We start from the raw sequence: 55,038 nt of genomic DNA on the forward strand, positions 1-55,038 counted from the left end.
GGGAGGGAGGAAAGAGAAGGAAAATGAAAAGGAGGAAAGAAGAAAAGGAGGAAAGAAGAAAAGAAGGAAAGAAGGGAAGGAGCAGGGTGAGAGGAAAGCAGTCTGGTAGATAATGGTCTTTTGCAAGTAAGCTTCAAGTTTCTGAGGTTCACCATTTGTGTCAGTTACTCATTTTTAGATCTGCCAGCTATATTCGTAAGAAGAGCAAAATAAAACCGGTTGCTAATTCTCTACCACTTGAGCCTGCATTACCTAAGAAACAGTTATATCTGGAGCAGTAAGAATAATATCACTAATTCTGAAACAGAATTCAGAGATGGGCTTTCTTTTGGCTTTCTCATAGCTGACACCTGTAAGCCATGTTTTCAGATGAAATAACAAATGCTACAGAAACGCCATTTGTTATCTAAAGATCCGACACACAAGGTAAAAGCAGTACCTGGAAGGCAGGCACTGACAAGGCACTTGTATGCTTTCTGCAAGTACTGCTTAAACATCATACGTAAAATTCCCATTCTCTGTAAGAGAACTAGAGCAAAGCATGTTTATGAGTTTAAGAGTTTTATGTTTCCTAGAGTGTAACGCATGGTCAATTCAACTCAAAATTGATTAAGTTTTAGGTAAACGCTCCCACAGAATTACAAGGTAAAGATTTGAGTCCAAACTGTATGATTTCTGTATTTACTTGCATCATTACTGAAATGATGCAGAACTACCCTTAAGTATTACATAAGGTTGATCATAAGAGTTCAAGCATTTTTTAATTATTAATGACTGATATTATTTCGAAAAGCATGTTTAATGCACATCTGCCTACTCTACCATGGTTTATGGTTCTGAGTGAACCATTTAGCACTAGCCCATACTGTATTAAAAACTCCATGATTTACTAACATAAAAATTCAGCCTTGTATTTTAATAACCTTTATGGACAGGTTTTTGCTTTATATAAAATCATAAATTTGAAAATAAACTTACTCAGATTAAACATTTACCCATTTAAAACTGATTTAGGAATTGCTTTAAACCTCACTAATTACGAATGGGTACATCTGTCTCCTGAGTTTTCAAATTAAAAAAAACTAATACAGGGAACTACAGACCTGTTAGCCTAACCTCAGTTTCTGGAAAAAAAAATGGAGAAGATTATATTTGGTACTACTGAAAGGCATTTAAAGAACAATTCAGTCATCAGACTGCATTAAAATGGGTCACAAAGGGAGAGTCCCGTCTAACTAATCTGATATCCCTCTTCGAAGAGGTCACCTGCCTTGTGGATGAAGGGAAGGCAGCAGTTGTAGTTTTTCTGGATTTTAATAAGGCTTTTGACACTGTCTCTCACAGCATCAAACTAGACAACTTATTAAACTGTGGGATGAGCGGGTTCTTGGCACACTGGGCGAAGAACGGGCTGAAGGGCAGAGCTCAAGGGGCTGTAGTGAATAGGGCTGATGACTGATTACCAGTGGTGTTCCTCAGGGATCAATTCTAGGGCCAGTTCTGTTCAATATATTTAACAACGATCTGTATGCAGGAGCTGAACGCACCATTAGCAAGTTTGATGATGATACCAAAATGGGAGGTGCTGTGGGCTCTCTTGAGGGACAGGAGGCCTTGCAGAGGGACCTTGATAGACTGGAGCATTGAGCAACAATTCATGAGATGAAACTTAAGAAAATGGAACACCAGACACTGCACCCAGGATGGAGTACTGCCAGGCACAAGTATAAATTGGGAAAGGAGCGGCTGGAGAGCAGCCCTGCAAAAAGGGATCGGGGGCTTGACAGCAGCTCAACAGGAGTCAGTCGTGTGTCCTGGCAGCCACGAGGGCAAAGCCCAGCCCAGGGTGCATCAAACAGGGCATGACTGGTCAAACCAGGGGACTGTCCCACTGTAATCAGCCTTGATGTGGCCTCACCTGGAGCACTGTGTGCAGTTCTGGGCCCCACCATTTAAGAAGGGTGTGAAGGTTCTTGAATGTGTCCAGAGGAGGGCAACAAAACTGGTGGGAGGGCTGAAAGGAATGTCCTGTGAGGAGTAGCTGAGGACTTTGGGATTGTCTAATTTGGGGAAAAGGACCCTGAAGGGCAACCTCCTTGCTCCCCAGAGCTTCCTGAGGCGGGAACATGGAAAGGTGCTGATCTCTTCTCCCTGGTGTTCACTGATAGGATGTGTGGTAGCGTCTCAAAGCCACTCCAGGGGTGGCTTAGACTCAACATTAGGAAGCATTTCTTTACTGAGAGTGTGGTCAAACCCTGAAAGAGGCTTCCGAGAGAGGCAGCTGATGCCCCAAACCTGTCAGTGTTTAAGAGGCATTTGGGCAATGCCCTTAATAACGTGCTTTAACTTTTGGTCAGCCCTGAACTGGTCAAGCAGTTGGACCAGATGATCACTGTAGGTCCCTTGTAGTTGAAAGAGTCTAATCTCTTTATTCTATACTACCAGCTCAATGAAGTCAAACTACTCTAAACCGTATATAGGTATACAATCTGCCAGAGGGCAGCAATAATTTCTTTAATATGCTATCTCACTATAAACCTGTAATGTAAGCTCTTTGACTAATCTCATAATACGTGAGATTATCTCCTGTCATATGTGCAACATGATGCTGAAGACATGGGAGATACCACAACCTGCAGAAAGATGAGATCGGACTCAGTGTGAATAAGAAATGTCACTTGTTCTGTTTTGTTTTGTTTTGCCTGATCCAGGTCTTATTTTCTGCTTTTTGTTTGTGTTTATTTTTCTGCACTCTTGGACAGCTTATACATATTTTAAAAATTAATTTTACTTCCCAGATATACAAACAGCTGGCAAATGGATAAGCATTATGGAGTGCTAGCTGGGCAAGGTGCACTTTGATAAGTTCTTGGCGAGAGCAAAGGATTAATACAGACATATTATTTTGGAGTAAAAAATAAAGCCATTGAAATCTGTTCTGCTGACACACTAATTGTAACTTGGGAGGCCTTTTTTCATTAAAAAAGAGATAAAACCAGTCAATATTGTGGAGTAATGATAACAAGGACCATGGCATTATTCCACAAGAATCTTGCAATTTCACAAGCACCCTGGCTAAACTCCAGTCTGGATAAATATATTTGTACACTTACACTTTACCCCATAGTTCAATGATGTTATTACTCCAAAAAGCTCCCAACTCCAAGCAGTGTACCACTTCTGAAACATCAATGCTATCATGTTTCCATGTTGGCTAAGGATTTATATTCAGAGAAATCCAAGACCTCTTCAAGTAAACAGGAACTCAACTTCAATTTGAAAGGACCAAAATTTCACTCATAATGTACAGATTGTAACTAAGCACTCTGAGAGAAAAAACATTCTTACAATGCAAGCTTACTAATATAGCAAGATATATCAGAATTACCAGGGGTTTTTTTGCAGCAAAAGACATACGACAGGGATTTCAAATATTCTTTTATGATATTGTACCATATATATTTTATGGGCAAACCTTGAAACAGCAGAGATGTCTGTACTAGAGTACAACTGTCAAATAAACTAGCTTCAATATCTAGGTGTGCTGCATTTTTTACTATTTCCCGATCATTCTAAAGGGGCCTCATTCTGAAGTTTCAACACAAGATGGCACTCTAAAGAGATATACTGAATGAAAGAAAAATTACTGCTACAGAAAGGGTTTTTTAACACCTTATGGAATATATTCCAAGATATTTTTTTTTGTCCTGTATAATTGTTTCATAGGTCTTTAAGGTTCATTCAAGCCATTTAAAAAATGGCTTTAGCATTTGCATATGAGGAATTTAGAAGGGCATAGACAGTATGAGATGCATTAGCCACACAAATTATAGTACTAAAAGCTGAATATGATCACAGAATTACAGAATGCTTGAGGCTGAAAGGGATCTCCAGATGTCATCTGGTCCAACACCCCTGCTCAAGCAAGCTCGCCTGAAGTCAGCTGTTCAGGAACATGTCCAGAGAGCTTTTGAATGTCTTAATGAATGGAGATTCCACAACCTTTCAGGGAAACCTGCTCCCATGCTCAATCACCCTCAGAAAAGGTGAAAAAGGTAGAAAAGTGTTTCCTCATGTTCCAGTGGAACCTCCAGTGTTTCAGCTTGTGTCCCTTTCCTGTTGTCCTGTCACTGGGCACATTCTCTTTGCACCCTCCCCGCAGTTATTTATATACATTAATAAGATCCCACCTGAGCCTTCTCTTTTCCAGGCTGAATAGTCCCAGGTCTGTCAGCCTTTCCTCCTATGTAAGATGTTTCAGTCCCTTAACCATCTTAGTGGCCCTTTGCCCGACTCTCTTCAGTAGCTCCATCTCTCTCTTGTACAAGGAAGTCCAGAACTGGAGATACTACTCCAAGTGTGGTCTCTCATAATTTTTCAATATCTTTGTCAGCGACATGGACAATGGCATTGAGTGCACCATCAGCAAGTTTGCTGACAACATCAAACTCTGCGGTGGACTCACTTGAGGGAAGAGATGCCATCCAGAAGGACCTTGACAGGCTTGAGAAATGGGCCAGTGCAAACTGCATGAGCTTCAACAAGTCTAAATGCAAGGTCCTACACCTGTGTTGTGCCAATTCCAGGCTAAAATACAATATGCGTTGTTCTCTGAAGAGAAGGTCTTGGGGGTGTTGATAAATGAGAAGCCCAGCTGAGCCGGCAGTGCGCTCATGCAGCCCAGAAGGCCAAGCAGTGCCAGGACACATCAAAAGGAGGGTGGCCAGTAGGTCTTACTCTGCTCTTGTGAGACTCCACCTCAAACACCGAGTCCACTCTGAGTGTGTTCAGAGGAGGGCTACAAAGATGATCCAGGGGATGGAGCACCTTCGCTATGAGGACAGGCTGAGGGAGATGGGATTGTTCAGCCTGGAGAAGACCCCAGGGAGATCTAATAGCTGCCTTTCAATACCTGAAGGGAACCTTCAGAAAGGCCAGAGAGGGACTTTTTACAAGTGTCCACAACAGGACGAGGGGAAATGGATTTAAGTTAAAGGCCAACAGATTTAGATTGGATCTTAGGAAAAAAATCTTCAGTACAAGGGTGGCAAGACTCTAGGATAAATTGTCCAGAGAAGTTGTGGATGCCCCCTCCCTGGAGGTGTTCAAGGCCAGGTTGGGTGAGGCCTTGAGTAACCTGGTTTAGCTGAGAGATGTCCCTGCCCATGGCAGTGAGGTTGGATTAGATGATCTCTAACCTTCCTTCCAATCTACGCCATTCTATAATTCTCTCCAGCGCTGGGTAGACGGGAAGGATCACCTCTCTCTCCCTCTGGCAGTTCCACTGTTTAATGCAAACCAGGATAGCATTAACCTTTCTTGCCCCAGGAGCACATTGCCGGCTCATGTTCTACTTGATGTCCACCAGGACCCCCAGGTCCTTTTCTGTAAAGCTGCTTTCCAGCTGGGTGGCCCCTCAGCATATATTGGTGTCTGGGATTTTTTGTCCCAAGATGCAGGACTTTGAATTTGTCCTTGCTGAACTGCATGAGACTCCTGTCAAGACTTGGTTCCAGCCTGTTGAGGCTCCTCTACATGGCACCTCATTGCTCTGGATTATCACCCTCTTCTTTCATTTTTGTATCATCTGTGAACTTGCTGCTCTGTCATCCAGACGATTAATGAAGATATTAATCAGGACTGGGCTCAGTATTGGTCCCTGGGGTACACCACTAGCTATTGGCCTCCAGTGTTAGACTTTGTGCCACTGATCATCATCCTCTGGGCCCAGTCAGTCAGTGAGTTTCCAGTCTGCTTCACGGTCTCCTCATCCAGCCCATGCATCAAGAGCTTGTCTATGAGGATCTTAGGAGATACAGTATCAAAGGCCTTACCGAAGTCCAGGCAGACGATATCTACTGCTCTTCCCTCATACACCTGACCAGGCACTTCATCATAGAAGGTCATCAAGATGGTCAAGCATGACTTCTCACTGGTGAAGCCATGCTGACTACTCCTGATGACTTTTTTTTTTGTCCTTAATGTGCCCAGAAGTGGTTTCTAGGCTTAGCTGCTCCATCACCTTCCCAGAGGCCAAGGTGAGGGTAACCAGGTCTTGCTCTTCTTGAAGAGAGGATTGACTTTTGCTTTCCTCATCTTTAAATATGAAAATACATGATAATATATTTTTATTATACTTATTTTAATCAGATCCTTAAATACAACAACCACTTTTGTTAATGATTCATGATCTCATTGTATTTAAATGTTTGTAACAAAAGCACATGCTAAATTCCTAAAACAAGATATCTCTCTACGGTTATAGCAGCAAAAGTGTGCATTAATTAAAATGCAACTTAGTCCTTCCCTAGAATATTATTATCAGCTCTACAGTAAGAGGAAGAATTTCATACTGGATTAAAAAAAAGTAAATAGCCTTCTAATATATAGCCAAATAATACCAAAGTTCCTTTAGGTAAGTTAGTGCTTTTATTCTCTCACACAAGACTAGATTCATCAAAATTTTATCTAAAGTTTTAGGTAAAGATAAAATCAGCTTTCTCTAAAGCTTTATTAAGCTGTTGTCCAGAGAGGTTGTGGATTTTCCATCCTTGGAGGTTTTCAAAAGCCAGTAAAGGACTGTGGATGAAGCAAGCTCCAGCTTCAGGGGCTTTACACTAGCGACACATGCCCCATGGGAGAGTATCTTAGTACTTCAGAAAAGACTTCTTGGAATTCATTAGAATTTCCTAAGTTTAATTCTAATATTCAGTCTAATACAGTCATTTGACAGTAAACAGGATAATCTATTTATCTACTTCAACAGAATATAGGTTAATGATATACCAACTGCTTGAAAATATGAGAAAAAGAAATGTCAAAATACGTTTTTGAAACAATTCAAATCTAGTCATTAATTACAAACAAATAACATCCCATATCTCTCTCATTTAAATACCTTCTCTGTTGAGAACAAATTCAAAGCCAGTAACGCGAGGCTAATAACGCAAATGAGCAGACGCTTACTGTTCTCAGTAGGTTTACCAGGTCTGCCTTCTCCATCCCTCCTCAGCCAAAAATCTGTGTCTGACCTTGTACTTCCCACTGTTTTTCAAAGCTGAGCAAAGAGCTACTTCAGAAGAGGCTGCTGAGAGAGCTCCTGAGAGCTGTGCAGCAGAGGTTGCCCTGCAGAAGGAAGCACTGTGATTCCTTACATGAGATAAGGGAACCTGTTTGGATGTAAATGCTGCAGTCCCAGCCCTCACTAATCATTTCAAAGCCATTTCTTAATCCTTCTATGAAGAGTGAAGTACGTAGGATCCAGATCACCGTTAGGAATAACTGCATGAAATGCTATGGTCTATGTTATGCAAGATGTTAAATAATACTTTCTCTTCTTAGGATCCACCTATTCATTGAATTTTCTCTGTGCTTTGCAGAAAGACTGCAAATCATGCCGTGCAGTGATTTCAGAGAATTTGCAGTTTTCAGTGGCATTCTATGTAAGTCTGTACCTCTAAATATTCAATTTAGCTTTTATAACTTCAAGTGCACTGTAAATAATCATTAGATCTCACTGTGCTCGTGAAATAAATACTAAAGAAACATGCTATGATGAGAAATTAGATTCATCCTCATCTCATATGGAAAAAGTGTGAACACCTACAGGAAAGCATTGTCTACTGTTTGTTTTTTTTAAAAGCAGATGGAATGAAGCAATGGACTATGGATTTTTATAAAAAAGGGTGTTACAGCTTCATGACACATTATATCATTTTTCTAAGACTGCCTTCCATTTCAGAGAACCTTAGTCCTCCCCCTTCACAGTTGCAGTTCCTTGTGAGAGCATTAGGTTTGAGACCGTTTTGAAACCACTCCATCTACATAATGTGTTTTACGCTACACACACACACTTGTGGAGTACCCACGGGAACTGTACCTGTAATTCTGTCCTGTATTTCAGGGAACCTCTGGAGCTAAATAAAAATCCTTGTTGTTCTGAAAAACACGTATTTGCTCCATCAAGAAATCCCCAGGAATTCAGTCCTTTTTCATTTTCAGTAAGTCACTAAGGCAGCATCTTCATCTGTCCTCAATAACTGACTAAGGTAGCCTAACAACATCCAAAGATTCCTGTGTATAACAGGATCCCTGAACCTGCAGAGAACACCTGCATGCTTAGACTAGTGCCATGGGCTCTGAAGCAAGACAGGTGTCCACTGTAAGAGCATAAAGCCAAATGTATGCAGATGTGTTATGCAGTTGTTCTGCAAACAGACATCTTCCATACACAACAATATGTCTGCCCTGAGGTTCTAGTGCTTAAATTAAGCTATACAAAAAGACATATCTTGTTGTCATCAAGTTGCTCGTATCTTATGGGAAAGAAGACGTCAAGATTTTAAGAAAACAAAGTAAACTGACAAAGCTATTACACACAGAACACCCTCCCCTGAAAAAGTTGTATCGGAAAACGAAATACAATACTGAGAAAAACCCTTGTGCTGAGAGACTGATTTAAAGATACTTTACAAATAAGATAAAAACACAGCCTACAGAGCAATGCTCTGGAAAGCAAAAATTTTATCTCTCAGCTTCACTTGGTATCTTCAGCTATCCCAAAGATGAGATATATAAATTGTGTAAGTCATTAACAATCAGCACAAAAAAATTATACCTAGGTATGGCAGTTTACAATATTAAAAGAATGTAATTATCGTGTGATGGCAATTGCTGAATTTCTTAAACTATACTTTAAGACAATTAATTAAACTACACTATACTTCAGCAAAGGTGTCAGGCTGAGATACTGGAGGATTACAGATTCAAATTCCGTATTGGCTTCTTCACAGTTGTGTGAAGCTCCATTAAGCACCAGGAAATCAAGCTTAAATACATTTTGAAATAACTTCCCAAGAAATAACTTTGCTATGCTTTTACAAATGCATATGCTTTCTTTGTTGTTGAAAGATATGTCCAAAAGGCAGAAGGGAAGCTCATCATTAAGTATATACACACCCAGACACGACCCTATGTGCGTCTGTGGGGGAACTACTCTTTAAAGAAGGAGAGTGGTGAACTATATAGAGCTATTTAGTAAGCGACATCTTTTGTGATACAACCAACTACAGACAGTGCCTAAGTAATGCCTTTGAGATGTAGACATCTAAAAATACAAGAGGACCACACCAAGTTTCTGAAAGCCTTATGAAGTTACTGTGGTATCAAAAGTATGAGCATGCTAAAGCTCTTTATGAAGGCCAGGGATACTAAATACAAGATCTGTTAAGTGACATAAGGCTAGATTGCTTCTAGCCTTGCCTTAAATCACAGCATCACAGAATTGTCTAGATTGGAAATGACATTAAAGATCATCGAGTCCAATCATTAACCTAACACTGACAAGTCCTTGACTAAACCATATCCCTAAGCACTATGTCTACATAACTCTTCACTAGCTCCAGGGATGGGGACTCCATCACTGCTCTGGGCAACCTGTTCCAATGCCTGGTAACCCTTTCAGTAAAGAAAGTCTTCAAAATATTCAATCTAAACTTCCTTAGTGCAACTTGAGGCCATTTCCTCTTGTCTTGTCATCTGTTTCTTGGTTGTATAGACTAATCCCCTTCTTTCTACAAGCTCCTTTAAGGCAGTTGTAGACAAAAGCACTCTGCATTCTGCCTAATACAGTGCTGTATTTCTGAGACCCACTGCTGCAGCAGCAGTATTAAATATTAAGTACTCCTTCAGTTGGGTCGATCTTTATTCTCTTTACATACATCATATGTATGTATGTATATATGTGTGTGTGTAGCTGAAGCACATAAATAAACCCTACAACTGACTACTTTAGGCTACCTTTGCCAGAGCTCTTAGTCGACTGAAGCAGAAATATCCTTAAGACACTTCGGCAAGCTCATGCTTGATTCAGACTGAAATTCTTTCTCATCTTCTACAGAACTGCAAACTCATTAATGGCTCCATACTGCTTATTGAGTCATTCAAGCATACACAGAGCATGCCAGATTTCTTCCCACTATCTCCTTCTCCCTGGGTTATATAATGACACCCTTTCATTTTTGCAAAGCTTGCTATGTTATGCTGCTTGCAAAGGCACAGATTTAGTGGCAAATACGTCTGCACTCTTCTCTTTGGAAGTGCTGGTCATCTCTCAAAACAGATAGCTTAAATGACCCCTCTAAGCTGAAGACAAAGAAAGATAATTCTGAAGGATTTTAATCTCTGAGGGATTTGAATCTATGATGTGGAAAAGCAAGAAGAATTAAGATTTTTTTTTTATTTAGAGCAGATGACTTTCCTTTCTGTTTTCTTAAATAGTTCAGCATGGAACTGGAATAAGTCCTACTGTTTGCTTTGTCCTATGGACAATAAATAAAACCCAATAATTAAAATAATTATATTACCTTACTCACTCTCCAAACATTACTCACTTTGTCTTATCTCATCCTGCCATAGGTAACAGGCATAGCAGTATATTCAGAGATGAACAAGGAACTGATGCCTTTTCTACAGGCTTCTAATCAGAGTTTGGTTGCACATAAATCCAGCAGAAAACTAGATATGAGCTTGAGGAGGAAGAAAATCACCTGATAGGATTTTCAAAAGTACAGAGGTTTTCCATTACTTAAAATGTGTTAAATGAACATGTAGATGATTTTGAAAATCCTATTAACAGCCTGCAGCTAGCACCCTGCCTGCAGTCAGAATGCCTGACCATGGTGCCATTCGGTGTCATAGGAGATGATACCGACATGACTTCTGCTGCCATATAAGCAATAACTTTATTGAATTTAGTTCCATGGAACTATCACAGATGACGTCTGCTTCAACTTATGTGTAGGTGTCCGATCATTCACACACTGGTATTAAACAGTTTCCCACGGCTTTAGTCTTTTAAGGTTACTCAGGTTTCCACAGGACAGGTGGAACAAGGACTCTAAACTCCAAGATCAGTCCTAAAGGTAAGAATTTTATTCTTTTAATATACTCTTTCACAAAGCCGCACTGATCCAGTAGCTCCAGGCAGAGTGTGTCTCTCATGACCAATTTACTCTTTTTCACTGTATGCCAACAGCATGAGAGGGTACAATGTTCAGCATGCAAAATTGCTGGTTCCCAGTTATGCAGGAATGAAAAGAAGGAAGAGCCACCCAACTGGCCAGACTCTGGGCGTACTGAACTGCAGCAGTGCCCCTGGACTAGCACACAGCTAGATCAGACCCTTCACAGAGCATCTCCTTCTGCTGCCTTTATAATCACATTAAGGAGGGCGGCTCATTCCAGCAGCCCATGAGCGCAAGAGGGTCAGAAGAACTTCACAGACTTCACAGGCATCAACATCAGTGTATTTGAATACTATGGTCAGGGCTTGATAAGAGTTCAAGGACTGAAGTGACCCTAAGCTTTTAAAAGAATGCCACAGGATTGGGAAATCACTCTAATGCACTTCTATCTTATCTGGTTGTGACCTCTGCAGCACAACAGTGTTCAGTGAAATACATCCCTCCCCCTTTATGTTTCTATATCATATGAGCCTGATTTCCATCTCCCTTGCTTGCAACACATTTTTTTTCAAACTTACAACGAAATCTGGTTAATGTGCATTACAGTTTTGCATCTTAAAAGGATGAAATGCATCTGAAATAATTCAATAATCTGAAATAATTCAGTAGCTTTATAACATGTTTATATGATTTGTTGCTATTTAAAGCATTAGAAAATGCATTGTTTATCCCAGCAAGCACACCACTTACCCTCAGCATAGGGCCATTCTGGAATACATGGGGTTCATCACAAACTACACAGTACTCATTCAGTACTGGTATCCGCTGCTCAGCAAATTCAATAGTCTGAGAACAAGGAAAATTAGAATAAAAGCATCTGCTTAAAAATAATTAATGTCAGCTCATGCTCCTGAGTGTTTCATAAAAGGGTAAGATATGGCATCCTACCTGCACAAGAAAGCCACGGTCTCTTACCGGAATGCATTTTGCACCATAATTTTGCTGCAAGGAAAAAGTTAAGCAACTTCAGTGTTGGTAGATGAATTATAAGGAAATGATAAAACATTTTAAAATTTTTGTCCAAAAATATGCTCATTAAACAGTATTTGCATCTAAAAATATCTCTTATTTGCACAAACTGGCCATTACAAATAATAAATCTTCCTACTACTTGCTTAGCGTGGGTTAGATTTTTAACATTTCCTTTTAGTTCTTAAATCTGATGAGGTTTTGTATTTTAGCATCCCTAAACCTGCCATCTTAAATGGAAACACCAGTGCCTTCACTCCATTCTAGCAAACTGGTATGTGGCAACTGCCAGTTAATTTTAACTGTGTTTTGCCTGTCCAAATACAGGCTATCTGCTTAGGCTTGAAAGACTAATGTAACTCTCAGGATAAGTGAAAACCTTTTTCGTTTGTATTTACTAAGATCTCACTTCCGTAAGCACCATGCTAACAGATCTCCGTGTTCAGATCCCACTCAAATTCTTTCTGCCTTTTTCTTTCAACATGCAGCAATATAAATTAGAAGGAACTTCTGTTACAGAATCAGTAAGGTACAAAATTCCCCCCAAGGCTGACATCTCTATCAAACCTTGTTCTGAATAAGACTCAGATCAGCTCCATTTACGCTTTTTTTCATGTGTTTTTTTTATAGGCTTATTTCTTCTCGTCTCTCTAATTGTTGAATGGGGAAACTTTTACTCTATTCTCTTGGGAAATAATCCTACTAATTGTATTCTTATATGAGATTGAAACACTTTGGCTGAGAACTGAAGAAAAGTTTAAGTCCCAACTTATTGCTTCCACAGTCCACAGGCTTCAAATTGCATTTAAGCATCCAGCCTTCCCACATACCAAGTGCCTGTATGTGAAATGTGAAATGGGACTCTTGGTGCCCTTTAAGTCAAACTGATCATGTATGTGATGATCTTGCCTCAAAGTAAATGCATTCTAGCATTAGATTACCGGTAATTTTTATAGACCACCAAGCAGGGCTTGCATTCCTTCCATATCAGCTCGTAACACCAGTAACAAAACCACTTAGGCAACATTTCATTATCTTATCAGAATCAGTGGGACTCTTCCTATTAACTTCAGGACAGAAAAGTCTTGCTATGTTAAGACACCATCCACTGATTCAAAAGAAAATGGACCTCTAAACTGCAACAAGTAAAACGCCTGTCGGCTCACCTTAAATTAATACTGCTGTGCATGTTACAGGAACCAACCATATGGCATGTATATAAATGATTTTATGACAGTATATCAATGTTTTTAGATCTGATGAGCATAACTCACAGCTTATTAAACTGATTTACCATGAGATATCGCACAGCTAATGTAATTTCATTATTCAGAAGGCACTGTTTTGAATATATGTTGGCATTTCAAGCAAGAACCAGCTGCTTCTCACTGAGAACATCACAGTACCACCCGTCTAAAGAGTAGACAGGCCTGTCTCATCAATACCTCTCTTGAGGTCCAACACAGATGGGTGCCTTGAGAGACAGAGAACAGATCCACTATTTTAAGAGGCAAAAGAATATGTGCTACCTTTTTTTTTCCCAATCAGTCTTGTCTTTAGGTAGAGAAACAGGATTAGTGCAGACTTAATTCCTTCCCTGACCTCTGACTTGCAACCAGTGCATCTGATGGTCAAACCTTTCACAAAGCACAAGTGTGTGAGAGGGGAGCTGAATCGTGACTGTGTTCCTTCCACTATGATGATGACCACAAATGCAGAGATCAGGAGGAGAGGTGTCTTGGCACCTGAACAAGCAAAACGGGTGGTGGCTTCGCCCACAAAGCAAACCATGAAACAAAAAAGACCTGTGAGACCAAGCCAAATTTGCAGTGCAGAAGCGCACACTCTCCCTTCTTCCTGTGGCAAAAAAAGAGGCAGAGAAGGAAGTAGATGATTGAACTTTTCCTATGGCCAGCAGGTACATTGAACTGTATTCAATGTGACATTGAAAATCTCTGTCTTGACCTAATCAAATTCTGCTTTTGTAACTTTAATATGTGTGCACGCACAGTTGTTTAAATCCTCCTTAAATAGACGACTCCAGCGCTTGTCTTCCAATATATTCAATATATCAAATATATTCACTAACTTAAGTCCTGCGTATTAACGCCTTTGCATAACAAGCAGCACATTCGGAAAATTATAGGAGGAAAATGAGCAGAATAAAAATTGTTACGCACAGCAGCTTGTGAAGGGGATGATGAAGATGGTGTTAAGATACCAATAAGCCCTGAGGTAAGAGAGAGCCTCCTGCTCTCTGCTATGGTGCACTCCTTGAAAGGCTCCATTTTGGATGATTTAGGGGCATTGGAGTAAGTCTTGCTCAGTAACTTGTGATTCTTCAATCCATCCAATTCTTCCATTCTAAGATTACTGGAGCAGGATCTGCTTAAAAGTTTGTGGGGCTTCAAGGTGCTGTTGTGCTCACATCGAGGATCCCCAGAACACGACCTACTTAAAAGCTTATGGGGCTTTAAAGTGATGCACTCCTCCTGCTTGACGGCTGCAGAGCAAGAACGGTTCAATAGTTTGTGCGATTTAATAGCCATTGTCTGTTCAGCCCTTGGGTCACTCGACAACGAGCGGCCAAAGGTTCTGTGAGATTTTGTGGCACACACATCCTCTGCCTTCACTGTGCTAGAACAAGTCCTTCTCAGGAGCTTATGAGTTTTGGAGATGCCATCCTGCTCTGACTTCAGTTTTGATTTATTTTTACCACAGCCAGGTGGAGGATAACTTGGCGACCTTAGAAATAAGGAGAAGACAAAGTTGAAGAATAATCAAAATGGTGTGCAAATCAAGCAAGACCACACATTATGTAAAAATTTTTAAGTGTCACATGCCTTTATGTGTTTTTCTAGTGATAAACACAGCTCAACATTAAAAAAATGAACAATTTTATGTAGAACAAATTTTTCTATACCAAATAGACATCTTACTCCTATTTACACACAAGCTCAACAATCAAAAAGATGACTAACAAGTAGAAGTTAGAGCTATATCATTACAGCTCTTTGTAAAGGTCTCTAAGTCTCTAAACAAACCATTTATTCAGGAAATTATCTTTGAAATGAAACCCACATTATTTGAAATGAGATTGTAACAAATTTTCCTATCAAAATCATCATGGCGTGATCCCACTAAAGCTACCGCCTTCTGGACACAGCATAACATATTCGATGCTCAGATTCAATGGAAGATATAATAAGCAGTGAAACTTGCAGGTAGTAAATCAAATTTAATTCAGCTGAAATAAACCTCATTTTTCAAAAACCTTATAATAACCTAGATGCTTTTTGGAAGACTATTTGATGCCTTTTTTTCCTGCTTTAGACAAATTATAGCTCTGTAAGGGCAAGGGACTTAAATTCTGAATGCAGAAAGCAAATACCAGAATGGTTTTTAGGAAACACCACTCAGGTGAACTATCACATTTCTCTAAGGTTCACATTTGCCTGTCCTTGCAAAGCAAGACCATGTAACAGGTATGCTGAATCACTTCTCTGTGCTTGATAAGCAGCTCCAGTCTTTGGAGTATTTTTTGGTCATGGATCAAGTAGAATAGGTTTCAAGGGAAGAGTAAAGCAGGTTCCCCCAGCCTGCTAGCAGGTGGTGACAACAGAAGACACACGTGGAGGTTGCTGACTGACTGCCGCAACTGCCTCATCACCACCCTCCTGCAGACGGGAGGGAGGAATGGTGCTTCTAGGCGAGAGGCGTCCCTGCATTTGGGCTGAGCCCCCTTAGGACAGGCACTGCAGCAGCTGCCAAATCAAGAGGAAAAAGATTGGACTGGCTTTCTTATGCCCTTTCTAAACAAAATCAAACCCTGAGACACAGCATGTGCTAGGCAATGGTGCATGGCATGGTAGGGAGTAGGTAAATTTTCTACTTAAAAGACCACCTTCCTTTCTGCCTTTGTAAAGACAAATAATCTTTCGTCATCTTTCACACTCCTCCCTTCTTCAATGTGAGTGATTGCTGCACTTCCTCGCTTTTTTACACATAGAATTCAGAATGGCGTAACTCATCAAAATAAGGAATGTTCAGAGAAGCATTCAGTTCAAATTCACAGAAAGGGTGATATGTCAAATGCTCATAAGCATGAAAACATGGTAGAATAAATAGTCACATTCCTGAAAGAGGTAAAACCAGAGCCTGATTTTACATACACTTACAAGTAACTGGTAGAAGTCATAACGAATTCAAATGAGCAATACAGAGATTACTTCTTATTGCTTCTTCTTATTTCTGTTTTTAATGCCTTTGTCCTTCAAAATTCTGTGTCTGCATTTCAGAAGTGGTGAACGTTATTGTATTCAAGCAGTGGAAAAAGGGTGGGTGCCTCAGCAGCTCTAAAATTCAGTCTTTCATTAATGACCATTCTAATTTTTAAAACCCAAAAATACACACAGTTGTGGAAGGAACAGCTAGACAACCATAATTTTAAGTATGTATATAAAATATGTATTTTATATATGTTATAAATTACTTGTATATATTACTTGTATATATATTTTTGCTATTCCAGTAATGGTCAAATGCTATCAAGCTATAAAGACACATATTTAACAAGTTAAATAACATAAAATGAATTATGTCCAATTCTAGATGAAATATGGCTGGTGGAGAGAAGGGGCAGAGAAGGGCAATGAAATGTTCTGTTCTGCCTTCGAAGAAGAAGCTGCAACTGTACCTAGTTCATTTTTGATGTCACGCAAGGCAAGGACTGGAAACCCATAAGGTAAGATATAAATAGAGCACTTCTCTGCGGAGAAAAGTCAACATTTCACCTTGTGAAGTCTGCTGTGGCTTTTGAACAGGATTTGGTGCTAACAGCTCATTTTCCTTGCTATTACCTGCGCAATGTAGAAAAGATGTGCAGAGGGGATTTCACCTTCTTGTCAGACACCTTCTTATTGTGCGTACAATTAGATTTCTCTTTGCTGTTCTTCCACTGTTGTGTAACAAACGTCTGCATGATTCTGCAAATTGAGAAAGAAAAAGAATTTTCTTTTCCTATCCAAGACATACTGACCTTAATGCTAGGGTCTCTCTGTTCACCACACAGGCGACATGATGCAATGTCCTCACTGTGCAGGCAGAGCTTTCCTGTCACATATGTGGACTGATTATTGGGTGCCTCAGCTTCTCAAAAATGTTTTTTTTCTTCCACATAGAGCTAATTTTCACATAACTCCTATGGAGAATACAGTTTGTGTAAACAACCACTGTATGCCTCTCATGGACATCTAGGGACGAACTGATTCAAAGGTATCCCACTAGCTAGAGGCGTCTGTCTCTTCAGCGATCACAGTGATGGGCTACAGCAGACACACGGCTCAGCAAGGAGCATATTCTCTCCTAAGGCACAAACACAAAGGTAGGGATGTTGAATATTACACTACCCAGAGAAGACAGAGCCAAACACTTTCCAGAGATGGACAGCAAAAGGCACTGGTCACACGTTGTGGCAAGGAAAGCTAAAAAACATGAAGGCTATAAAAAGAGGACATCCACAAGAAGAGAGGTTAAGTACAAGAGGGTGCCCACAAAGACTGCCTGAATCTCTGAAGGAACTAATCTAACTCTGAAGTTAGTGTTACCTGGAGCAGGAGATTGCACTGGGTGACCTCCAGTAGCTGCTTTCAAGCCAAATTACTCTGTGACTCTAATCTAGCAGTGGGGGTCTTCGAGTGATAATATCAAAGTGCAAGTTGATACGGACTTTACAGAAAATTTAGTGAATCTTCAAAGACAAGTATCCTGTTTCCACAGACATGAGGGGCCATGAGGTTCATGGGTATTCTGACTTCTGCTCAGCTGTGAGGTATGGAGCTCTGTCCTTTAAAATGTATTGTGGAACCTTAGGTAATTACCCAGTGAATAAACTAGTGACAGTGTAAGCACTGAAATATTTTAGGAGACTGTTCATGTCTGCTGTCGAATTTTTTTGACTTCAAAGTCATGTGCCACAGAGATTTTGATAGCATTGCTTCATTTGTAAGACTAAGAAAATGCTGCACTGAACTTCTTTTTCTGCATTACAAAGCAGAAGATTTTTTTTTCGTAAGAGATTCTTAATGTTGTAATAGTCAGGTATTAGAACGTATACTCTTGTCATTTTTTTACACATAAATAGCTTACATGATGAGATGACTCAGCAAAATTGCATTAAATTGAATTGTACTGTGAACACATGAAACTGCTATTTTTTTTTGACTCTTCTTCCCTCTTGTCCTCAAAACACAGATGGCCTAATTACTCTGTTCCATCCTAGAGGCCACCATGAAAGCACAGTCCCCTTAGGGTATGCGTGATGCTCAAAAGGATTCCTGCACCAGAAGCTTCACCATCTAAGCAGAAACATGAATTTGAACATTGCTAGCTACAGTCTTTTGAACTCTTGTAGCTTACTTCCTAAATGGCAGCAAAGTGACAGAAAACCCTGGCAGGCAGCACAAATCAGGTTCTCCTCAAAAACTGACAGACTGAGATTAAAAAGGGAAATCCTGTTATTTTTTTATTAAAGAAAAACAAGTTCAAAATACTTTGATCAAATCAACCTGAAAAATCTTTGAATTTTATTGTACCTGACATGGTCTGGGAACTAAAAAGAGTGTAATATTTGCCTAAAACCAGGGGTTTACACTTTTCTAGACTTACTTTTTCAGCTGATGTCCCAGTCCAAATCTCTCCTTAGTAGAGATCTGAAATACATCCACAGTTGGCACTATGGAAAAAGGAGATACTGTTGATATATGAACTTACAGCAATAATCAAGAACTCACGTCCATATAAACCATGTTTAAAGACCCTGTTCTATCTGGAACTTTATATAGACAATGCCATTGAAACAGTATTGAAAGTGGACATGTCACCTAAACCTATCAATAAATAGGTCCTTTCTGGGTTATCAGACAATATAATCTGTAGTTTTACAAAGTAATATTTTAGGAATTGAATTTTCCCAAATGTATCTCTTCCCATTAATTTTAATTACAAAAATGTGTCTTTGTTTTTCATAATATAAAGTACTAAAGAGCAGATTCAGATTAAATGCATGTGGACTGGTAAATCACTTCACCTAATCTCTTAAATTTTCTTCCAAGTAAACAGTCTTTACACACTACTCTTCCTGTGACTATGAAGGCAACCCAGAGTGGAATAAACTGAACTAATTAGTATCTGGGTTTTCTTTCTGAGGGCATTTTAATTCAAGATCCACAGTCATCACTGAAGTGAGGAATTCCAGTGGCCAAGGATTACCCTTAATTTTCCTCAAGACCCATCCTAACACTGGTGTATCCATATTCAGCTGCCAGGAAATTGAAAGTGTATGGGCTGAAGGCTGGAAAGTAGCTTCTGGTATTACTAAAATCCGTTAATAACATTTACTAGATAGATGTGGCAGATGGAACCCAGCACTTTTTGAGAGAGCTTCAGGTCCTCAAGGCAGGACAACAACCAACACATAGTACAAGCACAAATAGACTTTATACTTCATATTACATACAGTGGTAATGGCTACAGTAAAATAAAAAAAAAGGAATGAAAACAAAACATCTGGGGTTGGTTCAGATTTTATTAGAACAATTAAATCAGCACTTTATATTATCCAAATCACTCAGAAAGCCAGATTCTATTCAGAATGTCAAAGTGGATACTTTTATTTTGCTTTAATAAATTAAATTTAAAAATAAAGTAATATATATCTAACCTGGCCATCCAATTTCACTTCATTCAAAGCCCTTTCTCTAATGTTATTACTCAAATATAATGTCAGTTTTAAAGACAAACTGCTGATTTTTTTGAAAGATATTAACTATTTTATTAAGGGTAGCAATGTCTTTAGATTATCACATTTAGGACACATGGTAGGTGGGAGATATTTTCAATGAGAATCATCATATTTAGACAAGCAATCTTAAAATCTGACATCTAAATCACAACTGTTGCCTAAACTCTACAGTCAGAGGGCACAGCCGGGTACCTCCAAAAGCTGATTCATACTCATCTCAGGCAAGTTTCTAAGGCATGTGGGAGAAACTGTCCACAAGCACAACAGTAAGTCAAGCTACTAATCAGAAGAATTACTATCTAAAATCACGATACTAAACAGCTACAAGGTGGTACTAATACCCTTGCATTGTGCTTTTGAGTACACTACCTTTGTGTTTCTTTTATCAATCAACAGAAAGTACTACAGGAGAAAAAGATAGAGCATAACGTTATTGCTCAATGGTTTCAAAAAAAACCACAATTTTAAGGAGGAAGAGGAACTGGCAGAGAAAGAGTCTTGCGAATAGAAAAGATTGTGGTTTGCATCGATCCTTTCCAGTAAATAAAGAGACATGGCTGCAACAGCAGCTGTGCCCATAGAACCAGTACCAGCGAGGCACTTCCCTCTGGTGCTGATCTTGCCTTTCTCAGTACTCAGGCATCCCACAATCAGTCAGCTGCAGGACTGGGAACTAAGATTCTCATTTCAACCTTGTCAACAGTGCAGAAGATATCTTATCGTTACTTCTCATTTCACTAGATCATTTCTTACCGCATGTTGCTCTTCAAGCCTCATCTTCTCTTATTTGCTGCACTTTTTTTCTTTAAATTACATTTTGACAGAAATATTCTGAATACTAATACTGCTACCTGCCATGGCAAATATATGTTTAAGATTTGCAAATTTCCAAAAATTAATGACGCAATAAAATACAGAAAAAATATCAAAGTCAAGGAAAAAAAAGAAAAAATTGATGTCATTAAATGTTTATTTGAATGAATAGAATATTGCTTAGAGTTAGCATCAGCAGGCAACATATCACATAAAAATAGCTTACTGAGACAAATTTTGCTAAATATATTATGACTGGAAATATATATTCATTTTCCAGAGGCAGAATTCTTGCATAGATACAGGACTGAACTGACAGCTTGTACTGCAAGCCTCCAAAGCTGGGCAAGTTATAATCCAAACAGCAACTTAATTCTGACTTCTCAGTGTAAAAATATATCTTAAGTTGACGCTTGCATATGAATGTTTCCAAATATTCAAAATCAGTTGATTCTTCAGGAGCTTAACCATTTTCGCTCTCATGAGAAGGCTTTACTCAAAAATGCATTTAACTCTGAAGATTCTCAGAGTTCACACAGTTATACAGAAAGCTGAAAGGACAATTACAATGGCCTAATTTTTCAAAAGTTTGTGAAAAAGGGCATATTCATGTGTTGCACAGGTCTGTGTACATATACATTATCAGTCATATCGTATCTGTGCAGACGATGACTGATTTCCAAAATCAGGAAATCACATATTAGAAAGTGTTGATCTTTACTCCTTAACCTGTTTTCTACGGGAAAGGATAACAGGTTCCAAAATTCAAGCTATGAAAGTTTAAATTAAATGCCCATGTCATTTTTGGGAGCCTAGCCATGCAAATATACATAAGCAGAATTTCAAACCAGTAGGACTGCTCTCAACAGTAGATCTAAGCACATGTACAGGCAAAGATTTGGCAGTGAATGAGCATCTATCACCCAGTACATGGCTCAGACTGAGACACCATTCAAGACACATGAAGAATGCACAGGTGACTAACCTGGACCAGTTAGGTACTGTGTGAGTGAACAGTGTAATCGCACTATTATAGGCTCCGTGCGAATTACATCCCAAGCCACAGCAATCTCTTCCTAGTTCAAGACAAAAAGAAAACAACAGACACCATTAGCCATCACGAGGAACTGCTGCATTTTGTCAGTCTACTTTAGGGTTGTTATAAACAACATCTGTGCATTTACCCAGTTGTGGAGCATCTACTCCAACTTGAAGCTTTGCCTGCTGATGCCCCGAAGAGCAGTGTTAGACTGCTTCCAGTTACTGAATATGGTCACTGAAACTGACCACAGCTTTATACACAACGCTACATCTACATCTGCAGAGCAGGCAGACCACATTCCTATCTACCCAGAGATACTGCTTCAAAGCTGAGAAGAAAAAGAGCAAATAAAGATGGAAAGGAAACTCATTCCATAACACTGGGCAAAGGAAACATCTATTTTGTAATACTGGTTAAAATCAAGATATGATCAGGTTTTCCTAAATTTTAGAAATGCCTAAGAGCACCAATCTTCTGCGCAGTGCTGACCTGAGAATACGATATATTTGTGCAGAGGCTAATGATGCTCCTGAAAGCACTAATTTTTATTCTCTATCTAGAGGACAGGAAGTTACTGCACAGATGAGGTGAGGAAGCATGGAGTTAATGACAGCATAACTGTTAGGAAGCCACACTACCAGTCAACAGCACCGCTGCCCCATGTCTCCTTTGCTACTCAGGCCTCTCCCTAACCAGCTGCAGATGCTGAGAAGCACACAGGAATGCTCCAGCCAAGGTTTTCTTCCTTCCAGGACTCTATGAAGTGTTTTTGCCTCACTAATGTCTAGGATAGCAAAACAACAAATGCATTTCACTCATATCACTTAAAACATTTACCATTCACAAAGCATGCTTGAAAGGAAATACAGACACAGTAAATAAAAGCCTACAAAGCATTTTAACTATGTGATCATAAAAGGAAAAGGAGACCTCTCCACTGAGTAGCAAACAATAATATGACAGCCACTTGTGAAGATCAAGTCTCTGAAGAAGGAAAGTCTCAGTGGCTGTCTAAGGAGTCTGATGTGTAGCAGAATTAAGTGGGTATTAACGTTCATTATGTAATTTTGTGATTAGATTACTTACATCAAGAAAGCTAACATCAATATGCAGATCAATATCTACATCATCAATGGCTCCATATTCCCTGAAAGGAAAGAATTACATTACATTAGAGCTCTTTAAGATACTCCTCAGCCCAGGAGTACTTTTAACAGGGAAGATTTTCTGAAGGATAATCTTGTCTGTAAAATCAGAATGGTTATAAAATTCACATTTACATAGACTGATCAATAGTCCCAGCAGGTGACTGTCTGCTGCACTGAAACTTTCTTTCTGTGGATCTTGCTTAAGCAGGCTAAATCTTTTTTTCTACTAAATCTCTCCCAATTCTCTCTTCATTGCAGCTCTTTTTTTTTTTTGTCTCTTGTATTGCACAAATAAATAAACAATAATGGTCACATGCTGCTCCTATTTATGACAAAGAAAACCCTAGTTAATTTTCAGAAGTATTTCAGGTTAATAGCCAGTAACTTAAGGAAAGGCTTCAGATAAATCACTGAAGACAAATATAACATAGCCTAGAGGGTGGCATATTATACCTGTGTGATTGCTTCACATGTTCAGGCATTTGTTTGTCAAAACATAAAGATTGCCCTGTAATGCACTCAAGGCAACGGTTACCTTATTTCATCTGTTAGGTGTAGTATTGCTGGAATCCCCAAGGTTCACATGTAACTTATGCTCATAGGTGTTTTATTGCCATCTGAAATTTTACATTTAAAGTGCAACTATTCTGCCTCTTATTTTCTGACTCATTATGATTGCCCTTCTCCAACATACTTGAAGAATTCTGAAAAATGGGCCTAGAAAATGCTAGAAAAAAACATTCATATATCTAAATAAAAAATGCTTTCCTTTGTATACAATTACTTAAGTGGATAATGTTGTAGAAGTGCAGTCACTCTCAATTTTTCACAGATAAGTTTCTAGTCACTATTTTTTTCTTTCCATTACATTTATATACTTGCTCTCACAGTGACTTTCACTTTTTTCCCTTAAACTAGACCAAAACAATGCACAGCAGCAGTTGTGTATAAATAATACAGTAATTTTGAAATACAAATATATTTTTGCGAATATTACTATCTCCCAACAGAGTGGCCTCAGCCTCATGGTAGGACCCAGCTCACACTGGAAGTTTAGTGGAGGGAACCCTTTCCACCAAACCTCAGCAACTCGACGGCTCTTTCTGGTAAGGCAAAACCCTAAGTCTCTGTCTAGATCAGACACGTCTGCACGTAGCACAGACCGGTCTAGTAAACAGCTGGCCAGGAACAGCTTGTTATGAACTCTTAAGTAATATCTATGAACACAGGATGGTACTAGTCACGTGACTGAGATTAAAAAGGCTATGAACAAGTGTAATTTTACAAATTAAACAGAAATATAGTTGAACTAAAGAAACACAAAAACATTAGTGGAAGAAAGGATAAAAATAAGTTACAACTGTGGAACTTCCACACTCACTGAAATCCCTTTGCCTCAACTCCTTTAGCAGCCGAGAATAGATTTTAGACACATGATGCTGACTCTAGTTTTACTTCCTCAAGCTGAAAGGGCAGAGGAAATCATGTTTTCTTCCAGCACCTGCAGTTTATGATCTGCTACCTACAATGGCTCCATGAGCACATGTTAATTTTGAAGGTCGTAGAGGTCCTCTGTCCATCAGTGCATAAGCAATGTAAATGAGTACTGGAGAGTTTGGATCAGTTGTTCCAGAGCTCTTTCTCATGGCTTTGGTAGCCTGATTTCAAAGGGCAGTGGTGAAAAGCACGCAGGTACAGGAATTTCACTTTTTCATATTCCATTGACTCTGTGCTAGCAAGATACTAGTAAGAGGTCCCTTCAGCTTGGAGAGTAGGAGGCTGAGGGGTGACCCCATTAATCTATCAAGGGTGAGTGTCAGGAGGACAGAGCCAGGCTCTCCTCAGTGATGTCCAATGACAGGACAAGGGGCAACAGGTGCAAGCTGAAGCACAGGAAGTTCCCCAAAACCATTAGGAAAAACTTTTTTACTGTCAGGGTGACAGAGCACTGGCACAGGCTGCCCAGAGAGGTTGTGGCGTCTCCTTCTTTGGAGACATTCAAAACCCGCCTGGACAGGTTCCTGTGTGACCTACTGTAGGTGATCCTGCTCTGGCAGGGGGGCTGGACTAGATGATCTGTCAAAGTCTCTTCTAATTGCTAGAATTCTGTGATTCTGTGTGAAGAGAGAGTCAACTGTCTAGGAAATATGTATCTTAGAGAGTGTCACTGTCAGACAGACTTCCCTCTTCACAGAGTAGTGGAGCTCAAGGAGAGAGATGAAAGTGAAGGCTTAACACTGTGTTTCTCCTTTCCAAGAATTCATAAGTATTTTCAACTGCAACAAAGGGGAAGAAGCATTTAAGTTCTCCACATGGCAAAAGCAGCCACAGATGTCAACTTCTACTACAGTGAGCTCAAGGTGATCACACTCCCACTGCAAGAGCTGATTCAACAGATTAGACGAATTAAAGGTTTTGAAAGGTTACCTATAATGTTTCAGTTTTAGAAGCCTGAGGGAGCCTAACATCAAGGTATTCTTAATTTAACAGCTATCAATTTGACAACTAGACATTTATCTCACTCATTTCCTAAACCGATATACAGGTATTTGGATTTCAACTCCTGAGGTCCCTGAAATACAATAAAATCTTCATTTGATTTGAAAAGGTATAGTACACCACAGCTGCAGAGTTGTTGCTCTCTCTTCTAAGACAAAAAATAACAGAGCTTATTGTTCAGAGGTTAATGGGAATTATTACTTGCTCTCTATATATGCCTCAGGTTATTATCTTCTCTATTTTATTACTTGGTTTGTATGACAACTTTGATATTTTCTTTGTAATACATCTGACAGGTCTGTTAGATCTTGTCTACTTGATATTTTTATGAAATTATTACAATTATGAGATGGAAAATGAAATTATAAAAGATCTGTAGCATATAAGATTATCATACAGCTATGCCTTACTACAGAATCACACAAGCTCATATACACTCAACAGAATTTTTGTGCAATTACTCTGCAATACATTTCTGACTGAGGTTCCACCACTTCCACGTGCAAGATACTTTAGATTCCCACAATTAGAAAGCTTTCCTAAAATCTAATCAAATTCTCATTTGTTGCTAACGCAGTAAGTTTCTTATTGTCTCTCTCATGATAACAATAGAGTACATTTGATTACTCCTCCTACGTACAAACATTCTTTCTGAAGAAGAACTGTTTTTATGTCTTCTCCTTTTTCCAGACCAGACAAACCCAGTTCCTTCAATGTTTCCCTAGGGAAAACATTTTCTAAATCTCTCATCATTCATCTTGTTCACCTCCATGGCAAAAGACAGAATATGACAGAAAAGGAGTTTAACAAGGGTTTAGAGTAACACTGAATAGTAATTTTCAACAAAATACAACAGCCTGATCAAATATTGACTGAACTGCAACAGACAATGATGTTTTAGAACAGGCTTCCAGGGCTTGTTCTCAGCACAGCCAGTGGTACCAGTTCTCAACCACAAAAAAAAAGAAAAGAGAAAATCAGCGTTATTGCTTGCCAGCAGTGCTGCTTCTTTTTTTGCCAGACAACATGCAGAAATCACCAGAAAAACCCTGTGCTTCAGCAGTCAGGAAAGGTCCACAAGGAAGTCAATCTCTGAAATGTCAAAGGTTCTGCAATACAGAAAGGTCAATGACCTACCTGAGAGATACTGCATTAGGTCCATAGATCTCTCTCACTGCTGTCAAATCAGCTTCCAGCTGTGGGTGCTTGTGAAGTTCTCCATCATAGCTAACCTACCAGGGAAAAAAATACCCTAGGAGTTCTTGTTTATTTTGTTATTAGCACTTAACACAGGCTCTTGAAAATCCCCTCTGCAGAATAAGCTGCATAAAGATTCCTTAATGTCACACTCAGGAAGGTCACTGTGTTGATAAGCTGAAGCACTGAGCTGGTCTAGCTCTGCTAAGCAATGAGACTGGCAAAGCAGGCGCATCAGCACTGAAAGTTTTTAATGGTCTCACCCTCTTTGTGGGAAGAGAAGATGCAAAGGACTCAAGCCTCTGTCTCGTTCCGGGGTTTGTTGTGAGACTATTGTACGTTTTAAAACTGTGAAGTAAAAGAACCAAATATTCCCAGCCATATTGTCCCACTCCAACCACTACAGGACAAAGGTTTGCTCCTTCTTACTTGTTTTCACACTCTCAGATATATATTAGACACAGAACGGCTTAGGCTCAACAAGAGAAGCATGAACCTATTCTATATGCCAAATGTCTCAACATCTAAATTACATTTTCAGTCTACCTACTAGTATCAGATTAAAAAAAACATAAAAACTAAAGAACACTTTCCCATTTTAAATATTCTGCCAGGGGTGTAAAGAAAGATGTATTTAAACATCATTCCCATTTTTTTTCAAAATGGAAGAAGTTATGTTAGTGCTTACATTACAAAGCAAAACATGTGAAATGGTTTGGTTGAACTGTATGAAGTCAAAATAACTAATATCATCTTATCTTCTACATGGACCAAAACAGTCTTTAAGCTTTTAACAATCTATTCACAGCCTGTTACTACTTTCAAATGAAGCAATATGCTCCTGATTGCATGAACCTAATTCTACTTCTTTACAATAACTAGAATGAAAGTAATTCCACAGAAGTTGATGAACTCCTTAGATTTGGACAGATTCAGAAATGAGAGTAGGATTTGGCTTGTACTTTTGACAAATTCAGAGAGCAAGGCACAGAAGGGTAACTTATCGCTATAGATATATGTAAGGATATGTATCTAGACATATATAAGGACATATACACAGGAATTCCTGCAGAGAATTCTTGCTATTGCAGAACTGTATCTAGATGCAGTACTGTTTCCTCTGTTGGTACATCCAGATGTGTAGGAGACCAATGCTGTGACACTTTCAGCTCTGATACCTACAGGTGTACTCTTCAGTCTAATTAAGTAAATTTCAATCGAATTAATCACCTGATACTTTTTACATGTGAAAATAAGAAAAGAATAACTTGATTAAACTTAGAATTCTTCAAATGTAAGCCACAGAATTTATCAGCATAGCATGGGTATGCACCATCAAAAGCGTATGAACCACGTATCACTCCCTTGTTTGGGAAGGCATATCAGAAACATTTTCCAAGCAGAAGAGCTTGGGAAGAAAACTCTTATTATATTTTTTTTTCACTTTAGGTAGGAGCAAACCAATTCTTTTTACACACTCACTATTCAAAGAGGAATTCTTTAAAGATGCGTCAATAATTGCTGTCTTGCTTCCAGAGAGAGTACAGCAATCTTTTCACAAACCACAGCTGTGGTGAACTCACCACTGTCATCGGTCCTGAACCACACTTTTAAAATCAGTTTTATGTATCAATAATAGTAAAATCCAAAAGGAACACTACACAGAAATGCTGAACTACTTAACCTAATGCTTTCTCCAGTCTGCCTTCTGATGGCAAGAGGTTATGAACTCAAGAAGGAAACAAAGCAGTGTACTGGCAAATTATAAGACCATAGTATGCTATTTTCCACCCCTGGATTTGTGCCACAGACATGCCGGTGTATGCAGAGGAAATTGTCAAAGAGTTTTGTATATCTGTTTTTGCAAGTATGTTCTGTAACTGAAGCGCAACAGAGAGTGACAAAATTAGTAGTATTAGTGTTTCAACCTCCTGTTTTTGTTTCCAAATGTAGAAGATAGGGATTCAAAGCAAGAATTAACAAAGAGTTGCAGAGAAAGAGAATCTAAAAGCTAAAAAAACCTAATCATTTTGCTGTGTCTGAGAGGTTTGTGTTTAGAAAGTCTCAGTTTTTAATCTGAGACCTGATTTAGATTATTTTGTCCCACATAATGACAAAAGGTTGCACTTTAAAAGGAGATTAAATGATTTACAAACCTAAATCCTACTGAAAATCAATAGGAATTAGGCTATTGAATCACTTAGCTACTTGAAAGTATTCATCCATTAAATCCTTAGGGAGGATTACAAGCAGGTGCCTAGGAAGTGACTACAAAGGTTTAATTTATGACCAAAAGGTCGTATCTTCTTTTCACTGCTCATCAAATGTCATTTCCCATCTTCCATGGTACTTGTTTCATCGTCAGCTGCTCTCTTGCCTTTCAGGCTGTAACCACTAAGAAATTTTAAGAATTATCCTCAACTTGTACCTTTTCCAACTGTACTATGCAAAACTACACTGGCATCTACTCCTTCTTGTTGCTAAAGTCAGTATTTTTGTCCCCTTTCTCTGTGGGCACAGCACACACTTGTCTCAAATGAAGCAGCTTGCCTTGTTTGTTCCCTACGAACACAGGCAACTATTTTGTCTGCTCTTTCTATGGAGTTGCAAAACGGAGCCAGCACACACAACTCATAAGTACAGGGCCAAATCAGAAGATCTTTCCTCCCAGCCAAATTAAAATATGACATCACTCTCTGCACTGAATTGTGCATACTTGGTCCTCCCAGCGCTCCGTGGGGCCATAGCAGCCAGCAGCTGAAGGGAGGCAGTTTCCACATCCATCCCTAAAGGGAACACAAGTCCATACCCCATGTCAGTTATCTCTGGCACTGAAAACACCCTCTTCCACCTCCAGTTTTCAACACTGCTTTTAATGGCTTTTTAGGAGCATGCTTTTATTTTTTTTTCATAAGCACCTCAACATACACTTTGTGCTCATACTCCACCATGCTCTGTGGGACCAGGGGCTCAGTGATGTCTTGCTCATCAGCATCCCAGGTGCCCGCACTGAGTCTGGGCTAAGGCTGTGGTGACTTTAATATACAAGCAATTTGCTAAAATGTGCATCAAAATAGATAGCTTTAATAACATAAGTAAGGATCGATTCCTTTGGGGAAATAGTTAAGACTAAAAAGACAAGAAAAATCTCAATACAGAGACTAGCAGCATGAAGCGCTCCATTGACATTGCAAAAGGAAGAGACTGAGAGATTTTATTTCCCTATACGTCAGAGAATAAAGTAATTAATTCTGTTGAGGGAGCAAGAAATGAAGACACAGAGCAGTACATTAATCTAAAAACATGCAGCATTTTTCAAAGTGAATTTAACTGTAGAGCTCAAAAAACAATAGACTCCTGCCTAGATCAAAATTTTTTTGGAATAACCATTTTTACCATTCAACTGCAGTGCTCTCAACTTTAAAAAATGGCAATTGTCCAGAAGGAAACAGATTTGGATCCAGCCTGACTTCTATTTCTATCAATAACAGGATAAGTTTAAAGAATGAATATCTATTTCCTGGAAGTAAGCAACCGGTTTCTGTTTTCAGGCATCCTGAAGAGGACTTGTTTCTACTATTCTTGCACCTTTGCAAATGTAAACTGATTTTAAATCTGATATAATTACACAGTATAACATATTAGATATTTCTGCTATAAAATACAATGTGTAGATACAGATGGCATTCTATTTGATGATGAATAAACATAAATTTAATTACTACAATAAACCTAAAATAGAACGAACAATAGAAGCTTTCAAATACAAATTTCTTGAAATTTGTGCAAAGAATTTCTCTGTTACCTGTCCTCCATAATAAAATTCCTCAGAATCATTATCTCCTTCAGAGTCTTCTTCAACTGTGCTGTTTTGCCGTGACTCCTTAACGGAAAGGGAAAGTTAACAATGATACAAGTGATAAGTTTATCTTGCATTTATAGTTCTAATTATAACTACAGGAATTATGTTCTTACAAATAAGCTCATAGCACTCTCTTTACAGAGATCTTTTAGTATCATTTTCCCAGAAAAGTACTAAGCGCCTTTTTTCAGAATAGTGAAATATCAGACAAAACAAAAATCTATACTGGCTACAGACACAGTCTGGTATTTCAAGCAACTGGGGAAATAGGTAGACTAGTCGGAGATACTTCACAGGTTCTGCACTTAATTTGGTGTTTCAGTGACCTAATAAAATCTTAATTTACTTTGTTCTGTTAAATCAATTCTAATAGTTTAAGGAAATAATTCAAGTCCGAGCCTGGGATCTCTTAAGTTCCTTTCTAGGAGTAACTGACACGTTGCGGCTTAATTATTATTTTTAACAAAAGTTCCAGCCTGCTTCCAGGGAAGTTCAAACTTAATTTTCTGACTAGCTCTGTTCTGAGACTTTGAAAATTAAGGATTGGAAAGTAATAATGCTTACCCAAGTAAAACCTGCTCTAAATAGTCTGCTCTGTGAATAATTGCACTCAAGTAAATAGAACTGATCCTGGTACAGACTGCAAATCAGCATGAGCTGAAGTGTTACATCCTTCTTCCCACCAATGGAACCTTACACATAATTATGTGATTACTTCAGGATATTAATTCTTGTTTCCCACAATCTACATCTATCCCACAATCTATGGTTGGAAATTCTAATAATTTTCCCATTTTTCACTCTAAATTCCTGCTCTATTAATTGTACGTATGCATAGAGCAAAGATTGTATTTCAGCCAACTTCATAGCAATTTTCTATGACAAGGCATAGAAATAATTTCTGCTTTTCCTTCTACTTCACTGAAAAGAAACAGTGACTCCAGTCTTCTTAGTTTTATAAAAGCCTTAGCTCAAGGGGAAGTCTGTGTTAAAATAGAATTGAACAGAATAAAAACTCAACACAAATCAAAGAGAAATGAAATTCCCACTAGAGTAGCGACAAACCCATTCTACCCTAACCAAACCTCTTAACTGTCTAGACAACAGAAGAGGTCAGTGTTATAGACTTTTTTCTAAAGTTGTGGGGTTTTTTCCTGGTACTTTCATATTTAAGTACCTCCTTCAACTAAAAGCAAGATAAAAAAACTTTATCCTGTAGAAGCTACATGTATCGCAGGCTTTTAATCAAACAGGTAAATTGTTTTTGCATTGCAATTTTTCTAATGTTTACTAAGCACTGAATACAATACTTAGGCAGTAGAAGCAAAGTATTTTCAGTGCATCTTTTTATATTAAACTAGTTTTCATCTACTAAAAAAACCCAACCATACTCATTAGAATATCTGGGCATGCTTATCTCTCCTTTCCAGAATCAAATACAGTTCAGAGCCTAAACACCAGTTGCCCAGAAACTCAGCAACTAGCCTTACCAAAGGAAGTCTTTAAGACAAGCACCTGAATCCTTGACACCGTACTTAATTTCTTGCTTGCGGTTGGAGCCTATGCGGTACTTTCTTTTAGCCAGTAACACTGTCAAGCCCCATAGATTTCACGTAAGTGCCACTACTTTCTTGAGTTAATGTTTCAGTGAGACTGATCAGGGACCCATGACAGAGGTACAGCACAAATACAACCATCACTGGAATGTCTTAAAGCTACAGACACTGCTCATGGTGAACCAAGTGATGCAGGGGTCTACCAGTGAGCTAATAAATGGGATGTGCTCCTGTGTACAAGAGCAGGTTAAAGAGTAATGGCAGGGCAGGCAGAGTCTATACCACTGATGTACAAAAAATACATGTCAAAAACGTATTTATTTCACTAGGATGGGAGCAACTAAGCAATTCACTGTTTAATCCACAAAGGAAAACCAGAGAACTACATTCTTCTTCTAAAATTCGTAAGCGAGTACAGTTTGCATAAGCACACACTTGATAGGCAATCTACAGAAAACATTCATGTTTTATTATTTTACACTATTTCTCAAAATAAATTCTGTTAAAATATGCATCCAGGAAATACATACCTCTCCATTCTCCCTCTGTAATTTTGATTTTATTGACAAGCAATAGTTCACATCACTGGTTTTTCTTAATTCTTAAAAGAAAAGGGAAAATATGGAATATCTGTGAAAAACGTGAAATAATTTTGCATATGCAGACTTGAAATACTTAACTGCAGTAGTATAGCAAAGAAAGAAGAAGAAGCTTCAGATACAAAAAGGACCAAAGAATTTAACAACACAACAGTATAAAATTAAGAAGCCCCTACATGTCAGAAGGCTCACACTTTTTACTGTGAAATGAAACTCAGCTTTTCTCAATCTGTGAATTCAGTGTCACTTCATTTATTTTGTATACTTTTTAAAAGAATGAAAAATCAAAACCCCCCAGCAAAATAAATCACATAATTTTTTAGATAAAACATAGGTTTTTATCCTATTTTAAATGACAAGTTGCTTTTTTTTTTAAACTACATAAATACTTGCAAGCAAAATTTATCTTAAATTTCTGGCTGTAACAGACAGATTTTGTTTTGGTGTCACTGCACGAGTTCAGTAAAATCATTCTTGGTTTACAACGGTATAAATGAGATCAGAGACTAAAGATTATATCGGTTTTCCAGTGGAACTCAAAGTAATTCCATGGTATGCAAAAAAAGCCCTAAAGCTTTGTAATAATAACAAAAATACTGCAAAGTCAAATGTTCCTATCTGAAGAACTGCCAGAATTAAGATTGCTCTATGCGGTTTCTCCTGCAGCCTGAAATCATCAGGGAATTTGTCTGCTAAACTCTAAAAAGTCTCTAAGGAGTATGCACAAGTCTTGATTATATATTGTATAAATGTGCCTATATGTCCAAAAAGGATACCCTTTCATAGATCAAATACCTTTTGAAAGTATGGAAGTAATTTCAAATGAGAGATTCCCCAAATCATTTGGAAAAAATGTATTTTTTTTCTGTAAGTCTAATGTAGTGAAACAGCTGAACCATTTTGTTTGAAATTTTGTGAAATAATTCACCAGAGGCAATGGTAGTTACAGACTTTCATCCCCAGTGGTGAAGATTTAGTGAAGTTTTAAGCAAGTGAGCTTGAACATTTATAATTGGGAAGCATTAAGCACCTCTAACTGTATTCAAGGAGAATTGCTTTAGCACAGAATGCAAGATAAAAAGAATAAAATACATTCTGCCTATGCAGTTGTGGCGATCCTCAAAAGAAGTATTTTAATTTCTTCCATTCTGAAATGTAGGACAATTTAGGTCATGAGAAAACAGCAAACTATATGCTGAAGTCATTAACGCATCTCCCTTTAAGTGCAGGTAATATCTTGTCTTTCCTCACAAAATGTGCACTTGATGAAACACTCTGGATGTACAATTACCTGTAGCGATTTGGTGGAAAATTACCGGAATTGGCTCTGTTGTAACTAACACATCTTCATCGTTATCAGAACTGGAAACGTAAGTGTTATCTACGAAAGAAAAACACCTTGCATGGTGAAGTTCAGTTGTGCTCTGCCAGCCCCTTCCCATGTTGCTTGTCCCACTCTTGTAACATATGGAACCATTCCCCAGATGGTTAGGGAAGCCCAGCATCATTATCTTCCTGGTGTGTTGTGGGTTTGGGTGTTTTGTTTGTTTTTTGCTATTGAGATTGCTAACAAAAAGAAAAAAACACCAAAAGCATGGAAGATTCAGATCCAGATTTTATACAAACAAACCTCTGGAGTCTGATATCATGTCTTTTGTGAATCACATTAGGCACTGCTCAAAACTCTCCCAACAAGGCTTATGGGGGTTTGCGTCAACTTTTTCCAGAATGAAGACTTATTCTACACTTTTTGCTAGGCCTGGCACTAAAACTCAAGCTGGATCTGCTGTGGAGAGTGAAGGTTGCATTCAGGGCGGCGTGTTAACAGCTTGTTATGCAAATTACTTGTGCCTTGTTTTGCCTAGTCACATAAAGGTTTTTTGAAGTATCTTCTAATCAGCAGATAGCCTTTCTTCTAATTCAGAAAAAAAAAAAAAATTCCTCTCACTTAAGAAAAATGTTAGGTACCAATATGAATATGGAAAGTCTATCCCAGATTTTTTTACCAAGTGTAGGGATTAGGCTTAGGGGAATGTGTTGGGTTTTTTTGGTTTGGATTCTTTTTTTGCTATCCAGCCAAAGACTTAATTACAATAAACAAGGAGTAGCAAGTTTTTATGTAGTATCTGCAGAAGCTAATTTTGCACGAATTGTTGATCTATGCATGAAACTAATAATACTTTTGTTTCCTACCTAAATTGAAACTTATGCTCTAGAGCAAAAAGGCTGGTAACTAAAATAATCACACATATCACTATGAAGGTGGTAAAATACTGGAACACGTTGCCCAGAGAGGTGGTGGAGGCTCCACCCCTGGTGGCATTCAAGTTCAGGCTTCACGGGGCTCTGAGCAACTTTATTTAGTTAAAGATGTCTCTGCTCACTACAGGGAGGTTGGATGCAATGATCTTTAAAGGTCCCTTCCAGTCCAACACGTTCTATGATTCCATGAGTCTATGATCCTGTGAGTCTATGATTCTGTGATTAAGAGACAAGTAAGAAAACTGAAACAAGGACCTGATCTATCATAATTCCAAACACTCTGGTCCCACATCAGCAAAGTACATTAACTCACATTTAGTTCTAAGCGTACTGTTGAAATCTCAGGGCCTTTGACCACAGCGTTTGCAGTGAAATGTTAAAGATGCTAACACTAACTGAGCAGTAAATTCAATAATACTGTCATTTGTATCACAGTGGTTCTTAGCAGCCCACACTCAGACAAAACCCTGGCTGTGCCACGCTTCCTTTGCAGCGTAGCAGCTGCATGGAGCTTCCCCAGCTCATCAAACAGCCTTTCTGCCACATTCACATGCATCTACCGAGTCTGATGCTATCCCACACCTTCGCCTACTTCCAGTGCTGCGCTGTCCCACGGGGTGATCCGGACAATTGGCTCAGCAGGCACACGCGGCGCGCAGGCAATCGCTCCAGGAGGCTGTGCCCACCCTTCCCTGAGCACTGCGCTCTGCTGGGCACACCAGCCTGCTCCCTCAGCTCCTTCTGTGTCTGCTCGGCCACGCGCTTGGCACAGCGGTGTGTTTTAGAGCCATGGCATAGTGTGAATAAAACGGGGTCCCTTCAGCCATCTGCCAGCACTTGTTCCTTCTCCCACTTTCGTCAGTCAGCAGGACACGCTGTGAACCGCACCTCCAGGACAGCTGCATCTCACCACAAACCCTCTGTCTTGCCTCTATTTGACCTCTCCACCTTGCTGTCATCATCTCAGTGTCAGCCTCACCATGCTGGATGGCTCACTCCTTTCCCAGGTTTGGGAAAGCAATTTACTGCTATGGAGTCTAATGAGCTGGAGTTAAAGTGGCCATCACTTGTCTTGAAATATATCTAATGCCATATATATATGGATGGGACAAAGGAAATCATGGGATAGAACTTATTGCTGCACAAAAAAGTTGGAAAAAACAACCAACACGTGCTGTACAGAATAGGCAATTACCAAGATATACATATATGGAAAAAAAAGACTGCTCTGATACAGGTTTTATAGATTTTAATTATATTTTTATGCCCACTGTCATTCTTTCTTGGCAGCTGGATAATGCGATTGTCACTGCCAAGCTTTTGTTTTCCTTTTCTCTTTGGCAGCCATCATGTTTTTTTTCTTTTCTTCCATCAGTCTAATGAAACGTTACATTAAGATACTGATTTTTTGTTTGCTTTCTTTACTATCCAGTTTCTAATAAGCTACACCCAGAAACGTCTCTCTTAAACAGAGGACCTAGTGCCTGGACCTAGGAGAGGAGTGCAGCAAACCACTCGCTGCCAAACTGGTTCTCTCTGTCTCTGCTGCAATCTAACAAGGTCTAAGAAAACGCTTCTGTTAACACATGTGTAACCCACAAATCACTGGGATAAAAGACTATAGCAGTTCTATAAGCTTATGGCACCCAACACATATCACTCCAAAGATATACATATTCATTAGCAAAATGCTTGATGCTGTAATGGTTCTCACAGGAGTCATGATCCACTCATATTAATGGGACTTTAGTCTATTCATTGATGTTACACTCTACAACTGCTCCTAAGGAGCATTATTTTCCCCCAGTTGTGTCAATGTTATGACAAAATAAGTTACAGAAATATTTTTCTGGAACTGCTATTATCTGCCTCTAAAGATCTCTGTGATATTTTCACAATTTCAGTGATATATATATATAACTTCGAGACATTACTGTCTCAACAGAATTCATATTAAGTTGTTCAGTATGCCTTTGTGAGCCTATTTTTAGCTTCCAGTCATAATTATTAAACTTTCAAACACCTTCCATTACTGAAAGTTGTCATCTCATATTACAGTTCCCACAGGTATGATTTAATGCTCAGCTGTTTGTAATCTTTTGATGCTTTATGAAGCTATTCAGCATCAGCTACATACTGCCAAATAGCAATGCAGGGAGCTGGAGCATATGCAGCACCCAAAGCTCTTACAGCATCTAAAATTTACTAGTTGGAGTATCAGTTTTGGCTGAATGACCTTCATTTGTATTGTAACTTAATCTCTTACATATTTACATATTTTATTTCTTGCATTAGCAATTTATCTGATGATAACTTCTCCTGGATTTCTAAATTTGATCCAATGTGCACTACACACTATTAATCTTGAGAGGATACAACTTGATAATGGACTGAAACCTCAACCTGTGAAGATTTATCCTGTGAGAAACTTAATTTGACATGCTGCTTTGAACTCTATGAAGTAGCAGCGATACTTGAAGATCACTTTCTAGTTGAGGGCAGTATTAGCAGAGAGCTTCCCCTACTTGACACCACTGCACCCTGACACGTCCCCAAAACATCCTAAAAGGCATGGCAGAGAAGAGAGACACAGTCTGCAGTAATGTTAAAGCAGATTTAGGACAAAGAGGGGAGACAAAAGATCTAGCTCATCAAGTCAAACCAAATATTTTCAAGATCGAAGCCGTAAAATGACAGAGATTCATTATCATTCCTAACACACTGAACACCTCATCATCACGAAGCAAACATACATCGTGCAGAAGCTTGAGATATGAATGAAATCAGGTCTTCCAAAGCCTTGAAGGGTTAGATTTTAACCAGTAAACATGTGCAGCTGCTTTACACCTCCCAACAAGGTAGCTACAGTGCAAAACGTTCAAATTTTATCTGGCTTGAAAATGTAGGAGGTGATGGCAGAGAATATTCATTAGGTTTTAGAGCCACGAAAGTAATTCAGGCTTGTAGGCCATCAGGGCACGCTGCATACAGTATCCATAAGGGAAATCTGAGGTCTGCCGCAAGAGTTTGACAGGAGATGAGATCTCACAAGCTGTGGGAATAACTACTGTTTCAAGGCTCAACCTGCCATTTAATTAAAGGGTCCTAGAGATCAAGTTTTGGGATGTTTACTAAACCAAACTGTTACTAACATACGATGAAGACTTTTCCCAACTATTTGTCCCTTTGTTGATTGCCAGGTCAATGGATTAATCGAAAAATCAGCATCACTGATACGACTGTGTATTTTATGAATCTGTTTCTCCCCTTGCAACATGTTGAATAGATTATTAGTAGTAGCAGATTTCCTTCCAGTTTTTACTGGTTAAAAAGATATCTCTCATAATGTTTGCTAACATTCTTTCACATAATCCACTGTATGCAGCACCATTGCTGATGCTGCTTTCTGTATCTGCTTCAAACACTCTGGTATTTTGAACATAGTCCACTGCTTATCAGTGAAGAAGATCAAAGCCTCACTTCTTTAGAGATTCTAAAAGAAAAAAGAAATACTTCTTTTAGAAATATTACAGAGATGTTATGGATAACAATCAGAAAAGGCCAGAGGGTTTCCTATCATTCATGGTACTTACACTATTAAATAATCCCAGGTGCAGAACACACCATGCACCTTTACTTGCATAGTGCCCATCTGCCTTCACCCCTGCTTCCCTCTCCTGCTTCTGCTAACTTCTGTGCCCCCTGAAGTATCTGTGTGGCCTCCATGTGAAGGAAATCATGGAAATAAGCTAGCCGAACACTACCTTTTGCTCTAGCCTAGTTGTCTTTCACACAAATAATTTCCTTTGTCTACACTGGCCACATGGTTACACAAATGTTTTTGCCAACCCAGCTCAGGCTGGCACCTGCGATCAGGTTTAAAAGCTTACGTGACCAAAGACATACCCATACCCTCCAGTTTGGCTCCCGTTTCTCAAGAAGCATCAGTCCACAGGCTTAACTCAAAGAACGTGTGTAGTCTCATCAAGGTCTAACAGAGAAGTGCTGTGCTGGCCCCATGACAGACTGCTCAGCCTCCTGAAAAATCAAGCTGTATCCACCCTGTTAAACGGCAGATGGGGGCTTTCTCACTCCCATCACTGCTGGCTCCAGGCATGAAAAACAGCATAAGCTCCCGTCTCTGCAAACTGTGAACCAGATTTTCTCACCCTGACCCAGCTGAGAAATGACACCTGAAAAGGAGAACTGACTGTGAAAATAATCTAGCTAATGGTAAATGATGAGCACAAGGATGCACCTGGAAGACATCAACACCCCTTCAGATGTTCTCATCTGAATACTGCAAATTGCATTAACAGGCATACATGTGTCATGGACAGAATGTTGCACTGTACCTGGGTAATCCTCAGAGACATGCACTGAATAGGATACACTGTAAAAAGAAAAAAAACAAAACACAACAGAATTAATAACAATAACATTAACTGCTGGCATAACACCTTTTTTTATAGGCCTGTATTATTTTATACTTATTTATAGGTTCCTGACAGTTTCCAGGACAGAAGGTAACAGCTATTTTGATGGCTTTTGAAGTGCTCAGCTAAAAAAAAAAACCTGTCATGCCCACTGTGAAAGCTTACTTTGCTAAATTGTCACATCCTGATTTCAACCTTCTTAAAAAGAACATCAAGACTGTATGCATTACATTCACTTCAGAGTAACATTTCACAATCTGTACTTATGCTTAAAAAAAAAAAAAAAGTTGCTCTTTGAACACCAGAACTAGAAAAGCCCAGTTTTCTCTGCATTTGATTTCAGGGTTTGACTCCAGGCTCAGCAGGAGGCTTTTCTTGCTGGCTGGGGCACTTCTATGCATTCTGGTTAGTCTCAGCAAAGGCTCTGGATGGCTTGGGCTCCTTCTTCTCATCAAAATCCTGTATTTAAAACAGTTGTGGCAATTTCGTTTGATACCTATGCCTTTTTGTCAAGCTGAGTTCAAATCAAATTTGAAAGAGCCGCAGTCACACAGAAGGCAAGCTTCACTACTTGGATTATCAGAATCTGTTTCATCAGAAGACAGTCACAAACTGGTCCTGGTCTACCACGTGCCTTCCCTAGCACCCAGTGAGACTTCACTAAACCCACTGCTGAGGGCATGACACATGGGCATTACAGTCTCCTTAGTTATCTAACTACCCCTCAAGTCCTTCATATTTTTTTAAAGGTTAATGTGTGTCTTTATTTTGCATTAAAAACATTCAACTGCAGCATGCTGAAAGCTTTCTGTTGTATAATTCATGTTCTTTCCACTTCTAAATCCTATAAATTGTATGTGTCAACTTACACACTTAAATAATACATGGCATGTGTTCCTGTCTGTAATGAGTTAAGAAGACAAAGGCAGGATGGCACAAGCTCTCTTAATAAATTTTGATACGTATTGTATATTGTCGAAAATTGATTCAGGGGATCTTTCTAAATTACATGAATGCAGCTTCCATGTAGACTATAAAATAAAACTATGTATGACTCCTTTCTTTTTCTCCCTCAAGGATTTCCACTAAATGAGCTCCACTTCCACAATCCAATGATTGTAGGAGGCAATCAATACAAAAAAGCTGGTCCCACTTTCTTCCATAAGTCAATCGATTACCACACAGCTCTGTCACCTGTTTTTGCGCATCATCTATTCTAGCATAATTTGTTCTATGTATTGTTTGACTAAGAGACAAAGATGCCTGTTTCTTCAGCAGCTGCAAATGTTCACATAAATTGAAGCAGAGTGTTCATTACAGCTGACAACATTTAGCCACACAACTCTTGATAGCCTCAGTCAAGCCAGCATGAAATCCCGTCACTGTGCAAATTCAATGTTTTGTGATCTTTCTCTTTTAATTATTTTTCAGACATTTGGAATAGGCAGCATCTGTATCCCCTCATCTTGAAGCTTATTCCCTAAAGGCTGGGGTATTTAAATCTAATTAATCTGTCATAGCATAAAATATAGCTATTTTAAATAGAGAGACGCCAGACTTAGGAAATGATGTATCTCAGTGCAGTCACACGTGCAGAATTTTGCTCTGTGGTGCAAAAGAAACCAACGCCACCACCAAAAAAAAAACCCTAAGAAGTTAACTAAGGGCCTATTCCTACAAAAATCCATCTTCTAGATGTTTTGTGTGTAACCATGACATCTTCCTTCTACTACTGAAAGAGGTACTTCAGTCCTACTCTTTCAGGAAGGCTGCTTGCACACCTCTTTGATGCCTCCTCCTTTGGTGCTGTGTATGGGTTTGCTTGACTATTGTTGTACAGGATTATCTTTCCATATGAATACAGGATTATCTTTCCATATGAACGTTTATTCCGAGAAAAGTCTTTCTAGACCTCACTCCACATTCTAACTTAAAACCCACCTTATTCTAATTTTAAAACTGCAGCAAAACAGGGCAATTTCATGTATGTGTATACATACTGAGACAAGAATGGGGCAGAAATTACAGAATTTCCGTAAGTGCAGATATTCAAAGCTTAGCTGAATAAGGCTCTTGGCAACATAATCTATCTTTGAAGTTGAATTTGACCCGCAGTTAAGTTCTGCTTTGAGTGAGAGGTGGAACAGGTAGTCTGCACAGGTCATGCCCTCACATAATTACTCTATGCACTTATGTGCAGAAACTCCATGAAAACATATTTCTCTTTCTTCTGTCTGATCATGTGGCATCTGTGGCAGCAGCAGCTGTGGTGATGTTAAATGGAAACTAATAAGAAAAAAACCACACTCTCAGTCTTGTGAGATGGAACTAAAATGGAAAAGTTCATGAAGATGCAGGTTAGAAATAGTCTCTAATCAGATCCTGCAACAAACGTAAGCAAATTCAGGCTCTGACCCAGAGCAGTGGTCTCATTACTAAGACTGATATTATCAGAGAGGAAAAAGGGAAAATCATGTAAAGTAAAATTATTCTGTGATTCCAGTCCTCCTACAGAAAAAAATTCCCACCGAAAACTGATGTCACTTCCATCCAAAAGCATTAATAGAAAATCAGTCTGCCAAACTAAGATTAAATGGTAGTGTGTTGGATATAGTAATGAAATCTGACGAGCTTGAGATGCCACTTCAGAGGAAAGTATTTTAAAAAGATATGAACCAAAGATTAAGCAGCAAAATGCCCGAATATGGGATATTTACTTCCAATTAAAATACCAATAGCTTTTATTAGAAAAACTACTAACTCAGTTCAGAAATTGAACAAACTTAGTTTAGTTCTTGACTCAGCAGAACTATTAGTTTATTTTGCTGAATGTGTTTAATCTGAAATTCTTTACATTATTAGTTTCACCTTTCTCCTCCACTCTCTGGAAAGAAAAAAAAAAAAGAAAAAAAGAATGTCTAATTGTCTTCTTTCCACATAAATTTAAATCTTCAGGACATGTTGGGATGTCTGTGCTGCCCTCTCTCTAGTGTGCCCAGCTGAATGTACTTTAAGAAGTATCAGTGATGTATTATGATAGACAAAGCTCTTGTGGGAACAGCCTTTCAGATAGCCCACTGCTCTCATGCATATCTAAACGCATGATTGAGGAGAATAAATGGCTTGTTTGAGCCTCCAGAGAGAGGCAGTCGTACTTGGTTTGACCTTGTAATCTTATGTTAGTTATATGCAGGCTATGGAAACAAAACTGACCAGAACAAAACTTGGTTTTGTGCCCCAGCTGATCCCTCTGACTGTCACACGGGATCACACTGTGGCCTGTTTTTCTGCACGCAGGATAAACTGCTCCACACTGACTGCACATGACTTGTCAGAAAACAAGATACACCAGGCTAATAAAGGTCTTGGTCTCTCAGGAAGCTCCTGTCTTGCAGCCACCCAAGCATTTTCCCATTGACTTCAATGAGATTTAGAGCCAAGACAGAAACACAGCACTATGATGGCTTACAGCACCTTAAACAGCAGAGACTTCAGTGAAGATGTAGATGTTCAATGCCCTTGGTGTTAAATCCTCTCAGAGCCAAAGAAAGCCTTTTCCGAAGCAGCTTTCTCATTTAAGTACTCAGAAATATAACTGGAATTAATTTCGGCCTGGCCCGCACATAGTACAACATGATTATTCCAGTGAGAGATGTGATTTTTCCTTCTGGCAATGCAGTTGTTCTGCACAATCCTATTGCAGTTACATTGCTATAAATACAGCTTATAGCACTACAATTTATTTCCATTCCCATAAACACACTCTAACCAGCCAATCATCATCCCTTCTCCTTCAGTTATATTGCTTTAGCTACATAAACACACTTAAAACTCTTGGGTGTAAACAAAACCTCAATGATGGTGTTATTTCTGTTTTGTTCAGCTTACGATCCTCTGCAGCAGGCATCCTATAGTACATGTTTCTTGACTCCTAAGCTCAGAACAAGCTTAATGTAAGAACTGGCCTAGTAAAACTTTTGTTGTTTAACAAACAGCAAAGCACCACATGAGAAATTAGTGAGAGCTGTCATGTTTCAGTGCTTATTAGTTTTTAATGTAAACTTTTTACTGCTTGAAATAATATTAGTACGTAGATCCACAGCCTTATCTTAGTAACAGAGGACTCCTTACAAGCATTTTCCATTGTGTTTTAACCATACCTGTTTTCTTCTTCAGAAAGATTCTCCTGCATTTGAAAACTAATTTATCAACTAGATGGAGATCCACCACATAACTGCTGTTTTTCACATTAATCTGTCTCGATTTGGCAGATTCATCTGCCTTTGGCATTACTATAATTTTTCAAAGCGAGTTGAAAAGGTGTCTAGAGTCTGAGCTGACTATACGGCCAGGAAAAGTATTACCCAAAATCTCCAGGGCAAGAAAAAAAATCCTTGAAATTAGAAAAAGGCAGCAAAGCAAAACTTAATGCAACAGAGCACACTCATAAAAAGGAAGAGAGACAGCTTTATCTCTTTTCATCAGTTTGTAAGGTTTTTTCCCCCATGCTTTGAACCACAGTTTTTACCTTTCATGGTACAAACTCCAAGATCGGAAACATACCCTGAAGCCACAACAGTGGCATTGGAGCTGGAGTGTGTGACTGGAGTGCATCTTCCCATCAAATTCATGTTATCTCAACTCTATGCCACCTGTAGTTTCTCTCTAGGAAAGAAATCCTTTAAGCTGAATTTCCAGCTGTTTTGCACAGCAGAAACAGCATGAAGCATCTGGCGCAAGTCTAAGATTTATGAAATGGTTATGACAATGCAACCAGCTCTGTCCTATGGCAACAGCTGACTTACTGCCTTATTAAGTGTGGAAATTGTGATCTAGTTTCTATTCTAGTTTTAGCAGTCTCTATTAGAGCCAGAGCTCCATGTGCTAATGTTGTAATTTACAAATCTGCTGAAAAAAGGAAGTAAGATTTTTTGTCATGTAGAATCTTACGACAGTCATTAGACTATAGCCAATCTAGAACAAGATGTGAGAATAAAGATTCTGCAGTGTCTGGAGCTGCAGAACTTAGAAGAGACCATTTTTTTTTTGTTTATGACAGCCAAAATCCCAGATCAGATCTAGCTCATCAATAAAGTAATGCAATAAGTTAATAGGATGCACAAAAATTTAAACCTAAAGAAAAATACTAACTCAGCAAAGTAAGCTATGGACATATATATGTAAGTTTAAATGCTACTGTGGTATTAATTATATGCCAGAGTCAACTTCTGAACAAGATGGTGAGCTGAAGAAAAGATTAGCGAAACCTTGATAAAACAAATAAAATTGTACTGGTGTAAACTTTGGGCCAAAGGTCCTTTTTAATGACCTGTATAGCATTTCTGAAAGCACAGAATGATACAGAATTGATGCTTTTGCTCTTCTAAGTGAGGCAGTAAGAGTGAATAAGGTCCAATTGAGCAAATGCAACTGAAACTGTATTCTTTTACCAATTTCTAGCTATCAACTCTCAAAATTGATACTCTTCTTCAGTGTCTACATATAACATGCCACTGTAGAACATCCACTCATAAAGACAATATTCCCAGTGCTATCTTCATCCCTTTGTTTCCTTCTCTTTGGAAATGTTTCTGAATTCTTCAGTGGATTCCTGCTACTTTCAAAGTCTTTAGCCTCCTCTTCTACTTCCATAAGACCACCATTTTATCTTAAAGCCAGATCCTTTATATTTCACTTCTGGCCAGGATTTTCCCTCAAATGGAAGAAAATCAGTTTCAAAAGGATTCAGTCTGAGATCCAGTTTGAAGCCTATAGCTTGGCAATGAATCATATGACAAATACAGAACGCAAACTGTGATTTTCAGATGTACTGTGGGATTCCATCCAAATAAAACTTTCAAACTATGTTCCTGAAATATCTGACTTTTGAACAAGTGCCTTGAGAATTGGTAGGAAATGAAGGCATTTAGGTATTGGACAGTTGAAAAACTACCTAGACTATTTACACAAAAAAATCTAGAATACTTAACAATAAAAAAGATCACTACTTTTTTTTTCTTGTAGTTGGCCTTACTTGAACTAGGAAATTCTCTGAAGAGAATTTCAATTCAAAACTAATAGTTAAACACATTGCAAAAGGCTTCAATGTCAAGTCCTTCTTCCAATTTGTACAAAGATGACATGCACGCAAATAACAGCAAAGGAGATCCAGCAGTCATAAGCAGCCTTTTTCTGTGGCAGAAAGAATCCTTTTGCTGAATGGACACCATCAAAAGACAAGCCTTCCAAAGTCACATCCTGGAGACAATCATTTTGTCCTATGCTGAAGACAGAACAAACAAAATAACTATAAAAGGAATTGAAAAATAATAAAAAATTACTGCTGTGTTAGTTACAGCTAGGATAGGAAACTTAATGCAAACTCTCACAACTATCGCAACCATGAGTGAATAATATATTTTAGGATCTGACAATTTATGAACAAGTGAATTAGCAAAATGCTTCGTCACTTGGTATGTATAACTACTGTGCTATGAAACACTTTGCTACCTTTCAATGGAGCTCTTCAAACAATTCAGTTACCCTAAAGGAAAAAGAACCTTGCTGATCCACTCTGGGGCTTTGGCAGGATTGCATCCCACACAGCATGCATCAGCTGAGGAAGTGCTCCACTGAAGCTCATGTTCACAAAAAGCAATGGCAGCATTGTGAATTTTCACGAGGTAAATTTTGTAACCAACTATTGCTAGCATTCACATTGTCTTTAGTAAAACATATGGAGACTTTTAAAATGTATTTATAAATGTACATTTATAATAATATAACATACATGTTACTGCATTGCTAACTATGTTAATGAGTGAAGTAAATATTAGATAATCAGCAAGTACTGCATGCCATTCATTCATGATACCTTTACAATACAGTCCCAGTAATGGGACAGAAACATAAATGGAACTGAAAAGAATTCCACTTGTGTAAAATATTAACCACAAAGTGATGTGCATCTCCAAACAGACAGACAGATGAACAGTAGTTAGAATCACACGAGTTAGAAACACGTAAGATAGCACATCACATGACATGGTTCTGAAAATAAAAAATGTGCATAAGGCTTTTTAAAACACAAATAATCAACTGGCTTTCCGTGCTTTCACACAGTGAAATAACCACTGCAGCACAGGACATGTCATTATATGTCATCATATCATATGTCATTGTATCATTCAATGCCTTTAAATAAAATAACAATTACTGAAAAACAACCTTATTATTTTCTGGAAAAAAAAGAATTAGAAGTCTTTGCAAATGAGACAAAAATTAAAAGTAGGTGGACCTAAGCTTTCATGCATTTATTAGCACAGCTATGGAAAAAGTGACTGTTAATTAAGGGCAGCAAGAATAATCTCACTATATTAAAATTTATTTTCTTTTCTGTTACAGAATTTAGAACTTGAATTAAATCACACTGAAGCCCAAGGGAGACTTAAGTACTCGACAAAGAAGGTTACAGGGAAGTTGCACAGAAAAATACATGACTTCTAGCCCCTACCACACTCCTGTTATTTCTAGAAACAACTACTTCATTACTTTGCTAAAAATTTCAAAATGCATTCCAAAGAGTGAGCATTTCTTTATTTTTTTAAATATTTGCAGCTTGCTATACAACTTGACTGTGAACCAGCTCACATTCATGTTATTTTCCAGATTCCTGTTCAAAACAAGTTTCATGGATTTCTAAACAGGTTTTGAAGCATCTGTTAAAATGTTTTGAATGTGTATGTCTGCATATCAGCAATTTGTTTTCAGAGATACAGGCCACCTTAAATCTCCTTCTGATACATGTTTCCATATCCCTTGTGATCTGGTAACTGATGACCCAGCATCAGTCACAGCTATTTTCTGCTGCTGGATAGAGCCAGGTGCTTGCAAAGAATTGAAGTTTGTGCTCACGCTCCTTTCACTAAGACGTCAAAACTCCCCATGGTGCATTAGCAATTATACAGAAAAGAGTAACAAGTGACTCTGAGTAATCTTTTCCTCTGGATGTTGGAGAATGTGCGTGTGTGATGACATATGGAAAGTCCCAGGCGCATCTACTGATGACAAATGAGAACTATTCCAAAGAGAGATGAGCAGTGTCAATGTGTCAGAAATGGCACTGCTTTCATTTCTTGACATAACCTGGAGGAACAGAGGTGCTGAGTCAAAGTTAGCGCACATTTGCATTTGTCACTAAGAATAATTGCGCTACTGGTCCTTTCACAAAACCAAAGTGCATCTGATTGAAATGGCGAATGTTATTCACAAAGCCCCACTTGATTTAGCAATTCAAATAAAGGGGGTACAGAATACTGCATTTCCTTTGTGCAAAGCATTCAGTGAAAAAGGCGCAGCAACTTCTAGTAAATGTACTTAAATCTACAGGATTAATCACCACTCTAAAAACACGAGGGGAGTCCTAAAAATAAAAACAGCACTTATGAAATAAGCAAATCAAGGACACTTGGGTGGAAAAAAAGTGCCTGCTGCATCATTCTAGAAAGAGTTACACGAAAACACGGCTACATGCACAAAGCCCAGCTGTTAAGCATCAGACTCTACCAGAATCAGACAATTTCATCCCGAACTACAAAACCATCGCTCCTTGCAGCCCCCCTGTTGACCAGGTCCAGCTCTCTCCCCTCAACACGGATACGCCTCAAACCTCTCTTTTGTGTCCTCTTTTTCTCCACTGATGCCACTGGTTTAAATTCGCCCTCTACCTTGCTTCAGCTCTTCATCTGTTAGCTCCTCTCCTTTATATGAGGCATTTGGCAAAGGATAAAAGTCCCAGGCATCCCTCTTAAACTACTCTACATGTTTATTAATTAGTTGGCATTTTGCTTACTATCTAATGAGATGTGCAACAACCACTGCTGTCTCACAGAATTCAAACTTTTCCCTTTCCCCTACCACTACCCCCCCCACCTCCTAAAATAAAGTCCCCAATACTTCTTGGTATAGCTGAAATACTGTATTTATGGGCTAAATCTATTTTTTCTGTAAGTTCCATACAAACTCAATATATAATTTTGAAATGCAGAATTTGAATGTCAAACTATAGCTTTTAGGAATTTTCTAAACTAAAATGGCATATTCTTGCACAACATTCAACATAACAAAATCCCACAAGGCAAGATGTTCAATAGATGTTACCTATGAAATTGCTCAACCTCCTTTATTCCTGTTGATATAATGCACTCAAATAATTCAGGGCAACTAATGTACCCACAGCCAGTTATTTATCTATTCCTTACAGATACACACAGTGTCATGGTCAAGTCAGTAATGCAGTGTTCAGCTCCTCTGAAAATCGCTAGATTAAGACAGACCATGGGCCCATATGCTGCATACTTTTTAACCCAAGGCTGTTCCTGTCTCCTATGCCACACAGCTGCAAGAATTGATTGCAAACCTTGGCTCATCCCGCTGTCCCATTACAGTAACCTGGTCAAAATCAAACTGTTTTCTGTGGTTAGAGACCCAAAATGAGGTGCTACATAGCTAGCTAGCCACAATGCCAGCACGACAAATTACCTCCTCAGTCCAAAAGACCCAAGAATTACAGTGGTGCAAGGGACAACATGAAACAGGTGAGCAGGTCAAAAACTCAGCCCTGGCACATCACTGGGATACCTGTAACATCCTCTACACTAAACGACAGTCATGAACAGCATGCACTCATGATCAGCAAATAAAATGGAAAATTCTTTTCAAGATGACAAGAAAATAAGGTATTTTTCCCTTGTTTTTTAGATATGACAGTTTCAGTCTGACAGATGGCACAGGTATACCTCAAATACAACATTCAGTCCTGGGTGCATTTGAAAGATGTCAGTAAACTGGAGTGAGTATAGGAATCATCAGGAAACAATCACCAGCCTGGCAGAACAGGCAAGTGAACGAAAAAATTTAAATGGGTTCAGGTAGCTAGCTATACAAAGTGTGGCAAATCAACGAGCAACTGTGTTAGGAAATGTGACAACACTTGAGACATGCTTGCTAGAGTGCAAACATGAAGATGGGTATCATATCCACACAATGGCCCAAGGGAAAATGGCAAGCCATATTCCATTGAAATTAGAGGGAAAAGTATAACTTTGTTGAAAATCAGAATCAGAGAACCCCCTTGAACAGTCAATTAGTCTTCCAGGGAAAGGAACGGGTAGAGAGCTAATCACAGAGCCTTTTAAAGTCAGGACAGAAAAGGAGCTTAAATAAAATTAATGGAAAAAGTCTGTATTAGCAAGGTTACTAACAGATATGTTTCCCATAGCTAGTTTCAATAAGTTATGAATGAGTAAAATGTTACTTGCTTTTCTCACTAGTAGCTCGGAGAATAAAGTTGTAGGTTGAGTATGACATTGATGACTCTCAATGTGACTCATGGTAAAAAATTCAAAGCATACTCCTGCATTATATTTCAATAGTGTGCAGAATAATAGCAGCAGGGAATTTCAGTTCAAGTGCTTTTTATGCATTTGAAGTGGCAGCATTGGCTAAGATCCAAAACAGCTCCTCCACAAGCTTCTACTGACTTTTAGTTGTTCCTGAATATCACACACACTGATTTCTTCTTCATGATAAAATGCAACAGAAAGCATACTGCACTACTTTTTTTTTTTTCATTTAGTAATGGCTCATCTTATAAGGAACAATTTCTAAATACATGGGCTGTTCTTGTGCCAAAGAATGCTTTTGGATGCACGATTCCTCTATGAATTTCATACTACACCCAAACAACCATATCTGAATACAGTCTGGCAGATTTTCCTACAGAAAACGCTAAAGAAACTATAGAAGAAATAAAAAAAAAAATAGTTTTAGTACTCTACCCCAACATGTAGTTAGATTTTGAACACCATTTTAATTTGTAGCTACAATTATAAGATCTCTCCCCTAGTCTTAATTAGATCCCTGTCTCCTCTAAAAACTAATTACACTTCATATGAAGCACTGGCTTAGGAAGCCCCTGCATTCTTGCAAAGGCAGAGGTAGTTCTATTCCCAGCTGTGTTACAGTGACTTGCTATATGCCTCCCAGCAAGAAAAAATAAACACATTTTCAAAAGGCAATCACAAACTACAAAGCTTTCTAGACACTGATTTACCTTTCATGTGTGGTGAATCTCTACATCTCCAGCAGAAATGAGAAGGAATCATCAGCAGTTTTGAAAAATAAGGCCTTACAGTCCAGATTTAAAAAATAATTAGGCAATAACAATTGTGCAGAAATGGCTGTTAGACATCTGAACTGTTTATGTTCCCTCAAAAATCCCATCAGTACATAGCCATCATTACAAATAATTCTGTCTACTCACAGAGGTAAAGGAATGCATGTTTTTTTAAAATTCAGGTATCTTAAAGGGGATTCAGCTACCTAAGCACCTTTTATGAGGCCAGCATGTAAATACCTTTGATTAACTGAAACATAAGACTCAGGCTAAGGTACTCGAAACTGTTGCATACTTTTCAAAATATGCAATGAAATCCCGGCTCCATGACATTCCATGGCAAAGCTCCCACTGACTTTAAAAAAAATCCAAGTGAAGATTTACCCTTGTCTCAGTTTCTTTATCATTAAATCTGCAATAAAAATGTATCAGAGATGATGTACTCCCTTTATCCTTGCCATGTCTGTACACTTTAGCACATTCAGTCACCAAAATGGTCACCAAAATTTGATAAGCGTATTGAAGATGGAAAACGACCTCTAAGTGGTACGTTGTGTAACAAGTATGTCTAAAGAATGAAAGCAAAAATGGCCAGAAAACTTCAGTCTTCTGCTAGTGCAAGATTAAAACCAGTTAGTACAAAGCTCTTAAAACCACTAGTACAGAGCTCTTAATCTGAACATCTCCTCAGAGCCTTTGATAAAGACAGTGCTATGAAGACTAAAGAAAAATGAGACGCTATAGAGCGTATAAAGAGAACAATTCACCTATAGAATTCACCTATAGAATGAAAGAGGACCAAACACCAAAGAGTAACTCCTCCATTCTTGATGTCTCCCTGACATCATGTGTATTTGCACTGACTTGAACTGTTCAGCCAGCAGTGCCCCGAACTGCAGAGAAAGCATCGACGGAAGCAGTAGTGCAGCTGCAAGTGCTTGTCACCCTGTTTACCAAGGCCATTGTACTGAGGAAACTAAATATAGAGATTCAAAAATCTGATTCAGGCATCTCTGTCTTAAAATCTGGGCTAGTTTTACTACGACCCAAACTGTCTTCTCAGGTATGCTGTGATACATAAAACATACTCCACACTGAGTAACTGAACTGCAAATAGGTGAAATGAAGCAAGAGTCAAAATAACACAAATATGAACTCTTGGGAAGATTATTTTTTCAGTTTGAGGGTTAGGGTCTCGGGTTCTTCTTGAGGGAGAAGAGTTCACAAAGAAAAACCTTCAAGGAGTATTTCCCCAAGTGGGTGCACTTTAATGCCCTCTAAAAAATTCCCCTGGAAAACTGAGCCGGCATGGGTCAAACTGCTCACCTGCTCACACAATTGTTTGTCATCAGAAGCATCAGTGATGTGAGTCATGCGAGCACCGCGATCAATAAACACCTTCATTTTTCTCACAGCCCCCTCGGGTGCTGCGGGGCTGCTGCGGAGGCTGCTCCTCCAGAAGATAAAAGCAGGAGCTCGGCAGTGGAGTGATAATACTTCATTTTGAAAGGTAGCTTACTTTCCATCATCTGATGGCGTCATTAAGCCCAAGAGAAGTGGGAGAACTGTGTGAAATTACTGCCTGAGGTGAAATGGAATGGTAAAGCCCCATCACTTACTCGCACCAGAGAAATTAAAAGGAAAAATAGCAGTCTCCTTTCACATCAGGACACACATAGCAGAGGGCCTGAAAAATGGAGCAAGCCTCCTTAACGAAATACAGTGATACTTTAAGGCACAGAAACTACTACTGTGGGAGAGTCCATGATGCATTAATCAAAATGCATCTGAAAAACCTCATCTTCAAATTACGCTAGACAGTGTGCGATCTGGCCTCGCGAGGACCCAGCCAGCTCCTGGGGCGTGCTGTCTTCTCAGCCCCTACTCAGGCAGCCGTGGAAGCAGAGGATGCTTAGTGCTGTACAGGACAGGGCCCTCTGCTCAAAGGAAAATCCAACCTTAATTTGACCTAAATGACTCAATCAGATCAAACAGCTTTAATTAACAACATTTAACAAGAACATGGGCTAGTGGTGTAAGCGAACAAGTTTCAAGCTTATTTTAAAAACAGGATGACAGAACAACTTAGCACTGACTATTTCACCTGCCATGCCACTCTGCAAGAAAACTGGTTGAGCAGAAGGAAACAGAAATAAGCCTTTCTTCTCCCTTCCCAGCTTCTCTAGTTAGTGCATCACCACAGGACATCACCTGTTGCTCTTACTTCTCGACTTCATTCTCTCTGGGCTACAACACTTGTGGAAACATTGTCAAAAGTGCTGGGACAATGCTGTAGCGGGAAAGCCACCAATAGCTCTTCTGAAACAAACACCCAGGAGTGACACTGAACTGTTTCAGCTCAAACAGATATTCAATGGTAGATAAAAAGAGAGCTCTTCTATCACAGGCATCAGCTGGAAGACCATTCCTTCTCTTATCAAGTTTTCAATGATGGCAAAAATACTGTTATCAAGAGGATATGAGTCCTTCATATCTTTCAGTCTTGACTGACTCCTGCCAAATAAAGATATTTTCAATCCCAACAAAAGATCTAGAGTTGGCTGAGGTTTTGCCACGTTTTTTCAAGTCATCAGCTACATATCATCAGAATGCTACATCTACTGCCTGCCTAATTTAGCTAGGTATATCACACCATAAATAGGTTGTGCAATGAAATTCCAACTAGTACAGACAACACCGCTTTGCTCGTCTGCAAACTGCAAAAGCCTGCCACTTCCCTTTTTAAAGTAACAAAGTGGAAAGGTGGGAGGGAGGAGGTAGCTGAGAAGAAGAGGGGGAGAAGTGTAATGTAGACAGGATTGTATTTATTTATGTATTTCTCTCACTATCCTACTCTGTTCTAGCTGATAATTGCTGGTAGTAAATTAAAATTATGTTTTAATTCCAAATCTCCTTGGGTTTTTCCCCATGACTGTAAGTGGTTAATGAACCTTCCCTGTCCTAATCTCAATCCTTGAGCCTTCTTGTCGAATTTTCTCCCTCTCCATTCCCGTGGTGGGAGGAGTGAATGAGCGGCTGCCTGGACCTTTGTTGCCGGCCCAGGCAGCCAGCTCAAACCACGTCAAAAGGCTTACAAGAAGGCAACTGCTATTCATTTCAAACATAGTAAAGATTTTGAGCTTTACTTTTGGAACACCCACTAGGCACTTTTTACCAAACTCCCACCAAAAATAGTCACAGCAGTTGACCATTCAATTGACGCTGCTTCCCAGAGCAAGCAGATTTTACTGACCTCCCATTTGCTAAACTGTCTACAAATAGAATTAGATAACTAGTAATCAGTTTGATTTTTTTAAAAGCTTGAAAATTTACCAAGATAATGTCCTGTAAGTAGTGTAAGAGGCAATGGGAACAAGAGGTAATTCCACTGGGAACAAGAGGAATTGCTATACCTCTTACAGTGAGGACAATGCATTTACTGAGCATGAGCACTGTTGCACGTTTCTACGGAAAAGGACCAGTCTTGTAATTTCCATAAGCTTTACAGCAGTGGCAAAGCCAATATAGAGCTTACAGACAGAGCAATGCTATAGAAAACTGGTAAGGAAAATTGGAAGAAAAATACAGAACCAGTTAAATCACTTTAATTTATAAACAAATCCTCTGGTTAAAGATTTTTTTCTGGTTTTGAGGGTTTTTTTGAAAATCTTTTTCCAGCATAGATTACATCAAAATAAGAGAAAGAAAATTGCTCTTGTATGACACCCTTTACTAATGAATCCTACCTTTATTGAGAAATTACAATAATTCAAATTCAAGTTCTTAAACAATTTGTTATCCCTCACCTTCTGTGAATTCACCACATCATTCTAACCTAATGAATATGAGCATAATGCATACTACATCTTTCTAACATCAAAACCACTTGCCTTTGTAAATGGTAATTAGAAATAAATGAAATTACAGAGAAATAACTAAATTTTGTTTGTTTGATTTGTTTTAAAAATAAAAAGCAGATCCTGCAGGACTGAGGAAGTGTGAAGTGAAGCTAATTTCATTTGATGTACTATATTTACTTTATTAGATCAGGAGAGAAATGGAAGTGCAGCAGTGTGCTGTAAATGTGCCTAACAAACTAGGCAAATATAGGTATCAACAATTTGCACAATGTATTTCCAGCGAGCTCTATTTGTTTTCATCCAAGTATTTGTGTAAGCAGAAACTAGAGTCTAAAGCTAAATCTGAAAAGGAAAACAAAAATGATACAGCTCATTCAGACTAGAGGTCTAGGAATGTACACTATTTAATTTAGGAGTCTATACAGCTTTTCTGGGTCATGCAGTCCCTCCAGTGACCTCAGCTGATCTTGCACCCTCTGAAAAACAGAATTCTAAATCAAAGGTTCTTTGTGTTTGCCTCTGCTTTTACACCTTCTTCCTTCAAATCCACCAGCAAAAATGAACATCCTTTCCTTAAGCAAGAACTGAAAACAAGATGTCAGCACCTCTTCTGTGGGAGAGGGCAGGGGAAGAGGGTGGCGAGAAGTGGGTATGCTTTGTGGGATCAAAAAGGTGTGGAGAGAGACATGACGTGGGAATCTTTAGCAACTAGATTTCTAAACCAAACTGCTCCTTCAACCAATAACGGCCCCCAACATCCATTTCACAGAATCACAGTATGTCAGGGGTTGGAA

At 38.8% G+C, this 55,038-nt stretch overlaps 1 protein-coding gene across 1 annotated transcript; it reads right to left on the reverse strand.

Annotated features, from left to right (window-relative positions):
- Nucleotides 1–11,714: 11,714 nt before the first annotated feature.
- Nucleotides 11,715–51,926, reverse strand: LOC104267888 (poly [ADP-ribose] polymerase 8-like; the record flags this gene model as incomplete). Its single annotated transcript, XM_009866597.1, has 13 exons — nt 51,904–51,926; nt 39,128–39,165; nt 33,802–33,891; nt 32,442–32,512; nt 30,299–30,376; nt 26,434–26,528; nt 22,736–22,796; nt 21,593–21,683; nt 18,660–18,726; nt 16,853–16,978; nt 14,174–14,738; nt 11,913–11,966; nt 11,715–11,810 (listed from the first exon to the last, which is right to left on the reverse strand). Coding segments are annotated over exons 1-13 (1,455 nt in total), but the record flags the coding sequence as incomplete, so codon positions are not given.
- Between the last annotated feature and the right edge of the window lie 3,112 nt (nt 51,927–55,038).

This window comes from Apaloderma vittatum, unplaced genomic scaffold, assembly GCF_000703405.1.
Source record: "Apaloderma vittatum isolate BGI_N311 unplaced genomic scaffold, ASM70340v1 scaffold8283, whole genome shotgun sequence".
In the NCBI taxonomy this organism is placed as follows: domain Eukaryota; kingdom Metazoa; phylum Chordata; class Aves; order Trogoniformes; family Trogonidae; genus Apaloderma; species Apaloderma vittatum.